Consider the following 72,089-nt stretch of genomic DNA (forward strand, 5'->3'; position numbering starts at 1 on the left):
AGCTAAACTAACCAGACGAAATAAAGTCCAGCGAGAAGTAAACGATTACTACTGAAAGTAACTTCCGCATACAATAAATGCCAGTTTGTTCACTCTCTTCATCCTGTCTCGCTTTACACTAAAAACATCTAAGGCATACTAGTGTACATGTAAACGAGCACAGTCTAGTCTGCGTATTTCTAATCTACTCACACTGTTTCATTTATTATTTGACTTTGGCTTAGCAACATTTTTATGAACGAGCTATTTAGATCTGAAGATGCAAGATTTTTTTATTTTTTTAATATCATTAACGCTTATACATAAACATTCCCACAATTAAGTCGGATAGTGACTTGGAATAAGCACAATTTAGGTTTCTCATATTTTCAAGGTTATAGTAATGTTTGTGGATTTACTGTGAAACTTTATTGTAATGGTCGTGAATGTGGGGTTAGCTAAAAGTACCTCTTAATTTGAACCGAGTGCCTTAACAGGCGTACCTATTTAACACCTGCCGGTCATTTGTCTAAACTATACTAATATTTAGGACTTAATATAGGTATTTTAATTGTTATAACTGTACAAACGCTTAATCATCCGCAAAAATTTACCTAGTTTTATTTTATTATAATATACGCCATGCTTTACCATTTCGCTTTGAGCCGGCCATACTTACGTACACATTTTAGAAAGGTTTACCAGAGTAATGCCCAATTCACACATATATTAGTTAAGTAGCGAGTTAAGTTATTTACATCGTCAACATCCGTGTAAACAATGCTTTATATATTTTGACTTGTTACTCAGCTAACGCTTATGTAAGTTGAGCTTATGTAACCATCATTATTGCATCTTCTATGTACAACTGACATCTGTCAAAGACAAAAAACAAGAAAGAAAGGGACGCGCTTAGAGCCGTCTCTTTCTAGCTGTTCCAGCTGTAAGAAAAGTCCGCTCTTGATTGGCTACTAAAAATACGGCGGTTTTGCCGTGATATTGCATCCTCCCGCCTGACATTTTTTTCTAATATCATCTAACTATATGGCAATACAATCATTCACTACATTTACGAAATTCTTAACTTACTATCTAACCGCTGCGCTATTGGACTAGAACGCCGCCGCAAAATTGCAGCCTGAACACACAGACTAAAGGAAAACGATACACAGAAAAGGGGCTAAAAATTAAACATGTCAATTTATTGCTCCAAGCGAAGCAAATATGCTTTGTTGTGACGTGGTCATCACGCCAACAAAATCGCTAGCTCTGAACTTTGAAAGCAATCAATAAGATAATTACAATTAGCCATTCTTCCATTCCAAATGATTATCTGAACATTGTTTTCCTTTAATCAGTGCCTTAAATTAAGATTACCAGACAATTACCTACATTACATAGACATACAATAAATTACAGCACGACTTTAATCAGTGAGACTTTACACGGAGATTTTATTCTCTAACCACTTTGTCTATGCTGTATACAGATGCTCAAATGTGAGTATTAGAAAGAAAAATTTAGATAATTAATAGATACCCACACTTTAAAACGAGGTAACTTTGCCGTTTAATGTAACTTTACGGTTACGTTTAATGTAACTTTACGGTTAACTAATCTTCTACCTACCTCGAGCGTGTGCTAAGACTAAGAATAGTTTAAAATACTATTCGCCTCTCTTTCAAATGCAACAAACAACGCTAATGGGCGCGTGAAAGGCAAATAGAAAGAATTATCCGATAACATTCACAATTTCGCTATTTTCGAATGTTAAAATCAAATTTACCACATCAATCTGAATAGAATGGAATTGTTTTTATTTGCCGGAATATGGGTACGAAATAGGTTTTAATAAAACAGAGCTTCAACATATTCTGCCACTTGGTGGTGCAAATATTGAAATCACACAGGATTATGATAATAAATCAACCAATATTTAATATCTATATATAATAATAACTGAAACCATTTACTTATTCCCAGACGTTCCTGAGACGTTAAATGAGTGACTTCTTCTTTTTACTACTCATAAGGGACTTAAAGGAATTAATATACCTCAACGAATCCTAAATGGTATCACTATGAATCGGTATTGGAGCTGTTTAATGGCTACTATGACCCGCAGCATTAAGGGGCCAAGGTTCCCAATCTCTATATCACTTGGCTTGCCTGGCACTGAGATATTAATATACTGAAATCGATGACGATGACTTTGAATCGTTCTTGTATAATTTTTAATTTTCTTTTTATTTCTCTACAAGTTAGCCATTGACTACATTGTCACCTGGTGTTTTAGTTTCGGCTGGTGGTGGTAAGTGATGATGCAGTCTAACACGGTAGCACGGCCAACCATTTAGGGAATATGGTAGCCATACCCCTAATCGGTTTCTACGCAACATCGCACCCGAACACTAAATCGCTGAACGACACGGCCTTTGTCGGTAGGGTGGTACAAACCCCACCAGACGAAAACTACAACATCTCGCAACTATTTATATTATAAAACAATTAACTCGCGATAGGTTGCAAACCTATAGACTTTAAACAGCAGAATTCGGTTACATTAACGACACTATAAAGCACTGTCTTTAAACTAGGATCGTACTGCATATTCAGAAACTCGAACCCCCACTAAATGAGTGGCCAATCCTTGTGTGTCTTCTCCAAAAAAAACGCAATTTCACATCGAAAAATACTTTACCTCAATAAACCTATTTCGTTTCGGCTGGTGGTTAACAAATATACATATTAATAGTGGTAAATTTGATTTGTTCATGGTATCACACTTATTCTGACATATTTTGTTTGTTTATTTTGTTTTATGGTCTACGTACAAAAGTGCTTATCCGCTTGTACACAAATTCTAAGCTTTACATACAGACATCTAAAAGGGCATACTTTACCTATTACCTTTACCTTTAAATGACGTTGCCTGTTTATAAGGATGGCACTACCTACTGCAAATTCCATTAAGTATTTGGGGTGTAGTCGGGTGATATCAAGATGTCAATTTAGCGGGACTTTAATTACGTGAGCCCAAAGAGGGCCTCGGTCTCTTAACATCTCACCGAATCTCATTAATGAAAATGACGTAAACTAATGATGTTAATCTTACATGAGCCAAATTGATATGACCTGGAAGCCATTTGGTATGAGTTAGCATTTTGAGTACTTCAGGTTAGATTTCAGAGTTTATTAGAATATGAGAAAGAGATTCGTATACAACCGAATAAAGCACTATTGTTTTATTGATAAGCCCGACATTTTGTTTCACGGCTATGCTATAAAAAGTCTTGGTCAATCAAAACGAGCATAATACTGAGCAACTTAAGTAAAATAAATATTTTAAATAGGTATATTAAAGGCTTACTACTGTTCCCGTCACGAAAGTTGAAGCTTTTTGGCCAATTGCGATGCCAAAACCTTCAGGAGTAGACGAATCAGACATAAATAAAAGTAGATTACGTAAATCTACTTTTGTAAAACAACAAATTACTACATTATCCCCGTCAATTTTATAACCATTTGAACAGACAAATGGAACAATCAGAAACGAAAATCGCATTTGCTATTCCCGATCTAATAAGAACATTGAAATAAAATAAAATCGGCGATATGGTTTTTTATCCAGAATCGAACCTTTTTGTAGTTTGATTCACATAGGCTACTCTTGCAAATTTTTGTTTCGTTCTCTCGTTTCCACTAATTTACTTGCAACTTGTACTGCGCTGTATCACACAAAATAACCGTCACTTCAAACGCATTAAGCGTTGGTCGGTATAATGCGTGGTTTGGTGTGCATGTCCACACCAAACCACGCATTATGTAAAAGATCAAGTTGTATGGACGACATTGTGTTCGACTAATTATTTACTAGCATAGTACATACTTAATTTGACAATTGTATATAAAAGAGCATGAACAAATTGACCGATAGCATCTAGCTAGATATCATTGAGCTCCTAAATTTATTTTGACTTTATATTATGATCGCAGAACTGGTCACTTTTGAATTCGTGTTCTAGAAAATATGTTACGTGGATCGCACTGATCTTAGAAAATCGAGAACGGAATGATTTTGAAATCTTTTAATACTTTTATTGATTTTCAAAGTTAGACCTATTCATTTCTGAGCACCGTTCATAACGGCCTGAAGCAGTAAGCCCGCTGTTCCTTAGAGTTCTCTTCCACGTGCTTTAAGAAAGCAGCCGATATTTAGGGTTCCTAAAGCGAGATCATTTGACTTTATATTTTCTTTTGAGGAATAAGAAATAACTCGCAAGGTTGGTAATAAAAGGCGGATGACAGACATATATTCGATTATATGTTTTTCGGAGTAAGATGGAGCATTTTCGTGACTGAAGAGGATTCTGCTTTCTAAGGCCTGCGGGCGAATATTTTCGAAATCCATTTATTATAAGTAGGCCCAATATACAGACATTTGAAATATCAAGTCTGTCTGATTTTAGTAACTCTAATACAGGCTGCCAAAGAACTCAGAAGATGTATTTCAATTTTTCAAGACAACGATTCATATACCAACTTGCAGATGTTAAGGACATTTTTGTGACATGATCCGTCCGCGTTTCTCCGAAGAATGTGGCAGTCAAGATGACTTCCTTCCCCTATATTTCTCAATGGAAACGTCGGAAAACGCCTTCTGGACGGATTGTCTTTTGGTTTCGGGCTCTTAACAATATGCCTTGAACTTAAATGTACTGCAACGATGTCACAGCATTCGTAAAAAACGGAATTACTTAGACACAGCCATTATAGTAGCATAATATGGGTTTAAGGAGCTTCTAATGTCATAACGTTTATGTCATATAAATCTAGCTGGTTGCTATTAGTGTTTGGTTAAGGTCTCGTAACCTATGGGGTACCTTAACCCCTACGTCACACGAATCACAGTTGCTAGCGTAAATTTGTCTCTTCATTTTCGCTCGAAATTAATACAACCAATCTAAACCGAAATCTTCTAATGGCAGCTTAGTAGATTTCTCTAATGGCAGCTTAGTAGATTTCATTTAGTAGTGCTATCCTTTTTCTACTCTTCCTGTTAGTTAAGGATACCACAACTTAATTCAATCTGCCATCCCAATTAACTTCGGACGTGGCCTAAAAGTAAACAATCTACGAGTATCAATCAAATAACTACATTTCCAAATTTCGTGACGCGTACAATTAGCTATATGCCTTTACACAGAAATCTAAGTAAGAGGATGGTAGAAATGCTATTTCGGTGCAAGACTGGCGGCCAGAAAAGCAGCGTTGACTATTGACTGAAATTAAAGACAATGAAGTGTTCATGTTCTGCGATGGGCGTCTTCCGGTATATGTGATCCCAGTATTTATAAGAACAGGACTTAAAGCATGAAATTGAAGCTCTTACCCAATTAATTAATGATCAATTATTAAAATAACAGATAAAAGCATCAAGCTATGGTAACTTTAGTACTGGTGGCACTGGTGAAAAAAGTCACGCACCTTATACATTTCTAATATCTTATATCATTTAGATTTCTGTGGTATACCTTTGGACAACTCGTAGACAACGATTGCCTTCGTTCAGACATACAATACAATCACACTCATTACTAGTATAACTGTACCTAGGTAGCAATTCGGTCTTATTTATTGTATACTTCAATTAATTACCTATACGTCTGACTAGTCGTCCATTTGACAATCGACGATTGACCAAGTGCTTCTATAGTTAAAAGCCGACATCAAACTCGACTGGGTCGGTCTGTCAGTGCTAGCCTAAGCACAGCGACCTCTGTGTGTCAGGCAGCCGATATAGCGTGTGGGGGTGGGGGTGCGGGGTGCGGCGGCGCGGGCGGCGGAGTATCCACTGCTCCGCAAGCTTTTAATTCGGTGAAAACTTCAGTAAAAAAGCCCGGTTCGGAATTAATTCTTAACATGTTAAAGGATAGTCTGTCAACAATTAAAAGGCATCGGTCCCAGAACTTGTCTTTGGAATCTTCGACTAGGAAAGGTTTTAAGGGGTAGGAGATCTCGTTGCCCATGTAAGAATAAGAGAGGTAGAGGCAGGTAAGCACGACGGCCTGGAGTTCTTGCGGACGCGCTATCCTCTCGCCGTCCACCAGCTCTCGGACTAGCATGTACACGAAGACCACGTTCGCTGGGTTTATGAACGCCACGTCCTGGAATGAGACAATTTTGTGGTCAATCTCTATATAACCTATTAAAAAAAATATAAATAAGTAAGAAAGTGCCTTTTACTAAATAAATATAAATAAATAAATAAATATACTACGACAATACACACATCGCCATCTAGCCCCAAATTAAGCGTAACTTGTGTTATGGGTGACTAAGATGACTGATGAATATTTTTTTTTTGTATAATATATACAAATAAAATAATATAATCATAAAATAATTTTATCCATCCCGTAAGGCTTAGCCAACATTTGCAATGCTAGCGCACAAAAATATGTTTCTTACTACATGACATTACTAATCGTTGGATTTCTTTGCTTTTCTCTCCCAATATGCATGGTTACTACATATAAACTTTCCTCTTGAATCCTTTGCTAGAAAATTGCATTAAAATTAGTTGCGTAGTTTAAAAGATCTAAGCGTAAAAACAGCGGGAGCTACTTTGTTTTTTTACTACGTATGTAATGACAATGATTGGTATTTGAATAAATTTGACTATGTTTTATCTTTTTATTAAATCCATTAAGTTGTCTCGGTAATATCTGAGAAACCGAACTCAGATATATTATAGACTAACTGTTGCCTGCGGCTTCGTTTGCGTTTTTTCGGTTATGCATCTGTCACTGTAACTGTGATATTTGTTCAGATCAGTAGTTTTTGCGAAACAGCATAAAAACATCCATACAAACTTTCGCATTTAGTAAGTAGTTATCAGCATAATTCTTTGTCAACTGCTGGGCAGATACCCTCCTTTTCATAGGCGTTATAGAAATATTTCGATTACCCACCACACTGCTCTAATACGGGCTGGCAGGTGATTGTTTTGACGATTTCGTGTCAACAAATCACTAGCCTGAATGGTTTATATATCAATATTTTATTCTAAACAAAATGACTAGTCCAAAGCTGACCCATTAGTCAGTTAAGTATACCAAGAAATGACCTTATTTTGTTTTATTACTTTCTTTTAACTTGAAGTGACTCAGAAATAGGTATGATATTGATCGATATGATAATTGTATTAGAACACAACATGTGTTCAGTAACAACATAAAGTAGGTCTTACTGAAATATTTAATGGTGCTAGGGCTGCCACCCGGTATTTTTTGTTACAATGTTTTAAGAGAAAAAACTTTACATTCAGTTTAGATAGCTAAATTTCTTAATGCTAACAACATGGCTGCAAGGTAGCAGGTCGTTCCGCTTTCATCTCTCACAAGATAGGGAAATTCTAAAGATTGTTAAACGGTAAAATCATGTTGAAATAATGCAATCTGCCGAGTTTCTGGCCGGCTCTTCGCGGTAGAATCTGCCTTCCGAAAAAGTGGTAGAGTCACCACAGATAGACTGCTCTGACGTTTCAAAAGTGTACTTAGGTCTACTTGAAATATAATACTTAATTTTGAATTTTTGAATTAATTTTTAGAAATACACATTAACTACGTTTCAAAGTATCGTAGTTTCTACAAATTACAAACATAGATAATAGACATTTCTAAAGTACTTACGTAATAAAAAAGGCTATCCTAAAATGTACAAGCTTTGAATTCATAGATCATATTGATTAAATTGACAACTAATAGGACTTAAACGTTTAACCCACTGCTATCCCAAAATTATGTGGAATTAACTATCTTCAGTGAGGGTAAATCTTAATTAACTGTTATAAGAATAGTATGTGTTATTTTTAATATTATCATCCGCGAGTATTATATCAAGTTTTTCATCCGTGTCAGTTACTTTTTTTTTTTTTTAATTCCATGGGAACCGTTTGTTTTCCTCTGATAAAAAGTAGCCTATGTTACTCTTTGCCCTAAAAACTACACCTTTAATTCTATGTTGAAAGTCAACTTGAGTGTTTGCTTAGTAAGGGCGCGAAGCCAGGACAAACAAACACACTTTCGCATTTTCAGTATCAGCTAGGATATTGTTATTCCTACTTGGTCCTACACAAGCTGTTGCCCGCATTAAGTCCGCGATTATGTAGTTTTTTTTTACAAATTCCGTGGCAACCGTTTGTTTTCTTGTAATAATGAGTAGCCTTTGATACTTTGCGTTTTTGCATTTAACTCAGTGCAAAAAATAAGTTAATTGATTGCTTGGTCAGTAAAAGAAGGATAGAAAACACACTTTTGCATTAATAATATTAGTTAGGTTTAAAGACGAGAAATTAAAATTAACACAAAGAAGTAGTAATATAGTTTCTAGTTAGTGTGATATATTATGAAAATTAAACTTAATTTGCTATACTCCGCGAAAAGCAGGAGAATCTGTATGGTGTAATTTATAATTTCTTCAATCATTATAGTAAATTAAGCTTAATTTTCATAATATATCATGGACTTCCGCAAAGTAACTCCTACTTCTACCATAGTTAGTACCATTCAAAACTAGTAGCTTAAACTAATAACAGCTTTTAGTAGTAAAATAAAGTAAAAGGTTACAAAAAATTTAAACGATTCTTTATGAGCTTATTTTTAAATATTTTAAAAGATTTCTCGCAAAATATCTCTTTAGGTACACCAACTTGTATAGTTTTACTGCCATACTTAGTTCTAGTTTCTAGTTACGATATAGTTAGTCCTATTAAAGCATGGATTCCCTCAATAAACAGCTACCTCTTAAAATCTTGCTTGCTTCATTCTTAATAGGAAAGCTCGTGGCAACCCTACGTACTTAAGTTGACAACGTGATGCCACAGGTACTAAAAACCTACCTACATACCTAATTATGTGCCCAACTTAGCAACTTATTATAGAGGTACTTTGCCAATCTAATTTACATGCCTAATTCTGTCTGAGACTTAATTAAATATACCTAAATATTAGATAATAAAGAGGTTAACTTTTTCTTGTGGGAGTCTTCGGCGGTCGTTAGTTACCACCCTTCCGACAACGACGTGACGCCAAGCGATTTAGAGTTCTGGTACGACATCACGTAGAAACCGATTAGGGATCCTAACCCCTTACAGGTCAGCCCTTAAATCTTATACTGCGTCATCGCTTACCACCAGGTGAGATTGCAGTCAAGGTTGAAATTTAGTGAAATAAAACCAAAACTATTTTGTACTTATCTAATAAGTTCTCTCAGAATGAGACTGCCTTGTTGAGCCAGTAGTTACCGTATTTAAGGAAACACGCGATCCTGCAGCGTGATTACGTATCTCACGACGAGCTTGCGACAGGCGTAAACCTTGCGATCTTTGCTGTTAACCGTCACTTTTGTATTTTTATTGTATGCAAAAGTGACGTTTGACAGCAAAGTTCGTCTGATTTACACCTGCCGCAAGCCTGGCGTGGGGTCGTAATACCCCTGCTCGTTTAATTTCCGGGACGGGTAAGATATTTTGGATATTATCTGTGAAGTAATCCCAGTGCCCGTCCCGATTGATTCAGTGATTAATTAAGAAAAAAAAAGATGGTTAAAAAATGGAAACGTACGCAATTTTCCATTTATATCCTATTTATTATCACCTCTTTGTCATTGTTAATTATAATTATATTTTTGTGTCTGCAAATAAATGAATTGATATTTATAAACGATAGATAGCTAACAGCATACCTAAAAGGTTTATGTTTAGGATGCTTTTTTGACAGGCCGTTATCAAATGGACGAGATAACTTTCAATATACGAATACGAATTGAATATAAGAAAAAATATTGTCAACTGTCGTTGCGCAAATAGGTTAGGAAAATATTTTGATAAAATAGTCAACTTACATAATAAAAGTTTGCGCTAAAATAAATAAGCGCTAATTAATTTAACCCAGGAATTCTCACTTAGGGGAGGTTGACATACATATCAGAATCAGAATCCCTCCGTGAAAAATTTAAAGAAATTGGTATACTTACGGTAGCCTCACAATACATTTATAACAATATAGTATTTGTAAGACAACATATTAGTCTTTATAAACAAAAAGTGGATATAAACAGTCGACTTACAAGAAATGGTCATAAATTAGTGACATCTGCATATCGTCTGCGAAAGGTGCAGAAGTCATTTGTGGGATTGAGTATACGCTTTTATAATATGATTCCTAAGGTAATTTTGGACCTACCAATCCATAAGTTTAAAGAATGTGTTAAAACACATTTATTACAGCGAGGTTATTATACAATTGATGAGTTTCTTAATGACAAGGTTGCTTGGAAGCATCCGGCTCCGCTTTCATCTCTCACAAGATAGAAAAATGAATGTTAAAATATAAAATGTAAATTTTTGATGTTGGAAAAGAGCAACTGCTGAGTTTCTTGCCGGCTTCTTCTCGGTAGAATCTGCCTTCCGAACCGGTGGTAGAGTCACTACACACGGACAGACTTGACGTTTCAAAAGTGCTTGTATTAGGCCTACTTGAAATAAATGAATTTTGAATTTTGTTTACAGAACCAAACCTCATTTTGGAAGGTCTATACCAGAGGTTCCTAAAGTACTCTTTCTCGAAGACCCCTTTAAGAATTATTGGTTTTGAGGACACCGTGCTGCTGCTGCTACATTTATTATTTTGCACATTCCTACAAACAGAATTTTACGCAATATGGTCATTAATTTTTTCTTAACAATTCTATCTAGCTAATAAGCAATGCTATACGTTACTTTTTATTGAAAGTTTATTACCTGCTTATTTGATACTAAAGATAGGCAAAAATTTTTGTTTTTGAAACTACATAACCGTGTACATTTTTATTGCACGCCAATGTAGCCCTCGAACGAATTTTTGGAACCACTGGTCTATACAAACCATAAACCCTTCACACAGCTATATTCCATAAGTGCTCGGCGCGGTTGAACGCAGAGTAAACAGAGAAAAACGAGAATGTGTACAAAATATTGTATGACAAATTAAAGACTTCGTCCGCATTTGTTGCGGTTTTTATTTTAATTACAAAAGCGGTGGAAAAGCGGTGATAGCCTAGTGAGTAGGACTTCAGCTTCACTTTCAGGGGGCGAGTTCTAATGAGTAATTACAGTGGTGTGTACTGTGTGTGTGTTCGTTAGTTAAGGTAAAAAAAATATATTGAGAAATTATTCAATAATTATTTTCATCATCATCATCATATCAACCCACTTCAGGGCACGAGTCTTCCCACAATTTGAAGGGGTTAAGGCCGTAGTCCACCACGCAGGCCCAGTGTGGATTGGTGGACTTTACCCGCTTTTGAGAACGTTAAGGCGAACTCTCAGGCATGCAGGTTTCCTCACGATGGTTTCCTTCGCCGTTGAAGCAAGTGAAATTTTAATTACTTTAAACGCACATAACATAGAAAAGTTAGAGTTGCGTGCTGGGATTCTAACTCGGCCCCACGAAAGTGAAGTCGAAGTCTCCTCTTCCTAAATCGTTACTTTATAACTATAACCTATTTCATATATTGGGCTTCTTGTGTCTATTGTTTACTTTGCGTTGGAATCATTTATATATATTTAAATCAAACTAGTAGATAAGTATCATTAAGAAAACCTAAATTCCATTTTTAAAGCGGACTTCTTCCGTTCGCTTATGTTTTCTCTTTTCTTATTTCAAGAAAGAAAGAATTGTCTATTGTCGATGACTACAATGGCGTAATCTAGGTACTATTCGTAGTTTGTACCTTATTCTTTATCTGTCAGTACCTACGCCCATTATGCTTGAGTTTTCATAAAACAATAAGAGAAATCGCATCACTCCCACGCCTTTAATTAAAATTTTTATCTCCATTTTTGTTTTATTCCACTACAAGTTAGCTATCTCACCTGTTGTTAAGTGATTATGCAGTCTAAGATGTAAGAGGGCTACCCTGTTAGCGAGCAAGGCAGTTGTAATAGTCTTTGTGTAATATAATAGTCATAACCCCGAATCCGTTTGTACGCGACATCTTACCGGAACGCTAAATCGCTTAGCGGCATGTCTTTGTCGGTAGAGTAGTAACTAGCCACGGCCGAAGCCCCCCGAGCTAAAAATTAAAGATATTTAAAAGTGTTATTGACGGCTGAAGCCAAGTGGCTTTTACTCATGACCTTTTTCGCGCGACGCGGCACAACACCCACGTGACTTAACGTAAAATTTGACAAAAAATATAAAAAAAAATGATAATACAAACACAAAATACCACAACTTGTAGTTGTAGCAAGAACCATAGATATAATATGAATGAATGTATAGGAATAACTTTGATTAGGCGTTACTTACTTAGACATTATCTTGTCCGTCGTTAGTGAAAACGGGCATTAGTTCGATAGTTTTTGAGAGAGAGAGAGAGAGATAGAGAGACAGAGAGAGATAGCAACTAAAAACCATTACATAATTGGTTCTTATAACAGTGGTTAAAGGATTACTTCACTATTATTTGGTTGCGTATTGATTAGCATGCGCCTTTCTTTAATGGCTTCTCTTTACAACACAAACCCCTTGGATCACGCTATGGCTCCATCTCGCTCTAAACAAACCCTTGCCGGGCACTTTACATCGTACGATATTAAATCAAAGAAAGAGCATGCGATGCAAGTTAATCCTATATTCCATATCTACTAATGTTATAAATGCGGAAGTTTGTATGTTTGTTTGTTTATTACTTATCTTGCTCAACGATTGAACCGATCTTGATATATAACACATGTAGCTTGGGGATAGACAAAGAATAATATTTATCCCGGAAAAGCTGCTGGTAAAATTAACGTAACTTACCAGTAGCCTTTCGGGATTTAAAAAAGATAAAAAAATGCTTATATTACCTATTTATGCATAGGCATAGTTTGCATACTGACTTAGGGCTCATATTATCTTAGGTAATATTCAGAATTTTTAAAATAAGCTAAAAACGCAGAAAAAAGAGCTCTCGTGAAAAAGCTACTATATAATAAATGCCTTTACTAATGTATGTGCGGTGTGAAGCGGTGACTCTCCAAAATTCAAGTTCTCAACGGTGTTTTAAGCCTACCAATCCGCTCTTGGCCAACGCGGTGGAGTGCGCCCCGAGCCCTTCAAATTCTGAGAGGAGATCCGTGCACTGTTGTGGGCCGGTAATTGGTTGATGACGACGAATGTATGTGCAAATTACATTTTGTGACGTCAAATATAAAACTTCTAGCGACATTATAAATTTAATAATAATTACTGTAACGCAGTGGGTATACACTAAATACTAATTCCTCTGCCTCTCACTTTTGCTTCCCAAAAACAAGCACAGAAGGAATAATGCGTCACGAAAATTAAAATATTTTTGACCAATCTAAAAGAACTTTTAGACAATTTTACTTAGAAGGTCTGCCTGTGAATAAGTCTTGGTAGAGCTTGGTACGACTCCTCTCAATAGGACAGTAATGGACGACGATGAGAGCTGGGTTTGTTAGGCAATGAACTCAAACTCCTAAGAGTTTAGCAAGTGTTAGTTAGGTTGGCAAGTGTCAGCACGGCTAGCAGCCGTGGGCAGTAAACATTTTCACTCATCATCATCCCACCGTGAGAAGGGGTTAAGGCCATAGTCCACCACACGGATTGAAGTGCGGATTGGGTGACTTCACTCAACTTTGAGAACATTATGAAGAACTCTCGGGGATGCAGGTTTACTCACGATGTTTTCCTTCACCGTTGAAGCAAGTAATATTTTAATTGCTTAAAACGCACATATCCCTTGTCACTGAATACTATCTTGGGGATATATTTTTGGTCTCCTGCCAATGCTGGCAACCTGGTAATATTATGTCCCAAAACATATTCTATTTACAAAATAGTGGGGTAGTGCGATCATACGATATGCAACATATCATGACGATATGTCGTGTCGTTTATTATAGTCGTACAGGGCAAACAGTATTCATTCACCAAAGACACCATAGGCGAGTATTGATTGAAGGGGCCGAGCGCCGCGCCACACCATCCATATTGAATGAACGTAGCTCCGCTATTTAGGGTGAAATATTATCCCATCACGTTGAGTGCCTTGAAATATTTAGGACAGTTCTCAGAACTCATTTTAGCTCAACCACGTAATTCTTAAGGTGCTCAGCTGAAATAAGGCTTAAAAAAATACTGTTTAGAATTTCATTAAGTACATCGCATCGAAAAAAAAAACATACAAAGATGCACTATTCTTTATTTTTATTTCAGAGTAAATAGTTATCAGCTGTACTGTATAAGTACACTATGAAGTGAGCATATATGAAAAAATTACACTCAAACGAAAATTTTAAACCGGGATTAGCTATTTTCTAAAATTTTGGGATACTATTAAAATGAAATGATATGTCTTATTTTATTGAAGCAACTAAATATTGCAAAAAGTTGTAGATTGGTCACGTAGAAAGTGTTGTGACTTTTTATTTTTGTAAATATCTATGATCTACGCGCCGGACTTCTTTATGAGCTATTTTGCATCTGCATTCAATTCCAAGCAGTGGCGTGCACAGGGTTTTTGACCAGGCCATGCATAAAGAAGGAAAATGGCATAAAATGGAAAAATCCTTCCCTTTTATGAGTAATACAAAATTTTTAGGGTATGCAGTGCTTTTGTGCATGTATGAAGTGCACGCCACTGATTCCAAGCACATATCTACTTGGGATACTTTTTTTTATTACGTGACGTAAGCTTATAGAAAAATCCTATTATAGTATAAAGGACTACGTAATCGATAAAAAACTTGGGTGTGAATTAATGCTTTAATCAGGTTGCTCTTCTAATAATTTTAAATGACAATGTGAGATGGTGATAACAAATAAAAACACCGGCTAAGTTTGTTGTGGGCTTCTTCTTGGACCAGGACGCGTTTGGAACCCTCGTAGCTTTTGTAGTAGGTTTACGAATATGGTTATCGCCATCATCTCACTATCGTGTAATTTTCATGCAATGTTAAATGTACGCATCAAATGGGCCTACTTAAATAAATATATGTTTTTGACTTTGACTTTTATGTTGGAGCCCGACTCAAAACTTATACACGTGCCGCGTTGACTGTGCTAGGTCATCTTATTATACTCGTGCGAACGTAATGGTCACCAATAGTTATAAAATAGTACCAAAATAACTTCATCGAAATAAATTAACGTGATTAGGATAATATCTATCTTGGACTCAGACCAGATAAAATTTCATAGATTGTAGATTACGGATATGTCCGTCAATAGATGCCAAACTAAATATTTTTCAAACACACACCCACTTCGAATCTTTAATACAATATCCTTGACCATATAATGCCAAGGTCTTGATATGTGAGTGTGAAATTCTAGAGCATTTATTGTCGTAGTGGTCGAAATTTTTTTTTTATTCCTCTACAAGTTAGCCCTTGCCTGTAATCTCACCTGGTGGTAAGTGATGATGCAGTCTAAGATGGTAGCGGGCTAACTTGTTAGGGAGCATGGTAGTCATACCCCTAATCGGTTTCTACGCGACATCGCACCGGAACACTAAATAGCTTAGCGCACGTATTTGTCGGTAGGGTGGTAACTAGCCAGACCAGACCAGAAAAAATTCAGAAATTGTAAATTCCCAAATTCCCCTGCCGGGAATCGAAACCGGGACCCGCTGCTTAAATTCACAGCGCTCACCGTTGCGCCAGGGAGATAGGTACCTTTGAAGATGGGCGACATCCATATTAGTTTTATAAATGCAAACGTGTTTGTTTTTTTTTTTAATTGAATGTTCTTCAGGCGTGTGAAGTTTACCGACGTAGACTTACCAGCGAGGTAGACTATGGCCTAAACCCATCTTATTCTGAGAGGAAACACATGCCCTTTAGGGGTTGGTAATGGGTTGTTATGGATGACTAGATGTGTTGCCCGTGGCTTCGACGGCGTTTTTTTGGTATTTTTTAGCCTATGTTTTAATCCAGGGTATAATCTATCTCCATTCTAAATTTCTGTCGAATTGGTTTAGTAGTTTTTGCGTGAAAGAGCAAATATCGATCCTTCCATCCTTTCATAGTTTCGCATTTATAATATTAGTAGGACGTTGTTAGAGAGTTCCGAACTCATTCGGAGCTCTCAACATGGACTTGACAGTGCAAACTTTCTAATACCTAAAAGAATTCTAGCATCTTGGGGCTTCAAGGTTCGTTGCTCTTGCGAACTACGTGCTCACATTTAACTTCCTAGATTCGTGTTATTGTTTGCGTTACAACTAGTTGACACTTGAAAGATTCATTATTATTGATTAGTAACTAGTTAGGAGTTTATTATTCTTTTTTTGAGTTAAATAGTGCATTTTACTGGTGTGTTTCCTTACAAATTATAGTAAATATTGTTAAATATGAGCTCAATTTGTGTGCAAATTGTTTCTGTGGCGAAATCAAAAAATAATTGGCGAACAACAGGTAAATTTTGGCATATTTTTTTTCTAAGGAAAAGAATAGTTGGAACGCGGCTGGTTACGACATAAATTACCAGGCATCATAAGAATTAAAGAGAGCAGAACTCAAAGAAACACTTGGGATTTCTATAATTACTTTTTAATTTTGGCAAACATTGCATAGAAACTTCTTTATCATAATTCGCGTGCTGACCTTAATCGTAGTATTGTTCAAAGTTTTGTTGATATTGTTTGTCATTTAGCACATCAAGAATGATGACTTAGAGATCATGACGAGTTAAATTTGTCCTTTAGGTAACTGGGCTTGCTCAAACTCAAAACCCTAGGCACGCCACTGCTTGCAATAAAGTTGAAAACTTTACAACAAACTAAAAAACAAACGTTATAATGACTATCTACGGTAAAAAAAAAAAGTATAATAAATATTAGACTAAAAACTATTTAAAATTAAGATGAATGAGTTATAATATGAAATAAAATTAATATTTTTCTAATAAGGAATCCAAATTTGTTACACGAAATGTCCCGATCTTAGCTTATGTGCGAAAACAAAATATTTTCTTTTCAGCCGTGTACTCCAAGTTAAATGAGGAAGCGCACACTGAATTACTCTTTACCATATTCCTTTTTCTAAACAAATCGTCAGTTTTGTTTAGAACTCTACGACTATAATAAATTCATATATAAATATCATTAAAACAAAAAGTAGGTAACTGTTGAAAAAGTTTTCCTGATTGAATTATTTTGTGTCTTACAATAAATAGTATTAAATACTACCTCGAGTAAGCCTTAAATCTGGAAAACCTATTAAGTTTTACTGAAATTGTCCGCGAAACTTTTCTTTTGTATTCGCAAGCGTTCACGCGAAATTAATGGGATTTTAAATAAGTTGTAATGTAAGCTTGACGCGAAAACTTTCCAGCTGTTTTGTTCCTTCCATCTTAATAAAATAAAGAAAGATTGCAAATGACAATGAAAATATCCTGGAGAGAGTATCTTCGTAGCGCCTAGGTTATTTTTGTTTTTTAATATGTTTAAAAATAAAATCAGTTTATTTCAGACCCATATACAAAATTTAACACAAAATGAATATAAAAGACAGATTTTAAAAATAAATAGATAAAGAAATAAAAAACAGTAGTTAATTAAAAATTAGAATAAATTAAGTTTCAATTAAAAATTAATTAAATTTCAATTAAAATTAAAATTAAAATATAATATAAATAGTCTTCATCATCATCATTACCATCATATCAACCCATTAATGGCCCATTACAGGGCCGTAGTCCACCACGTTGGCCCAGTGCGGATTGGTGGACTTCACACACCTTTGAGAACATTAAGGAGAACTCTCCGGTATGCAGGTTACCTCACGATGTATTCTTTCACCGTTAAAGCTCACTTGCTTATATATATAATTTAATTAAAACGCCGTAATTATTTAGCGTTCTATTTTTGTTCAAATATCTTTACAAATAAGTTACAATGAAAAGCAATTGAAAAGTAAATAAAAATACGTACGTTAACAAGTTCCCGTTCATATCTAGAAAGCAAAGGTCTTAATAGGAAAATAGCGTAGGAAATTTAATGATGCACTTGAGAAATGGGCCACGGTGGATTAAGTTCAGCAACGTAAAAAGGCTTTTCACATCATGCACGAAAAGGAATTTTTGTCTCTCGTAAATTAAAACTTATGAGAAAGGTTACGATGTAAAGCTACGACTTTGCTTCTAATTTTCATAGCTATACCGAAATAGGTACTAACAAAATTCTTAAAATTTCTTAAATATAAAAGTGTGTGTGTTTATTTGTGTGTGTTTGTTCTTTATATACGCCCCAACTGAGCAACCAAAAACCAACCAGCTTGATTTTTGGCAGAGTTAGTTGAAAGGACCGAGAGTACTATTTTTATCTATTTTACTACTTTCATCCCAGGAAAATAAACTTAAGTTAACTTAATTAACTTAACTTTTACTCACGATCCATGCAACTGGGTTGAAATATCGACAAATTCAAAATATTATCGTGGTATGTACCCGTTGAACTATATTTAAGAAATGTTGATTAACCACGAAAACCTTAGTTTGAAATACTTAAAAACTATTCATTGTAAAGTCAACATCTCCTGGGATGAGGATGCTCTGGTATCAGAGCGAAACGTGCGTAGAGAGTACATTACCGAAGTACTGTTTTTTATGGAGTATAAAGATTGAAGGAATTATAAATAACCCAATACAGACTCCCTCTTTCCGCGTAGTATATAGCAAATTAAGCTTCATTTTCATAATATTTTATGGAATTCCGCAACGTAACACCTGCTCATATTCAAATACTCAGTAAAGTGTTGTTAAGTGCAAAATACATCATACTGGCTGTATACGTATGTTAATACATCATTAAGTGCAATACATAATTAAACTGTTGCACGCTGTTACTACGATTTTTTAGAAATCCCGTGGGAACCGTTTGTTTTCCTGGGATGAAAGTAGTAAAATAGATATTCAAAATTCAAAATTCAAAATTTATTTATTTCAAGTAGGCCTAATATAAGCACTTTTGAAACGTCAAGTATGTCTGTTTGTAGTGATTCTACCACCGGTTCGGAAGGCAGATTCTACCGAGAAGAAGCCGGCAAGCCGGATAAAAATAGTACTCTCGGTCCTTTCAACTAACTCTGCCAAAAATCAAGCTGGTTGGTTTTTGGTTGCTTAGTTGGGGCGTATATAAAGAACAAACACACACACTTTTGCATTTATAATATTCATAAGGACATGATTTGTTCATTTTATGAATTACCAGAATTTCCTACATAAAAAGTACCATGAGACATCCTTTGTCTGTAGTATGGGAGCTATTTTTGTTCAAAACATCGGGAGCCGGCGATCTTTCGCCATTATACTATTAGTACGGATTGAAGTATATGTAATCGACTGTTTGTAATTGTAATATAATTTATTATATTTATATTCACATATATTATGTAAAACTTTATGATATCATATTTTTTGTTTTCGCCATCTCGTAATTTCTCCCACGTTGGCTAGTAGAAAATTCTTAAGTCCGTCTTTTGTAACCATTCAATTCAATTCAATTCAATTTTATTTATTTGCTGATACAGGTAAATAGGTGTTACAAGAAAAAAAATATATGCAGATCTTAACTTTACCACGCCAAATTGGCATGCAAAATATTTTCAGGGTAGTGTTTAAAATTTTAAATTGTTACTACTAGGTACAATTAAAATATTGGCAACTACAATGTTTATAATAACACAATACAATTAATAAAATAATAAATTACAATTAAGTTTATATGGGCACATGTCAAAGAAATACAAATAAATTAATAATCACTAACAAATGTCATTTTAAATATTCATCAATAGTATAAAAAGAATGTCTATTTAAATATTGAAATAACTTATCTTTTAAACATTTCATGTCGTTTATTAGTGGCTTAATTTCGTCAGGTAATTTATTGAATATTTTTATGTACCATGTTTTGGTGTGCAATAAACAGTTTAAAAAAAAGTATGAACCGTAGAACTCTTATTGTAGTAAATTAATTAAGACCCTAATCTTTAAGCCCATGAAAAACACAACCACCTGATCAGAGAAATGTAGTATTTAACAACATTTTCGATTGCCTTTTACTTCTGGGCCAATCTGGCTATCACTATATAAATGGCAGCTTAAATTATAGCCCCATTTTAAGCGTCAAATGTGACAGAATCTCTCATTACATATAGTTTTTTAGTAATTAAATTTTTAGCTCCTTGGACACTCGTATTTAAGTATGTTAAGCTTTACCGCTCCAAAATGGTTCCAATCAAAAGGAAGTAAAAACAAAGTGTCAAAAGTTTAGGGTCTACGCCACCTCTACGCCGAGTGTCTACGCGCTTCATGCTAACTAAGCGGAAGGCTAAAGCTCATATATATATATATGCTTTAGGCTTTCATTTACAACTGTTAATTTTGGTTACGTTTAATTTTATGTTAGCAACTTAAGTTTCATAAAAAAATGGATCTTCTTCTTACGGTGCCTCTCCGACTAGCGAAGGTTGGCAGTCAGCTTCGTAAATTCTTGTCTATCTTTCGCGAGGCGAAATAATTCTGCTGCACTCGCGATTCCAGTCCACTCTCTGATATTATGAAGCCAGGACTTTTTTCTGCGACCAACGCCTCTTCTTCCTGCAACCTTTCCCATCATAATAAGTTGAAGGAGCTCATATCTCTCGTGCCTTAGCACGTGCCCCAGATATGCAACTTTTCTGATCTTGATGGTGTGCAAAAGTTCACGCCGTTGGTTGACGCGTCGCAGAACTTCCTCATTGGATACTTTGAGAGTCCAACTAATGGCTAACATACGTCTGAATGTCCACATCTCAAATGCTTCTATGCGTTTCCTGAGGTCTTCTTTAATAGTCCAAGCCTTGCATCCATATAGCAGTATGGGCCAGATGTAACAATGCAGGAGTCGAATGCGCAAAGGGATCTTAAATCTGCGGTTGCAGAGTACTTTTTTCATCTTGGTAAAGGTACTTCTAGCTATTTCAATCCGAGACCTAATTTCCTGATCACTGCTCCAGGTATCATTAAGCCACGTACCTAAATATTTATAATTTCGCACTCTCTCAACTTTTTGGCCTGCTACCGAGATGTAAATGTTATCAACTTTATTTTTAGATATGACCATGAACTTGGTCTTCGAGATGTTCATCCTAAGACCAGCGTTCTCACTACACATATTAACTCGGGTGACAATTCTCTGAATATCTTCCAAAGACGATGCTATTAGGACTGTATCATCGGCGTATCTTATATTATTTATGTTCCGCCCATTTATTTTGACTCCGCAGTCTAGGCCTTCGATAGCTTCTGCAATTATTGTTTCAGAGTACAAATTAAATAGCGTAGGTGACAAAATACATCCCTGCCGAACTCCTCTCTTAATTTCGACATCCTTAGTCTCTTCATTACCAACCCGAACTTTAGCTCGTTGATTCCAATACAGATTCTGGATGATACGTATGTCCTTCCCATCTAGGCCTATATTATGTAGTATGGCAATAAGTCGATCATGCAACACTCTATCGAAAGCTTTTTCGTAATCTATGAAGCATAGGTACACATCTTGCTGCATATCTCTGCATTTTTGTATAAGAACCTGTATTGCAAAAAGAGCCTCTCTGGTGCCCACTCCCGCTCTAAAGCCGAATTGACTATCTGCGAGTTGTTCGTCGCACTTTGCTCTTATGCGCTCATGAATTATGTTTAAGAATAGTTTTAGCACTTGACTCATAAGGCTAATTGTTCGGAATTCAGCACACTTTTTTGCATTGGCTGTCTTGGGGAGTGTAATGAAAGTCGACGCTAACCAGTCCTTGGGTAAATGGCCAGTATCATACACAGCGTTTAAGAAAATTACAAGAGCATCGATGTTTCGCTCCTCAATCAGTTGGATAACCTATATATGAACATCATCTGGCCCACTTGATTTTCCCGTCTTAGCTCTTCTTAGTGCCTTTATAAAAAAAAATGGATATGGAAAAGTTAACAGAGCAAATATTTCTAACATCAAATCTGGTCATGTCACGCTATCAACATAACAATATCGATCTTTTCAGCGTAGCCCTTACAGATTCTGGGCATTGTAGGCACAGCTTAAGTGAGCAGAGTACTCAACAGATTGGAGTTGGTATAGTTAATTAATTAAAAGCCTTATTAAGGATAAAGGAACTTTCCAGATGGAGAGGCGGTGGCCATTGTTATGAAAATTCCGGAATTGAATTTTTAAGTACTCATACCAAGAGTTCATTAATTCAATAATAGAATCCACGTTACACGTGACCTTTTCTGTTGATTGAACTTTAGTTCTGCAGTCTACCAGCGAGAATAAATAATAATAAAAGGAATTAGCCTGTGGCTAAATCCTCACCTCCGTTGCATATATGTATTTACGAGCTGTTGCTCTCTTCCTATTATTTATATTTAGGCTATGTGTTAATCGAAGAAATAAGCTACATTCCAAACTGCAATCAAATTAGTTCAGTAGTTTTTGCGTAAAAGAATAACAAACATCAATGATCCATCCATCTATCCATACAACTTTCGCATTTATAATATTAGCAGGAAGTAGAATAGTAGCATAGGATATAGTGTGTATTTAAATGTTTTTATCTCTATGTTTCTAAATATGTATATCAATGTTATATTTTGCTCACTATATATGTATTTAACTTGTGTATGGGTGTGAAAGTAGGTATAATTTAATAAGGATAAAAAAATAAAGTAATAGTCGCCTAGTAGTCGAATTCCAACCACAATTAATTTAAATTATAACTTTGAACATTATTAAGATACGATATGATGATGACGAAATCATTACAAAAATGCTTGAACCGAATATAATCGGCAACAAAACGGAATAATTTGGCCGAATAAAAATAGTCGATAGGATACCGACTACGCTGAATGCCGAATACCAAACGAATATTTCGTGCACCTCTAATAATTACGTAACGCGTAAAACTTCAATTTGGTATATCACATTGACGAGTAGGTCAAACCCCTCTCTTTGTCTCGAGGGAGAAAGGGCAACATTTAAAAGCTAAGTAAAAAATCATACAACCTATATAATGGGCTGCGACCTACTCTTAAACTGACCGAAATCTCTAAGAAAACTCAACCTTCGTCAAGTTAAAAAGTTCTTAAAGAACAAAGTAAATGTTTTCGTCTAACTTTCAAAGATTAACTTACAATAAAAACAAAGATTAACTTTGTTTTTATTGTAAAAAATACTTACAGTAATCGCTTAACAAGTAGTCTAATCTAAACATGGCATTTTATGATTTATAATTATGTTTTTTAACCGACTTCAAAAGAGAAAGAAGTTCCCAGTTTGGAAGTATTTCTTATGTTTCTTCTTCACAGAATTAAGGACATACAGAATCCTCATTTAGCCATTATTGTGTACAGTGAAGTTCCCTCGTTTTTCCTAACGTCAAAGGTTGCCTGGAAGAGATTGTTTAAATGATAAGACCGCCTTTGCACGCTCTTTTTTCTATTCTAAGTTTCTTTTTTCTATTCTTCTATATACGAGTATGTGTTTACAACAAAATGTGTGTGTGCAATAAAGCTTTGAAACAAACAAATAGGTCTTCCGCCGTAGAGTACCCTCTACGCACGTTTCGCACCCGGAGCATACTAAGGAGATGTTGACTTAACAATGAAAAATTGTGTAGAGAGTACATTGCGGAAGATCTCTTGGTAAGGAGTATAAAGATTGTAGAAATTAGCAATGAAACCTTAAAGATTCTCTTGCTTTTCGTGGAATATGGCAAATTAACATTATTGTTCATTGTATATCATGGAATTCCGCAAAGTAACGCATGCAATGTATCCAATATTTAAATAACTAAGAAAACCTTTTTAATTTTTTACCTTTGCGTTACAGGCAACTTTTTTTATTGACAAAATTTAACTCAAATTAAGGATAACATATCTTTTCTCGCTGTGAAGAACTAAATAAATCTAATAATAGTACTTAGATATGTTGTTAGAACTTCATTTAGAAATACACACGGCACGGAAAGCGAAAGAAAGATATTTTCTTTTAACTAGCTGGCAATGCGGATTCCATGCAAACAAATGAGAGAGAATGAGTAAGGTTGCAGATTCCCTCCGCGCGGGGAGTAGCTTTACTTTACCGCATCATGCTACGTCACGAGGGACGGAAATACACTGAGAACACTTTTTAGGGTTCCGTAAACAAAAAACAAATAAACAATAAAAAAACCGTAAACTGAGTCCATTAATTTCAAGGTTTATTTGCTACTGGCTTCTGTACCTATGCGACATTGGCCACGGTTTTTTTTAATCCTACGGGATTTTTTTTTCTGTATACAAAATAAGGCCAAGATTAGTTTGGTTGTGTAGCAGTGCATGTGTAACTAAGGCTATATTTTTTAATCCCATAGGAATGTCACCAGGGTGATTTTGCTGGATAATAGCTCATGTCCATCACCACGACTTTGGCAATTTTTGTGTCAATTTTAATCAAGAGCATAGGTAAAAACAAAATATACACAAAACTTCCACGTTTATAATATTAGTAGGTGTATGGCCAATACACGACGAAAAGACAAAACAAGAGGCATTGCACCTTTTTTTTTTCTAATTATTTATTTAAATAAAATAAAAACAGAAAGACGAAATTTCAAGGGTGCCCCTACCAAAAAGGTAAATAATAGTAACTTTTGGGAATTCCCTTTCACATAAATTCTACTTAAGTTTCTTATTCCAATTGCCCTGATGTCAGAGTGAAACTCGTTAGAAGTGAAAAGCCTTCGAAAAGACGGTGCATTCATACTTGTAAGATACTACACAAAACCTCCTTGTTATGTGGTGTTGATGATATCACATTATTAGCTTGTACCAAAAATTTATCCTTCAGTCATCATCATCATATCAACGCTGACTCCATCACCCTCTGATCCTTCTTATGAGGCCCATAGTAAGCGATCACCCACCTACCACCCGACCTTCAGTAGGAGACAGGAGTAGACAATTGGGTATGATGAAAAGCATTTGGAAGATTATCCTGTTGTATGTTTGTCTTGCACTTGAGCCTCACAATTTCAGGTGCAATTGTGTGTCACATGATGCTTTATGTTTCACGGTAATGGTATCGTATACAGCTTTTTTGTACCAAGAACTAGCCTTAGGTGGTGAAACGGGAATATGCGTAACGATCAAAGCTTATATTCTTTAAAAAACAAAATACTCTTACGTCGGAGTGAAACATGCGCGTTGTTGGAAGATCTATTTGTAAGTTGTAACCATGTTAAAAATATTTTTTTTTTTTTTTTTTTTTTTAAATAACTAAAAGTAATAAGTGGCAATAGTGCATGACACAGAATCCAACACAGAATCGTCTGATATCCGTTGAATGTACGTTTACTCTGTTCTGGTAATATAATTGCAATATAGTTATATCTAAATAAAATAAAATAATCATTGTCTATTTTTTGTCTCATTTATAACGGATTGTTATAATCTAAGGGACGGTGACAACAGTATTAGTTCAAAACTGTGTTACAGCTATCAACGCCCACCTCCGGGTTTGCTTCGATATAAAAATACTAAAATCATACAACCTACAATTTTATAATGTACGTGTTCGTGTGCGACAGTGTGTTTGTGTGTATGTGTATGTGTATGTGTGTGCGTGTGTGTGTGTATGCGTGTGTGTATGTGTGTGTATGTGAGTGCATGTGAAATCTTAATGTTTGCTGAATTAAATTAACTTATGTTACTTGTTAGCTCTAGCCAGGAAGTTTATTTGGGCTGCATCTCTAAAGACATCATTCATTAAATAGCAATTTAGCCCTGCTCTTATTAAGAGATAGCGAAACGAACCGTCCTGCATTCTTACCTTAAGATATGATTTATAAAGGTTTTGGAACATATATTATTATAATCACAAGGTTCACAATTCACAGAAAAAATTGTTAATGTTTGTCAAAATGTTTTGCTGTGTGAACGTTTGTTGCTACACAATTTCTAATACAGGTGTCCCAAGTAAGTATATCGACCCATTACCACTCTACTGTAGGGCACGGGTCTCCTCCGACAATGAGATGGGGTTAGGCCGTAGTCCACCACGTTGTCCCAGTGCGGATTGGTGGACTCCACATACCTTTGAGAACAATATGTAGAACTCTCAGGCATTCAGGTTTCCTCACGATGCTTTCCTTTACCGTCGAAGCAAGTGATATTTTTAATTACTTAAAACGCAAAAGAAAAGTTAGAGGTGCTGCGTGCATAACTTAGAAAAGTAAAAGTAAGATTCGAACTCGGCCTTCCGAAACCGAGCTCCTACCCACTGCGCTATCACCGCTTCCCAAGTGTACTAAGTATACGAATAACACATAATTTTAGCTAATAAATAAATAAAGAAAGCAATCAGTCTAAAGTGACTCATTTTAAACGGGACCTTTGTAAAGAACATCGAAACTACAATGTTTTCTACTATATGCAGTTAAAAACTACAGTCGCTATTAGAGGTACGTGAATCAGGGCTTTATAATTGGCAAAGCACTCAAGATACGGGTCAAGTTCTGCCGGTTCCGAAATTTTTATATACATTTGAAATTTATATATGTGAAATATTTTCCATTCCATCAATGTTATTGTCAAAACGTGTCCGCGCAAAATAAGATTTCGCTCACTATTTGGGTGCCTATTTTCGTTACTCTGCTATATTTATATCCCATGTTAACCTCTGGAAAAGCAATACAAATGGCGGAATATCTTTTAAGGTATTATAGGTTAATTCAATACTTTTTATGCTAGTTTTTGTTAATTGATCGAAGACCTTAACTGTTTCAATTGCAATTAGTTTATGTAAATAAATGTATGTGAAAAGTACCTGCTTATTTAATAAAGCTATTCAGCTTATTAGAAGCAAGGTCGCATTACAATTACACTAACACAGCGTACAGAGGTTATAATTACCATCCACAACTGTAACAGCGTATAAAAATGTGTTCACAACGCCCTGAAAATGATGCCCCTACAGAAAGAATCGATAACATGCAGACAATTTGGGAACCCTGTCAAAGTGAATGCCCATCCAATCACAACAACGGAATCTGTGTTAAGTAACCGAACCGAACTGAACTGAACTTTCAGGCTGACAATGCTACGGTTCTAAATTGAATATAGTTGAATTGAATTCTAAAGATGGAAATTATTAATTTAGTAATGGACGCAAACATGTTATCGAATATGTATTCGTAGCAGAACTATTACCTTATTTGTAAATTTTAATTCATCTTTAGATTATTATTAAGTATCTTTAGGGCCTATTCACCACTATTATAAGAAGTGTCCAATCTTTTATTCCCAAATTTTGTCTTTGTTACTTGACATAATGTAAGAAAGTGAAAAAACTTACGTTTAGGCTAGCCAAAACTAGTCAGAAGGTGGTGAAACAGGCTCTGAAGACAAACAATACTAATCTATGGAAGATTTACAACTAACGACTAATCTATGAATGAAAGAATACGCCCCAGAAATAATAAAAATAAAAATGTAACAGATGATAATCCAAGTTTGCGCCAGTTACAATACTTCAAACTTAGAACTTTTAGCTTCAGTATTCAATTGAACTGCACTCTATTTAGAACTTTAAGGTATTTAATAAAGTTATGAAACAACAAATTGTTGTTTTAGTTGTGTACAATACAATGCGCAGATCCAAAAAGTGCATGTGTTTACCTGCCATCCTTGCAGGAGCAGCGAGCGGTCGACCGTCCGCAGCCACATGACTGCGTCGCCCGCCTGGAAGTCGCGCAAGCGGTGACAGCGCGTGTGCAAGAACAGCCCCAGGCACTTTAGCAGCTCCGACGTCGACGCCTGGATAACGGTCTTGCGCGGAGCTGAAACGGCTGTACCCACCGCGCTGGTGGGCAGCTTCTCCGCGTAGCACACGTTGTTGTTCAACGCGTTGGTACGCACTACCTCCGCGGGCGGCGGGAGCGGTACCACGGGCGCCCGGGCGTATATCGCACCTCCAACGCTCACATTCTTGTTGCGATCGAGCGGCGCATTGTCCGTGAGTGGCGCCCGAAACGTCGAGACACTCTTGCTCTTGCATTCTAACTTCTTCTTGTTGTTATTCGCGGTGGAGAACCTCTTCCAGGAGAGCGCGTTGATGAACAGCGAGTGCTTCTTGAGGTTCTTCTCCAGGGCGGTTTTCTCGGAAATGATCTTGGCGGCGTCGTCGAGGGTGGCGCGGCGCTCGTCGCGCGGGGCGTCGCGGTTCTCGCGGTTCTTGGCGTTGTTGAGTCGCTCGTAGGAGTAGGCGAGCGCGGCGCGGTCGGGCGGCGGGGCGGCGGCGGGCGGGCGCCGCTCGCGCGGGCTGAAGCTCAGCACGGTGCCCATGAGGCCCGCGCGCGTGGGTCCGCTAGGTGCCCGCATGCATCGCGTGTGCGGCGAGCGGCGGCGGCGGCCTGAGTGAGCTCGATAGCGCCGCGCCTGCGCCCGCCCGCATCCCGGCGGCGCGCGCAACTGGCAACTGGCCGCCGCCCGCCCGCGGTAAGTCACGGAATTACCGATCGAGCTGCATTGGTCTAGTGGGTAGCATGTTAAGCATTAAAGCTTTTTTTGAAAGAGCTCGTCCGGGTAGCCGCTATTCTTATTCCTACCGCTAAGCAACATCCTGGTTAGCCACAAGACTTAACAATTCTTTTTATTCTATTTTTAATTTGGCAGGCGGAAAATCCTTATGTATGCAAACAACTGGCACGCCCGACTTCACCAATATATTTATGAAGTGACCTATGGACTAAAACCTCCTTAACAGTACTTCCGGTATTATTAAGGTATTGCATCAGAAATGGAGCAGTTTTGTTAGGTTTCGGTGTGCTGACTATCCCATTCGTCATTATTCCCGAGTCGTCATTACGTGATTTATTAATTGCCATGTGAATAATTTTAAGCTACAGTATGGGCAATCGTGACCTATAAAATAAGATTTTAATCTAATCTAATGTGACAATTTATTAATCTAAGTGTTATTATTATATTCTTTTGACATCAATTAGTTGGGCGGTTGTATCTATTTTGTAACATTGCATGCCAAATTACTGGCAGTACACTGCCTTAAACCAACATGTAATACTTTTTGACGTGTATTTTGCAATAAATGATTATGATTATGATAGCTAAACCTATATTATATATTTTACCTAGATTATAGGATTGACGGACACAGGACGGCTCTTTGTAGGAGTGCCTTGCACGCCCAGCAAAGTATAGATCTGTTTAGAGGCGATTGTTTTCCACTGCCACCGGTTTCGTTTATATAAATAAATAATTAAATAAATAAATATACTACGACAATACACACATCGCCATTTAGCCCCAAAGTAAGCGTAGCTTGTGTTATGGGTACTAAGATAGCTGATGAATATTTTTTTATGAATATAATACACATAAATACTTACAATATACAGATAAACACCCAGACAATGAAAAACATTCATGTTCATCACACAAACATTTTCCAGTTGTGGGAATCGAACCCACGACCTTGGCCTCAGAAAGCAGGGTCGCTGCCCACTGCGCCACTAGGCCGTCATTGTAATTTTTTTTTTAAACTCGCGAAAACGCTCGCCGGGTGTCATAGCTGTACTCGTGACGTCATAGGAAAATTAGAGGTTTGGAAAGTCCTTGTTCCATAGCTAAAGATTGGTTTTGTTATTGATAACAAAAAACTTAGCAACTGATAGTTTGAAATCACAAAATACTTGAAATACGCAGAGATTTTCGAAGTTCAAGCGGTCCAAATTATATTAATATAGACGTGACGTCATCATTTAAACTTCGGCGTTTCACCTGTCATGGCGGATCGCTGGATTTTGCAGTTTCATTTATTGAAAACTAGCGTACCCAGCCCGCTTCGCCGGACTAGTTTTTGCTTCATTTTTTTTAAACAATAAACTTACATCATTAAATTTTTAATTTAATTAATATATTAAATCATTTACTTCTCTGTATTCATTCTCCTCTATTCTCTTCTCGAGCGGGTGAAGATCATTATCTACACCGATGTACACCCAACAATAGAATATCATCATAGTAAATAAAAGCTATATTTGACAGTTTGACAGTTCAAAAATAGGAGTGCTGCGATCGTCACCAAACTTTACAGGATTACTCGCCAAGTCAATCCGGAGATTCCCTGAAAGTTTCATTGAAATCGGTCCAGCCGTTTCGGAGCCTAAACGGAACATACCCACACACTTTCTCTTTTATAAATGTAGATAGATAACTACCAATCCCACTTCGAGTATAAATAAAGATACATTTTTCATAATACATGAACCATAGAAACAATAGTTTACCTATTCATTGTTACTGACATCATGCTTATATTAAGCCTCACCTATCACCGGCCGACACTTATTTGAGGTGGCTAGGTCTCCTCGAGGGGCGGTAACGATTGGCTCTCGAGAAGATTAACCTGCAGTCGTTATATAATATTGCGGCAGCCACTGTATACGTTCCCTACAATCGAATCTCCCCGATAGTTCTTTGTATTTCTGTCGGCAGAAGTCAATCTACATCCGCAACGCCTGACCTGAATACAATTTTCATCAAAAAACACCGGCGTTGCTTCGCACCAGCTTCCGCAGTCCCGGGACACGTGTAATTATGAGAAATTTGATGTTGTTGGGGGAACTCTACCAAATTGATTTTTTTTACGCAACGTAGAGTCAAGCCAAACCGACATATGTGACGTTTCGAAATTGCTTATATCAGACTTACTTATAATATTATAGTACGTTTACTAAGTAAGTTTAAGTTAAGATACCAGTTTCTTTATAAGTAAGTTTACTATAATATTATAAGTAAGTTTACTATAATAATTTTGAATTTATTTTTAAAAGACACATATCTTTTAAAAAAAAAAAGGTATTCGTTGTAATATAGGTATCGCTATTTTGTATTCGCCTAGCGTTCTTTCTGATTTTTTTTCTTGCTCAGCTTCTTATGTTCGTAGCTGATGTATAAATTATTAGAGAACCCGGTATACCGGTAGTATATATAAATTATTAGATAACCAACCACACCATTGTATAATTTCCTTTGTTAAAGTGTATGCACTAGAAATTATTTCAATGATTATCTAATCAATGTTTGAAAAGGCACACACTAGTTTAGGGGTCAGGCTTCCAAAGAATCATTGTACCTACTGAGTTTTACTAATAAACATTTTCTGTTATTTACATTTTGTATTTCTAAAACCGTTCCAATAAAAAGTTTTTTCGAATGCTACGGGTAGTTCCAGTAATTAGCGCATAAACTAACAAATTAACTCTTCAGCTTCACTATATATCTATTGATCATCATCAATCCATTACCGACCCACAGGGCACGGATCTCGTCTCAGAAAGAGAAGGGTGAAGGCCGTAGTCCACCAAGGTGGCCCAGCGCGGATTGGTAGACTTTACAAGACTTTGAGAACTTTATGAAGAACTTTGAGACATGCAGGTTTCCTCGCGACGTCTTCCTTCACCGTAAAAGCATGTGATACTTAATAAAAATTTATCTTAAATTAAAACGATCTAAAGATATACATAGATAGATAAATTGTAGGTCGCTAACTTCACCAGTAATTACATTCTAGCGGGTGCATGTCGAATCATATTGCACGTAAGCCCCCGAGTAAATGCAAACAGGAAGTTTCGCTTTTAAACTCAGCCAATCCCAACTAATATTATAAATGCCAAAGGGTGTTTGTTTGTTAGATCCATCCATCGAATTTAAATTCTTAGTAGTCAGACTCGTAGGTCGGACCTACGCAGTCTAATAATTTGTTTCCCTAGGATAAAAGTAGCATATGTTACTCACCGCCTTTGCAACTAACTCTATGCCAAAAATTTGCTTGATTTATGCTTAATAGTCCTGTCATATTACCATAAAATAGCGGCTCTTATACGTGGTAGTAGGTATTCTATGGGATTGAAGTGACTCAGGGGTCGATTCAAATTCAAATTCAAAATTTCTTTATTCATGTAGGCCTATCACAGGCACTTATGACATATACTTCATGCATATATGTTTACATAATTGTAAGGAGATGGTGATATCTTCGTTCGCCAACTTAAACCTAAAGCTACGAGGGTTCCAAACGCACCCTGGTCTAAGAAGAGCCCACCACAAACTTAGCTGGGTTTGAAAGATGGGATGGAAAGAGCAATGCTAGTTGAAGTATTTCTACGTCGCCAAATTAGAAATAACGAAATCAGCAGTCACTGACATAGCTCGAAACGGGAAGCTATAGTGGCAATGGGCTGGGTACACAGCTTGGAGAACCGGTGGCCGTTGGGAAGCTAAAGCCAAATTTGAATTTTTTCCCCCTTATTAAGCTTGTTTTTAAACAGTCCATTTATTTATTCTTCTTTTCCTTTCTGGCTTCTTTATGAAATATTTAGTAGGTATATATTCAATTATATTTATTGTATATAAATATTCTATTTTATTTTTTATATTATATGTGTACGTATATGAAGTAAAGTATATTTTATTTAATTTTTGTAATTTATGTTTATTATTTAAGCATTACTTTGTGTACACCCTAACCCTTCTTAACTTTATGTCCTCAATTTGATTTGGTAGGTTGTCTGGTTTAATGCTTGTTTTTTTTTTTTTAATTTTGTGTACAATAAAGTGTATTTAATTAATTCATTCATTCAAAGTGCAATGGCGAACTTGCACTGGTGGACAGACACTGAACGAGTCATAGCGACCCAAGGCGGCACAAGACCGAGGTACAGAACTCCCTACAAAATACCTATGTCCAGCAGTGGACGTACATTTGTTGACATGATGATGGTGATAATGTGAAGATATTTAGACTTTTAGATTTAGTCTGATGGGAGACTTTGGCCGTGGCTAGTTACCACCCTACCGACAAAGGCGTGCCGCTAAGCGATTTAGTGTTCCGGTGCGATGCCGCGTAGAAACCGGTCAGGGGTATGTCTACCATACTCCCTAACTTACATACTCCATCATAGACTCCATCATTACTTGCCACCAGATGAGATTGCAATCAAGGGTTAACTTGTAGTGGAATAAAAAAATGGATATTCAAATTCGCATCAAAACAATTTCATTATTTCCTCGATAAATATTTAGACGAAGCCATTACGCGCGAGCGGTTTCACGTCGAGTCATATTACGTTACCCCCCCATTGCCCGCGCGTTTTCATGAGTGGAACATTTTCCACTTTTCAGCACCAAACAAAGCCTTCCTGGGGCAGTGGTGACCGTGTTCCCTTATACATGGGAGGACCCAGGTTTGATTGCCGCAGTTTGGAATCTGAATTTTCTCTCGTGTGCGGCCGTGACTAGTAGTATCACCATACAGTCAAGGTGTAGCAATAGAAATAGAAATAGAAATATAATATTAAATCGAAAGTGCCGCCAAGTGTATAAACCATACGGGTATATGGGTTTATAGTACATAACCTCGGCGGCCAGCACAAGACAGACAAACATACACACTTTCGCATTAATAATACTTATTATAAATATGTATATTTATTGTTTTATTTTAATTACTGGTTTCAAAGTATTTCATTGTAAACTTTACAGCACGAACGAAAATGCAAATCCAGCGGAGTTAACTCGGGCGGTTATTTATTATTATGTGAGTTAGCGATTTTCCATTTTATTTTATTAACCGACCTACAAAAAGGAGGAGGCTCTCAATTCGGCTATCTTTTTATTATTTTCACGTGTTATGTAGAAAATCTCGCACTCTGTCTGCCCTAATGCTTTTACGAAGAATCTGCAGGCAAAATATTAAGACGCACCAATTTGTCTATCTTTTTCGTTATTAATTTTAATTAAAACAATAAAAATCAGTAAAAAAGCTTAAAAATTCGACTCCCTTATTTATTTTAGATTCTATTCAAAACAAAGCAAAAAGCCAACATCACGCGGTGTTCCCAGGCGGTCACCCATCCAAGTACTGACCGCGCCCGATGTTGCTTAACTTCGGTGATCGGACGAGAACCGGTGTATTCAACATGGTATTGAATTACTTAATTAGAATATGACAAACTGTCAGATAATATAAATATCCACAAATGGTAGCGTTAAACGTTTAACGCAACCTTGTTAGAAGTCGCATTAGAAGTTTCACTTCAATATATATATTAAGTATTGATTTAGTCGCACATGTGTGGTAAGTATGCTAATGTAATGTACATATTGTTCGTTGAATATTCCGAACAAGCTTCGCAGTTTACAGTCGGACGGTCGCACGTCTACCCCTTGCCGGCGCATTTTCGTTAAAATGTCTTTCCAAGTTTTCGTGACAAGGAATGCTTTAATCCGGAAATTTCACGAAATATATTACGTTACGTGAATTGTAAACGCACATTACTATCATAGTATAGAAGGGGTACAATGGTTTGCCGCCTTCTCGTCGCAAATGATGACATAGTCTAGATCTCTAGACAATGTCGCGACTATGCATTAAAGCTATCCAGGTCCCTGACTACTGAGGAAAGTGTAGTAGAGATGTGCTTATGTAAAGTTTTTGAAGTTATACTTCTTTTGGAGCCTTAGGGAAAAATGATGAAAGTAAATTTTTATGATGCGCGCGCACACCGTCACGAGAAACCGACACCCTGAAGTTAGCTAAAGGCAACAATTTTGTTTTTCAATAAAAGGTTTGACACTGTACACTGATTGGTTCAATTGTACAAACAAAAATCTCAAAATATAATGATGAAACTTGGTTTTCGGATAATGTGATAACTAGATAGAAATCTTTTAATGTATTAAATACCTTTTTCGATTGTTAGAGTAGTTTTTTTAAACGCAGAATAAGGCGAAAGATAAAATTTTTGAAAAGATTTTTATGTTACGCCAAAGAAGTAACGTCTATCGCGTGTGCATAAGTACTTTTTTAATTTAATATATATCTTAGAATTCTATGTCATGAAAATTATCACGCATTTTCGTTTTAACGAGTTATATCACAACTAAATTCTTAAGAAGTTTCACTAGAGAAGAAATTTTTCCTTTCCTTGTGGTTACAGATCACCTTGCGGTACCCCACACCGCATTACAAAGGACAAGATGAGCCGGCGATTTCATCTGCAATATGTACTTGAAACGGTGTCTGCGAATTTTACCTCTCACGGACAAATAACACGCGTCTATCGCGTGTTCAGATGTACACACACGTTTTTTTTTGTAAGAAGAGTGGTCGCTTATATACAAAAAAAGTCTGCATAAGAAACTAAAATATCACTTGTGTTAACGGTGAAGGAAAACATCGTAAGGAAACTTGCATGCCTGAGAGTTCTGCAGATTTCCTCACTCACACACACAATTATCTCAACGCGTGTGGAGTCTACCGGTCCGCATTTGGCCAGCGTGGTGGACTATGGCCTAAACCCTCACATTCTTAGAGGAGACAAACTGGCCAAGTGCGGATTAGCTGACTCCACACGCCGTTGTGGACGTGCAGATTTTCTCAACGATGTTTACCTTTACCGTTAAAGCAAGTGATATTTAATTTCTTAAAACGCATATTACTTAGAAAAGTTAGAGGCACGTGCCAGGGGTCAAACTTGGTCGAAATTAGGAGTTCAAAGTCCTATCTATCTGGCTCTTATAAATGTCTAATAAGCTAAAAAAATGTTGAGTGAGTATTCTCTGTTTCTTGGGAATAGGAATTTTGCAGGGATTATTCAATACCGTTATTTCGTCCTAAACATGGAAATGCAATTTTATTTACTTTATAATTAAGGCGATTAAAATAACTTAGAAAGAAACGCGTTATCGCATTTTTATATTTTTTTCATTGTTGTTAAAATTTTCAGCCTATTTTATAAGCATTTTACAAAAAATTGGGGCGAAATACGTTAATCTTAATGTTCCATTTAACTTAAGATTAACTTAATTGCCTACCAAATTACAGTAAAAATTTATGCGAAATTAAAATCTGTGCTTTATAAAATAAAGTTTAATATGCAATAGAAACAATTTGCTTATGCGACTTACGACAGGTGCTTGACCCGCTCGCTTCACCTGCATCCGGGCACAAGAGCTGAAATAAAAAAAAGCAGATCGTAATTTCGGTCAAGGACGCCACGGGAAGTAAATAATAAAGTTAACGCTTTAGGAATGGTAGATATATTTTGACGAACTCACTTGAAAATTGGTGAGCAGCGGCATTCGTGCTATACCTGGCTCTGGCATCGGTTATGGTAACGGCGGGCCAAGCTCCCGTTCGCCACTGCATCCCCCTGATGCAGTGGCGAACGGTGTGGTCTTATAAGTGCCAGGTTCCGAGTTCGATCCGCAGGGGTAGTTTGGAAATTTATAATTTTTGAACTTTCTCTGGTCCGCTCTGGTGAGAGGCTTTGGCCGTTGCTTTACCACCTTACAGACAACGACGTGCCGCCAAGCGATAGAGCGTTTTAGCGAAACCACAGGGTATTGGTTTAATATAACTGTCATACCTCCAAACATATTATCCCGCTTATATCCTAGACTGCATCATCACTTACCACCAAGTAAGGAAGACGAAGGAATAAGAAGACGGACGCATAAAACACAATAAAACAGATCGCAGGAAGCCGCTGGAAGTCTACCCTAAACTGTGATATTTGGAACTCCCTTCAAAAAACCCATGTCTTACAGTGCACTTCAATCGGTTGATATGATGATGTTTATTGTTTATAGTGAATCTTAGACTGCAAATTAGTCATCATCGTCATATCAATTAGTCAACCCATTACCGGAACACTACCGGGCATGGGTCTCCTTCCACAGGCCGTCTCCACCACGCTGGCCCAGTGCGGATTGATGGACTACACACGCCTTTGATGGAGAACTCTCAGGCATGCAGGTTTCCTCACAACGTTTTCCTTCACCGTTGAAACAAGTGATATTTTACGCACGTAACTTAGAAATCTTAAAGGTTTGCTGGGATTCGAATTCGGCCACCTGAAAGCTAAGCCGAAGTCTTTACTACTACACACTGGACTATCACCGATGTATATACGCAAATGATTAAGTACTTATGGCGTTTCGAGTACTAAGCATTTGCTCAAATCGCCTCCGACTAGGAAGAGAAAATGTATATAGTCCCACGAAAAAGAAGAAATCTCATAGAACGAAGTCGCCGCCGGAAACTATGATTATCTAAATATGTCAACACTTCTCCATAGTCACGATTCTCATTTACCCATATCTCGTTTAATATCACCAGATGAAAGCTGACACGCCCTAGATTTCTTGCAAAATTAATACCTACGAGGTTTTTATTGAATACACAGACAAGGGTTAAAAAAATATAGGTCAAACATAAAATTCTACAATATTTTATATGAAAATTTTGAAAGAAATATTACATTTTAATTTGACATTCATTTAGTAACTTTTGCATACAACTTCATAATATAGCGTAGCACGTCTAAGACTCAAATTCAAATTCAAAACTGTTGTATTCATGTCGACCTTATCACAGGCACTTATGAAGCGTTCATACATTTAACATGTTAACACGATGGTGATAACTGCATTCGTTAACTTAAAACTAAAGCTAGGAGGGTTCCAAAAGAGCCCTGGTCTAAGAAGAGCCCACGGAAAACTTAGCCAGGTTTTTTTTGTTATCACCATCTCACAGTCGAGCTAATGTTCAGCTATGAAGTTAGAGCAATTGATACCCAAGCTTTTTTATCATACATGTAATCCTTAATATTATAATGGGATTTTTCTATAAGCTTACGTTTTGTATAAACTTTAAACTTATTGACATCGCAAGGATTTCTGGCCTATTGTGGATTGGTAGAGTTCACACGCCTTCGAAAACATAATAGCAAACATACAGGTATGCAGGTTTCCTCATAATGTTTTCTTCGGTACAACATCGTCAGATTTGTCGTGGGTGCTCTAACGAGCCTTCTCTCTCAACCGACCACAGGTTTCAGGTCTGTTGTTGAGATATTTTTGCGTACGCAGCAATAACAGATTGTATCTGTTACATTTCTCTTATAGTAGGTATTAATATAATAATTAAGTTTTTTGTTACCTAGTTACGTATCCGTGTTGGATATAAGTCCCAAATAAATAAAGTATAAAAAAAAATATTTCTTTCACCGTTTAATTAAGTGATATATAATTGTTTAACATGGACATCAACAATGCAATGCAAAACAAACTGCGTGCCGGGGATCGGCATATGGCACACCTGATGGATACCATCGCCCATGAACAGACCAACACTCAGGTCGTGCAAGGAACACATCCTGGAAAGTGTTGCCCTGTGTCCATCAACCTGAGGCGCAGGTGTTAAGCCTCATGTGCCTGCAACCACGTCCTCAGACCGGAACACAGCATTGCGATAATGCTGCTTAGCGGCAGAACTAAGCATGGCGATAGTAATGGCGTGCACTTCATACATGCACAAAAGCATTGCATAACCAAATTATTGTATTTTATGCCATGTACCTGCTTTATGCATACCCTGGTCAAAAGCCCTATGCACGCCACTGGGCGATAGTACTTCCCCGGACGCACAATACACAAGACGAAGGTCTTTGAATAGGGTAAGCACAAAGTAGGAAGATGGCGTCAAATGGGTAAATCCTCCTTCTAAACGAGCTTCGTCAATATTTTAGGGTAGGCAGTGCTTTTGTGCATGTACGAAGTGCATGCACAAATGCTGAAAAACTACTGCTGGTTTTCCTGCACGACTATAGCAAAGACCGGAGACAAAAATGTTGATTTTATCAACTGACAAGTGACAAGGATAAAATCTACTTGTCCACCTGCCAACGCACGGTAGAAGGTAAAAGAGAAGATCTGTCTATTTACCCCCATTAAAAATAGCACGTATGTAATTTGGATATTATGGAGCGTGTCGGAGGTTGTTTCAAATTCAAATATTCATTAGTCATGTAGACCTATCACAGGCACTTATAAAGCAAAATCAAATTCAAAATTTCTTTATTCATGTAGGCCTATCACAGGCGTTCATACATATATGTTTACATAATTGTGAGACGATGGTGATAACTTCGTTCGCCAACTTAAACCTAAAGCTACGAGGGTTCCAAACGCGCCCTGGTCTAAGAAGAGCCCACAACAAACTTAGCCGGCTAATATTTTTGGTTTTTACCATCTCACAGCCGATTAATATTGAGCTGCGAAGTTAGAGCAATTCACACCCAAGCTTTTTATCGTTTAATCCAAAAGTGCACACCTCATAATCTAATTCATTAAAAAAAATTGAGATTATTTGAAAATAATAATTAAATTACATCTAATTATACCGTGAAAAGTAATAGGCTTCTATTCCTCAAAATACTGAAGCCTATGAAAAAAAACTCGATAAGTGAAGTATTTCTCACGTTATCGTGACCACAAGATACGGGATCCGCACATACAGACACTGCACCGCAAAGACAGAACTTTTTTAACAAATTTTTTAATTAGTTTAAATATTAAAAAGAGATTTAAAAATATCATGAGTGTTAAAAATAGTGTTTTTTCTCAACATTTGCCTATTTATATTCACTTATAAAAGCAATAAAGAATAAAAAAAGTGACATTTTAAGTTGGAGAATCACTCGGTGTGCGTAAACTGACAGTAGTACCCACCTCAACGATTCGCTTATGAGGCGTGCAATAACATATACATATTATGCTTTCCTCGCTAAGAAAATGTCTCCTACATAAGCTAGCAGTGCTAAACAATAAGCGAATTTTTCTATGTACCGTATGTACTTTCATTTTAGCCGTACAAACGGATATGAAGGCATGAATAATAATATCCTAACCCACCTTCTCCATATTACAACTGGATCCGCAATAGAAGAGAGTAATTCCTCTCTCGATGACAGTCCCGGCTACTGCTGTATGTAGTTGTTTCGTTACCATCAACTTAATTACAATCTAAATATCTTGCACCACGAAATTATCGATGTTAGACAGTTTTTATATGCAATAGCAACAAAGCTTCAATTTTTTGAATTTGAATTCAAAAGTGACACCAGCTGTCATTTTGTTACTTCAAAATAACCTACCGTTGCAACGAATGCTTCGCGCGTGAACGAAACACAAAAATCATCGTATTCTATCTAAAGGTCCCTGTATCTGGTGGAAGATCAGCGAGTGCAAGCAGCTGTCCAAGGTACGTACGTGCATTGTATTGTTGTTGCCTATTTGAATCGTCTAACATCGTCATCGTCAGATTCAAAATTAGGGGTATTCCCACTGTAGCACAGGCCACCAGGTGCGAGTTTCTACAGTAGTACTAGTACTGTATGTCTATGTATGATGTAATGTATCACTACAGAGAGGCGTATTCGCCCAGCGAATCATCTCTTTAAACTAGGATTTAAAAAAAAACTGGATCCGCGCCTGGTCGTGCGACCGCCCCGAGGTCGTTCTAATGAGTTTAGCTGAAGCCTAGCAACCTCGCACGCTAAGCTCACCCTTAGGCGATGCAGTAGTTTTATGTGAACAATTTCAGTTCACAAGTATTAGCGATTACAATGTGAATATACCATTAAAATTAATAGTTCAAAAACACAAACTAATTTTTACCTTTTAGTTTAGTATATTCATAAAAGCGTGATTTTTAGTTTTTGTTAAACTACTATTTTTACAATAGCAGAATTTGTGTGCAACAAAGTGATCAACTATCTATATCGCAGTGGGCAGCGACCCTGCTTTCTGAGTCCATGGCCGTGGGTTTGATTCCGAAATCTGGAAAATGTTTGTGTTATAAACATGAATGTTTTTCAGTATCTGGGTGTTTTTCTGTATAAGTATGTTATAAGTATTTATGTATTTTTTTTTATAAAAATATTCAGCAGTCATCTTAATACCCACAACACAAGCTACGCTTACTTTGGAGCTAGATGGTAATATGTGTATTGTCGTAGTATATTTATTGAAGTTATACTTCTTTTGGCGCGTTAGGGAAAAATAATGAGATTACTATGCGTGCTTGATGCGTGATTCACTATGCGTGCCCACACCGTCACAAAAAAACTGACACCCTGATATTAGATATTGTCAACAATTTAGTTTTTCAAAAAAGCTACCAACAAAGAAAAAGTAAGGACACCTTACGTAAATGTCCTTACTCTTGTTTGCGTGATAACTGACAACTGTATTCACGATATCTATTTATTTGTGATATTTAAATAAACTTTATTTTACTAGATAAATAAACTTTATTTAACTAGATTAAAAACGTTTTTATAAAACTTTCAACGTATTAAAAACCTTTTTTCTATTGCTAGTGTAGGTTTTTTCTACCAACGTAGAAAGATAAACTTTTAGAAAAGATTTTTATTTTTAACGCTTTTGTTTTATTTAATACCTACGAGTATCTTAAAATTCTATCTCATACTTATCAACACGCATTTTCGTTTCAACGAGTTTCGTCACAACTTAATTCTAAAAAAGTTTCACTAGAGAAGAAAATTTTCTTTTCCTTGTGTTTACAGATCACCTTGCGCTGTTACCTACCCCACACCGCATTACAAAGGGCAAGATGAGCCCGCGATTTCATCTGCAATATGTACTTGAAACGGTGTCTGCGAGTTTTACCCCTCACGGACAAATAACACGCCTTTATGTAGAAGGTACTCGGCTATAAAGCAGTGTGGGGTAATCATGAGGGGTCACTGGCTCCTATATTTTACTTTATCTATACCCCTTAGTATTTTGGGGTTCTTAAAACATTTCACAAAAGGGCTTCTATTTACAACAGTGAAATAATTTTCGGATGCACTTGTTAACTCAACTTTAACGGAACTCTCTGATAACTGTTCTATATGGTGGTATGGTGGTAGGCTATTTTGTTGGGAGTATGGCAGTTATAAGCCAAACTGATTAGGGGAATCTGTTTCTACGTGACAAAGTAAAGTACTGGAACGCAAAATCATTTGGCGGCACGCCTTAGTCAGTAGATTAGTAATTCGCCACTGCCGAAGTGCTTTCCAGCACCCATCCAGCTCTCCTTTTTAAATTCCAAAATTGACCCTGCCGGGGGTTCGAACTTGGCACCTCTCACTTATAAGCTTAAGGCGCTCACCAGTGCGCCAAGTAGGTCGCCAAAATATTGATTTTTTGTTTATCTATATTCATCATAATTTCAACCGATGGAGTAATGTTATATTATATCCAACTATATACCTACTGGATTTTTATTATCGTACCGGAACGCTAAATCGCTTGGGATGTCTTTGTAGCTATAATAAAAGTACCTAATAATAATAACAATTTTTATATCAGGCAACAAGGCTCAATTATTTTTGTTATTAAAAATACATTATTTCTATATTACTAAAATATATAGCTATATTAGATGTCTTTAACTTACAGAAGCAAAGCCACATGTGTGTGTATGTATCTTTCTTAATAGCTATGGCGGGCAGTGAGCTCACAAATATAACCCAATAAATCAATTCTACAGGCAACAGAAAATGATAAAAGTACGGATCTAATCTCAGAGTGGGACGGATCCGTAGGTGGACTACCACTGGCCAAGTTAGACTTGCAGACTTCACACGCCTTCGAGAACCTTATGGATAACTCTCAGGCATGCAGGTTTCCACAAGGAGTTTTAATACACCGACAAAGCAAGTGATATTTTAATTCCTAAAACGCACATAGCCCCGAAAAATTTGGAAAACTCAGAATTTTAAATACTCAAATAGCCATTAGTTTTGTCAAATCAGTTGGCAACGCTTGAAGACTACGGATATTTGAATTCAGATTCTATCACGAAGACATACTAGGAGCGAGCCCTCTCCATCGCCCGCTGTGTGACTCTGATTCTTATGAGATCGATAGTACAATGTGAATATTGAATAAATAAATAATGAAATAAAATAAATATAAGAGTAAGGATGTTATAACGCCATTTTGTTTACTGTTATATTATGTCAGTTCAAAGTTTTACTGTAAATTTTAACATTTTTTAAAGTATATTAAAAAGAGTATTGTATTTCTGACTAAAGCTTCTGCTGCCACGTAGCACAAAAAAAACCATAAAGCGTGTAAGGCTACAACACACTGCGTCCACGGCTAGGCTCCTCACTCGGCAAGCGACTCCGTACAAGGTACGCTTCTAAAGTTTTGCATAATGCAGGCAAATCCATACTAATTTGCATTGTTTTGTGGCATTTTACTGTTTTCATTCGATGGCAAGTTAGCGTTAGTTAGTGTCCTGTTTTCTGTTTTTTAATATTCAATATATTACGGGCAGCAGTAAAGAGTATCTAAAAGAATAGATATAGATATCGAAGGGTTCTCAAAAACAAAACTGCATAAAACGCGCATGACATTTCAATTCTAATCCTATAAAGAAACGAATAGTAGCAAATATCAAGTGTGATTAGTCCCAGACAGATTACTGGTAAGGGGGAGGGTGCGTAAGGGTTAAAACGAAGCATTCAAATCTCATTCCTATTATAGTTACTTAAAGTGCAAATTGAGTTTATATATAGGCTGCGCGTTAGTTTGTTGATTTTCCATCACGCAAGAGTTCATTGAACTCGATAAATCGTGGTTAGCATAATAATTGAATACCGAAAATTGCATAAAATCTCAAACATTATATAAACACTAATGCCCGTTTTCACTAACGACGAGCAAGGCGACCTAAATAAGAGTCGCCTTGTCTAAGGATATTCATAGGCGCCTTTGAGCAATAGTTAGGTATTACGTTACGTTTTTTCCTATAGGCGCCTAAATCATTAGGCATTTGATTTTGATTTAGGCGATTCCTAGAATTAGTGAAAACAAGCATAAGGGTCTTATTAATAAATGTGAATGAATGAATGATTGAACTTTTATTGTACACCACATAAATAAAGAAAAATTGTAAATAAAAATTCAACGAAAAGTATACAATTTGGCGGCCTTATCGCTACATAGCGATACATTCCAGGCAACCAAAGGCATAAAACACAGCTCAAGAAGAGATGCAGATGGTGCATAAAAATAAACATATATATGTGGTAGGTATAGCGTCGAAATCTTATCAAAATAGTTATGCTTTGTTTGAAATTCGAAAGATGATGTTCAAGTTTTTTTTTTTTTGTATATTTTTCATAGTAATAATTGACAAAACAAGCAGTTGGCTCCCCTGATTGTAAGTGGATAACCATCGCCTAGAAACGGTGCAAACTGTTTGCGTACACTTCCTTCAATGTTCGCCGAACTGTGCCCACCAACCTGAGGCGTTGGTATTAAGCCTCCTCCTACCTGTACACAAGCAATCGGCAAAATGACGGCCGATTGGTTTGCAGCGACCCTGCTTTCTGAGTCCAAGGCCGTGGGTTTGAATCCCATAACTGGAAAAATGTTTGTGTGATGAAAACGAATGTTTTTAAGTGTCTGGGTGTTTATGTGTATATTATAAGTATTTTTGTGTATTATATTCATAAAATATACATCAGCTATCTTAACCATAACACAAGCAACACTAACTTTGGGGCTAGATGGCGCTGTGTGTATTGTCGTAATAACCATGAAAATGAAGTAATTTGCGGTATTGTAAAGGTCTTTTCGAGGGTAGATTTTGTCATAAATAAAAGGTCCCTCTTACGTTGTACATTCTGATTATGACAAAGGGGGACAAAGCAGTTCCAAAGTTTCTTTATTCACCGGACTAAATGCAAAATAAAAAACGATTTTAGATAACTGTTTTTTTTATTATTTCAGTAATAAGGCAGTCCATAAAATTTAACATCTTAATACATAATAATATATTTAAGTACAACGATAACACTACGAAGTAGAAATTCGAAACTATACATGAACATTTAGATTGTTTCCAGTGATTTCTCACCATAAAACCAGTAATACGCGAAATTATAATTATATCTACTAGCACGCTTAGCATGGGCAGGAGACAATTATATCCCCGGGAAAAGGATAAAAAAATTGGTTGTCTGTAAAGTCGGCTCACTAACGATAGTTGAACGTGACAACGTCGTAAGAAAATACTGATGGAATGGTTGCATTTTTCAAAAGAAAATTTTAATTTTATTTGTTTGTACACTTCAAGCCTTGAATGGAACGCCTCAGAGCGAGGTAACGCCGCATACGTCATGTTTTTTCGTGCGTGCAGCCGGCTCCATCGAATTATAAGACATTGTCACGTCGAAAATTATCTTCTCCCACAGCTTTAACTACTCTAAGAGCACTGGCGCACAAGTTGAAACAATATCTTAATAATATAAGTGTATTAATAAAAGGGGGTAAACTTCTCTTATTCCATGTTCCCGTCCTTTATCAGGTGGACAAGTTAATTATATCACTTGTCAAGGGATATAATCCGGAGATATAATTTTTGTCTCCTGCCCGTGCTAGTCCTGCAAGTATTGTTTAAAATGTTTCCTGTAAAATAATTCTAAATGTAGTTTTACTTAATCATTGATGATCAAACAATAATTCATAGCTTGAATATGGTAATATGGAGTTTCGGCAAATTACTTCTTCATTAGATCGTTGTTCTTAAAATTCAGTAAACAAAAAGCAGTCAACTGTAGATATTTGTACAGTATTTATTCAATACGATCTTAAAACATAGTAAGCATTTAAATTGACTGTTATTAAGAGCAACAGTATTATTTATTTAAAACAATTATCTTTAATATTATCATGTATACAGAGAGACTTTACTTTACTCCTTATTAGTAAATGCTTTGAAACAAATTGAATGCAAAAACAACAGTTTTTCAATTAACGCTTACCGAATATTTCAACAATATTTATCATTAACAAACTGAATTGCCATCGTAATAATAGTAACTTCGAAATAAATTTAGAATTGAGTTTGTAACTAACAAAACAAAGACAATATTTTTGAGTTCTAATTACATTCAAGAAAATAACTAACAGGTTCTGAAACAAATTACTTAATTTAGGCAGATAATTTCAAAAATATGAATACTATGGATATTCTAGTTACCTATACTTTGGAACAGACAAACCTAGTATTTGAAAATGTTAATGTGTATGCAAATTTAATTTGCGTAAAACATTCACCCTCGCATTGTGGACGTCATTGTTAGCAGTAAAACCATCACCCCTCATTACGGGAAGACATAATAACATTTCGGTCAACAACAATCAATATTATGTCAATAGCAAAAAACAAGCATAATTATGTCAATAGTCCTCTTTTATATATTAATCCATGGAAAATTACTTAGCATCTTATGCTAAGTAATTTTCCATGAATTAATACTAAAAACTTAAGCCGTACTTTAGTTTATATGCAACTCCGTAAGCCAATGGGTTGAATTCACGATTAACACTATCAAATGCTTAGCTTAGATCTCCATAATAAAGATAAGCAATGTGGTTGTTTAATTATAAAAAAAAAAAACATGTATTTCATAAAACAGATTAAGGCAGTGGCTTTAAGTTTACAATAATTTATAGCAACAAGGTCAGTTTTAAAAACAGATATATTTTCAATGCATCAAAAATGTGACCTAGATATAACACATAATTATAAGACTTAAGACTAATATCTCACACACTCGAGATTACGCATTTTGCAACGCCATTAATAGAAGTAAATCATCTTAAAATTATCTTCTATGCTATAATGGCACTTGCGTATAAAAATACAGAGAAATACTCATTTTATATTACTACGATGTGCGTCAAACGCCCAGTCCAGTCTATTTACAAAATAAATCCTTCGCCTTTTGTCATTAATTAATTGCAAATTTCAAACAATTACAACTTTTACAACCTCAAATTTTCATGTGCTCACTAAATCGATTCGTTCTACTATAGAACAATAGATCCAAGAATAGCACCTTGTGAGACACTACACAAATGCATATATAAAAAATATGCATATTCAAAAATCTCAACAGACCGTATTATTTTATACTAAACAATAAGAAAATAAATATGCCAAACTGTGTCAAAAGCTTTAATAAGTGATATATATTTCTACCAAGGGTATTTTTAATGAAATATATTCAACAAAACATGTTTTTACAGCTGTCTGTCTTTTAACCCAATATGAGTCATAAAAATACACGTGCCTACTACAAGAAATTCTTTGTGTAGCCGGTATACATAACAAGGTCGTTCAGTTCTTGAAGCTGTATAAGTAAATAACCATTGCACCCAGCAACTATTCCATTAATAATTTATATTTTTGGTAAGGCAAAGGATTGCGTTTCCAACGCAAAACCGTTTCAGTCACGCGGTTTTAAATATCTAACATTTACAACTACAAAAATAGGTAAGTATTTATTTTGTCAAACTTAAAATTCAAAAATTCTATGCAAACTGAGATATAAAAAATTGCTTTTATGGTTGATAAACTACTCTTCAAATGTTCCGTCAATATAGTAGGACTAGAAAATTAACGATTCAAAAACCAATATTTTAGATATAGTAACCAGTTCTGTTGCATAGTTTTAATTTAAAAAATAATTTCTTCGTAAGCTTAAATTGGCAACATTTCGATTGTATATTTTGGTTTGACTTAGGAATTTTTGTGAATACCATTCTCACTCTTCTCAAAACCATGGACGACGGAAGCTACCCAATATAACGAAGCATTCTTAATCAACGAAAAACCTTTTACGTAGCCCTTTGAACCTAAAGTAAGCAATATCAATAACGTACCTACACTTATAGATCACCCATAACAAGTTAAAAGAATAGATACACAAGAAGTCAGTGAAGACCCCCCAAATAAAACTTCTTTATGCATTCAATGATGAACGCTATCAAAAGTGGTGTTTTCCAAAGAATTATTAACAACTCTCTCAATTGCCTCTGCTTAGGCTTCTTTACGACAAGTTCTTGTCATTCTTATTCCTTTACTCTATTATGTATCAACTAAAACTAAATTAGAGATCCATACTGAAAGTCTCCTGGGATTCATCGAAGGAGATGGAATTCGAGCGCGGTTTCTGTGCAGGAAGCACCTGCGAGGGCGAAGTCGGTGGGTTCTTTAATAATGCAGCTGGTAATGCACACTTGGGAGGAGTCTTCGATATCGGCGACTGCCGAAGCGACATGAGAAAAGACCTCTCGTATACTATACGGGTTCCTGAAAATAATCAAACCGAATATATTATTAACATTTTTAGTACATACATTAATGAATTTTGACACAAGTGTGGAAAGTATTGCATTCCTTCACGAGGTCCAGTTTATTTAATAAAGCCATGGGTTAACAATAGGGGGTGGAAATGACAATCCGTAAATGCATTGAAAGACGTTTTATAATAAATTTGACAAAAAAATAAAACAACGGAAGGAAATTTTACCGATCGAATTTTACAGATAAGTAATTATTAACATTGAGTTTTGAAAAATTTTTGAGAGGATAATATACGTATTGTGGGGAAAATTTATAGTTTTATTCAAGCTTTTTCTTTGCATAAATCTTTTCGGCTATCACTATCTTTTAGACATCCTTTATTTTTTGGATGTCTTATGCAGAAAGGAGGAATACAAAAACACTCTTGTGAAAAAGAATAATTTTACGCACGCTAAACACACACCGAAGTCTACTTTTTGTGTAAATGTATAAAATATTTTTTCGTTTCTGACCCAAACTGATAAGGTGCTGTAACATAAAATACATGTTACAGTACCTGTGTTTCCCGACTCTTAAAACTGGAATACTTTAAAGGCAAGAGTGCCCCAAAGCAGCCAAAAGATTTAGCGTTCCAGTAGGATGAAACGTAAAATGCAATAAGGGGCGTCGTGCCATCCTCCAAACAGGTTAGCCTGCTGCGATCTGAGACTGTATCATCACATAACACCAAGTGAGATTGCAGTCCAAGGCTAACTTATAGAGGAATAAAGAGCAAAAAAAAACTTCCCAATCGCCCGACATTTTAATACTACGCAGCGCTTCACGCCAAGGTTACGCGAAATAGCAACCACGCGGTTGTTATCGCTTCTATTTTCTGACCACGAGGATAAATTGGTCTTAATAAACGTTTAATAAACCTAAGCCATTATGACTGGACAGTTAACACAACACACTCCTCAGCCGTAGGTTAATAACCTTTACAACTATGCACTAAAGTGCTAAGCCTAGCGTTCTGTGCCGTTATTTATATGCATGCCTTTACTAACCTAGTTTTTTATGTTATTGATCGTATGGTTTTAAAACTTATAATTTTATATGGCTGTACGGTGATATTTATACCTTTGCCTTTTCCAAAAGATTAAAGATTAAAAAAACATATTTTATCTTTTATGTTTTCACGTGCCTTTTAATTATTATCAATTGACACGTGTTATCACAAAACTTATTGGTACATTCCATTTTTTCTAACTTGTCTAATAATAGTGAAAAAAAAAATCATTACTTTTTATTATAAAATATGATGTAAAAAAAAAAAGTGTGACAAAATAAATAAGAACAGTGTGTTTTTATTATTTTCTTAAGGATTTGAAAATAAACTTAACACTAAAAGTAACTAAAAGATTATTTACATTATAAGACGAGAAGAAAAAAGTAGACCATAGATAATGGTGTACATTCTCTTTTTCTAAATGGCTTGTGTTCATATATTACTTTATGTTGTCATGTTTCTCTGGTGATGGTGATAACTAAAATCGTTTATCGGTAAGTAATAACTAATGATATGTTAAGGATGATCAAATTGCTATTGGAAAAGTAAAGTTTTAACTTGAAGTTTTTGTAATCGTATTTTTAAAATCCTATCAAATAACTATCTATTTTACTATATATCTATCTATTTACCGCTGATCTAGACTCTACCCTACTAGAATCTTTTTAGGTACAAAGGTACAAAGAGGTACGAAGGTAGTTGTGTTTTATTTTGGTACCGTGGTTTATATTTGGTAACTAAAAATATTAAAAACATTAACAAATACACAATGAGCTTACAATAGCCAATTTCGTTCTTTTTTTAAAAATTTCAATTCGTTTTAATAAAGTAAGCCCTTCATTGCGATCTCTACTGATGGTATCTTGTATTACATGTTAGTGGGCTAACCTGTTAAGGGTATGGGAGTTATATGAAATCCATAACTGTAGTAGACTAGTTGATTTAATAATGTTATTTATAATCATTTAAAATACAGCAACTGCTTGGATAAAAATAAATATAGACATAGTTACTAAGAATTTATAATAATTTAAGAAAAACTTTGATTTAAATGTTTCGATTGAGTCATAATATTATGTACTGGTTATGGCAAGCGGACAGTTCAATGGATAATGAAACAAAATTGAAGTACATATAAGAAAAACCTGCTAAACTCGTAATCCTTCCGTGGCCGCATAAAAATAATGTTTCTGTTTCAATTCGGCCGGAACAAATTCCAGAAAAATGTTCATTCGCCATTCATCCACAGATATTTCCGAAAAAAAAGTTCCCCACAAATTGCAAGTATTTTTGACACATCTCGATCCCCAATAAAAGAATGCTTAGCTGCATGTCTTTGTCGATAACCCTAATAATAAAAACCAATGGCTGAAGCCTCCTATTAGACCACAGAAATGAAAAAAAATAATAAATTCGCGTATTGCCCCTGCCTCACCACATAATATAAGACACCAGCGCTAAATATGTCAGATGCAAGTCCGTAACTTGTTATACAACTTTAGAGTACAACTTTAGATATGGAAATCTGATCTTTGGGCTTCTAAAAGCGCTTTATAACGACAATCCCGATCATTGTCCTTACTAATATTAGAAATACGAAAGGGTGTTTGTTTGTTAGTTGTCCACGCTCTAACTATGCAACTAGTCAACATGGCTTTTGGCATAGAGTTAGTTGAGAGGACGGAGAGTAACATAAGCTACTTTTTATCCCGCAAACAAAAGATTTTGGTTATAAACGCGGACGAAGAAGGCCGGCCAATGCTGGTAAGTTTAAAAACACTTTATAATTATCGTTGACTCCGAAGCTAAGCTTAACCAACCAGTATTAAAACAGCGTGGTGAGTACACTCAAAGCCCCTATGAGCATGGAGACCTTGGCCTAGTAATGCAACAGTAATGAATAGTGAAAATAATGAGCCAGTCATTGACCCACTTCAGTAAGAATCCATTTAGCTATCCTGTTAGATCATCATCATCATCTCAAACCACTACCGGCCCACTACAGGGCATGGTTCTCCTCCCAAAGTGAGAAAGGGCCGTAGTGCGGATTGGTGGACTTCTCACGCCTTTGAGAACATTATGGAGAACTTCCAAGCATTCAGGTATTCTCACGATGTTTTCCTTCGTTGAAACAAGTGATAATAAAATTCTTAAAACGCACATAACATAAAAAATTTAGAGGTGCGTGCTGCGATACGAACTCGCCCCTCCGGAAGTGAAGTCAAGCTCCTAAACTCCTAGAGTTAGATAACCGTACGGAACCCTTTCAAAGCGCTTGTTTTATTCGCACTTGACCGCCATTTATGAATTATCGCAGCTTACCAAGAGCGTAGGTAGCGGATATTTTAAGGTTAGATAACATTTGGTCAATGTGCCAAACACGTGTTAGCAAAAACAAAATAAATAATGAGTTATGAACTAATTACATAATATTGACCACATTGACATAGAAACAGTATAACAACAAGTATAAAGGTACCGAGCTGCTTAGTTTCATCCAAAAACGAGGCTTATCCGAACGAGATAGAGCTGAAATTACCTCCGGGTGTGGTAGAGTAGATGGTGCCTCCCGGTGTACTGGAGTAGACATCGGGCATTTGCGCCGGGTCCGTGATGAGGACTCTCCTTGGCGGTATGGCCTGACTGTTGGTCGCTTGCCTTGCGATCGGTGATGCGGACATTTTGAACTTTATCTCCTTTATTTAAGGGTACAATTTACAATAGCACAATCACTCACACGGCTGGCGGATCGGTCGAAGACTGAGCCGAGGCGCGCCGGTGTCTAAAATAAATACTCTTCAGGCTCAGCGCACACACACACACTTATCAGTGTAAACATGTTCTCGCGCGTGTCAGTGTATGCCATCAAAACATTCATAGAATAACAATGTAAAAGTTTAACGCACGCAATAATTGTTCTGCCTATAAAATAATAAACTCTGAGAGACAGCGGCGCAAGGACGCGTGAGACTACGAATCACAAGGACCTAGGCTCGTTTCGATCGGGCCAAAAATGGTTTGATATTGGTTTTTCTGACAAGCCATTCTTAGTTGATAGGTACCAGCCCGGACCTAGGTTTTCAGTTATCAACCCCGTGCCTTATAGAGCACATTAAGCCTTTGGTTATTTTATCCAACTTGTGATAAAATAACCAAAGCCTTAATGTGCTCAAGTTGGAGCAGTGAAGAGACTCCTAGCTCGAAACCCTTTATCCTATAAAAAAGCTATGCGCCCAGTAGTGTGACATTTTTTAATGCATTATTTATTATAGTCATAATTCTATGTTTCTCAAAACCTTCCGTCAATCGCCTATGACAGTCCATTGCTGAACTAAAGGCCTCTCAAAACGGACTATATGCCCATAATCACCACGCTGGGCAGACAAGTTGGTGATCGAAGTGGATGGCAGTAGCAGCACAAAGGACGCTGCAGCCCGTTCTCCGTTATATTCCCTTGGTCACCTCGTACGACACCCGCGAAAAAAGGCGGAATGGTGAGGTAAGGAGGTGATGGCTACTGTATTCTGATCTGCCATCATCACACAACCAAAAAACAGCTACTTATTCGGTACTGCATAAGTTAATGGTAGGAAGTAACCACTGAACATAAAGAAACCCACTATGGCGGCTTATTTTCTTGCTATTTTATTTAATAAAACCATAATAATATTATGTCAGAGAAGTGAATTAAGTTTGCTAGAACACGTAGCAGGGCGTAACAGTTTTAACTAGTTCTGAGCTGTCTCTGAGACCGGCAGAATGACATTGTTTTCCCAGAATAACATTTGAAACAATTAACCTTTAATAAATTCCATTGAATGCCTAGGACAAACTTCATTATGGCTACCTGGATTGATTTAACAGTCATGTATGTCTTTTACATTTAGGTATATGGGATAAATCAAGCATGACTGTAATGAGTAGTTTTCTCACTATCCGGAATTAATAAATAATAGATATTTGAACTATATCGAAATTTTGTCGGTTTTTTCAAAATAGGCATAAAATAACTGTTGCCACACGTAGATTAAAAGCTCTATAATAAAATGTTCTTCCGAATAATCGTATTCTAGGGCCAGTTAGTAACAAAAAACCAAGAAATAAACGTTTGTATTTGTACATGCATATCAAAAGATAGAATTTTCCGTTACCCTGTTGAACTATTAGGAAGACGGTTTTACGATTTCGTAAATCCGTCTTCCTACTACTTACTTTTATAAATGCATACCTAATTCTAAAATTATGCATTTATAAAAGTATGCTGTACTTTATTATTACCTACCTATCCTAGCTATTCTAGTAGAGATCTTTTTTACTATTTTGTTTGAGGAATAGGATAATGTTATTTTTTAACTTTTCAATTTAATTTAGTTAAGAGATTACCGAGTGTCTTTTTGATCTATCTGCTTTGTTGATTTACCTGCCTCGTTGGTCTTTTCGACTATAATCCCCGAGACTCCGGGTCTTGCCAAAAGCTATTAGGTATCAGGGTTTTATACCCTGAAATACGCAATACCTGCCCGGAATAAAAAAATGCTGCTGTACATGCAGTGAATAGGAGAGCAAATTAAGCCCTCCAGTATTTTGGTCCCTTGTTCTCATAAATCGTTAGTTCTTAGTTCTTACCAAAGTGTTGAACGCCCTCATTGTATTTCCTGCCACGCATAACTTGAGTACCTGGTAGAAAATAGTAATTTTCTAGACAAGCGCGCTCCAACCCATTGGCACTGTCATGTTTGTCGTCAAATGCTAACCTATGGTGAATTAAAAAAACATGTATATTTGCATTGAATCAGCATGAAATGTCTTAGCTCTCGATCCCTCAAGGCCTATGTTCTGCAGTGTGACATGATGATGAAGAAGACATTACAGTCAGAATTCACACACTTAAAGTCTTTAACGTTTTGAATATACGAGTGACGACAGGAGCACGTTCTGTGGTTAGTTAAGAAGATATATCTATTATCTATCTATCTGTTTATATTAATATATCAAAACATGGAGGTGAATAGTTTGTGTTAACCAGTCTGAATTAAAAATGATCTAGATCAATCGTTGATTCCTTTTTGATCTTTAGCAGCCAAGCAAACTAAAGAATTTATATCGCACGAAGGTGGTGCGATGCGGTGAAGTGGAGTGTATAATTATGAGAATAGAGAATGAAAGTTTGTATAAAAATTACTTATCATAAGCTGTAGGCGTGCAAAGTCGTGCAGAAGAACCACTGGTTACCATATGACTTACTTCCAAAATTCTGATTTCCTGTATTCTGCGATACAAAGTAACGTGTATTCAGGTGATTTATCTATATTCTATAGAAAGATACAGCTTACGTAACACGTAACTTTTGATTATTAGAAAGGAAGATAAGATATTTATTATTTATATTTAAAACTTACTTACCTCGTGTATTTACCACCTACCTACTTCCTAGGTAGTAAAAACCATTTGTTTTCTGTAACATTTTGTTAAATAATGAACTTTTTCTAATATTACATAATATATGTTGAGATTATGCCTATAGATAGGTAAACATATTAACAATCACAATTCATAATCTTTGTAACCTCATACATGTATAAACGTTATCTTACGAACGCGCACACACAGAAATATAATAATGCGTAGTATTTTTTATTACATTTAAATTATATGCGCTAAAGTTGTTATGGCGACAAGTTTTTTTTATCTTTAAACACATTAGTTATAAGTAATTATACATTATACTTAAAGAAAAATATATAGTGGAAAATCTATATTATGCATTTCTACTATAATTGTGTAAGTTATGTACCTACGTCTAAACTGGATTGCTAAAGTTAGATTTTTCATGTTTTTTTTATGGTAATAATTAGACGGACGGACTAAGTAGATGACTTACGTGATAGTACCTAATGGGAAAACCTCCGCCTTCAAAAAGAGCAACAATACGCAGGGCGTGCAAGGCAGAGTGCGGTGAATACGCAAGTGAATCCCGTACTCTCACATATAGGTCTGTCGAGTGACACACAGAGTTTTTAGTTGGTGCAAGTCCCATATAATCACTCCGTTTCCCCTAACAGAATGGTGCTTCAGGCATTTTCTGTTTAAAATAAAAATGGCGTGCAAGAAACACGTTTTACAAAGTGCCAGTGTGCATCAACTTGAGAGGCGTAGATATTAAGCTGTAATTACACAGGCTACCAGCTGCTTGGTGGCAGAAGTGGCATGGCGGTAGTAGACACTTCCCTGGACAAGCTGCGTCACGAAAAGCAATACTACTTTTCCATTTAGGTACATAGGTACGTAAGAATTAATCAAAAAAAACTAAAACATTGGTTCGCCTTTTCTTTATTGAATTGACCAGGGACTATATTATGTGCTAAAAATACTAAAAGATGCTTAGAACTTAAAATAAAAAACTTAAGGTAAGGAGAAAAAACACCCTATATTAATACTCTACTTCGACAAAATAATTGTTACACAACAGACAAACCCTCCATATAAAAAATCGGAAGAGAACAAGTCAATATTCGTCATACAAAGTTTTGTTATATTGAAGTTAGGTTGATCTTAAATTTGTTATATGAAAAAAATAGTATTTCGTTTACCTCTAAATTGTTTTTCTTAGTTGACAAGTTATCGAGTTGGCAACATATGGTTCAATCTTGAAAATTCGTTATAAACTGTTTGTTCGCAAAAAATTTTCGCAATGTAAATATTATGAAAATTAAGGCTAATTTGCTATAGTCCGCGAAAAGCAGGAGAATCTGTATTGTTAAGTTGTACTGTGAATTGTTAATTCTTAACAATTATTCATTGTAATAAATTACACCATCTCCTGAGGATGTAAAGTCAACATCTTCTGAGGATGCTCCGGTTTCGGAGCGAAACGTGCGTAGAGGGTGCATTGCCGAAGATCTTTTTGGTGTGGAGTATAAGTATTTAAGAAATTATAAATAACACCATACAGATTCGCGGACTATACCAAATTAAGCTTAATTTTCATAATATATAATGGATTTCCGCAAAGTAACGCCTGCTTCTATCCAATATCCGCAATGTATATGTATATTTTACATTGACTATTCTAAGCAATTCAAGGGGATTACGAAGAATATATTGAATCGAGGAAGTCGTTGTATTTAGGTACGTTAAGTATAAAGGTTTCACTGTAAATGACTAGGACTTTTGTGAGTTTTCTCTTCGACTCCACTTATGTAGAGTCTTGCCAAGAAATGCTTGTCTAGATCATTGCCTCGTGTTTGTAAACAAACGTCAACCTGTAGTTAGGTTAATCCAACGTTATTATGTAAACACGATGTTTTAGTCGTCTACAATAAATGCATCGTTGGGCTAGAAGTTGGAATTTTCGGCTTCGTGGACCAATCCGATCCAAAATGCATTATGTAATAGATTTTTCTGTTAAGAAATACTTAGACTCAGCACGCAGTTAGAAAATTGGCGTCCATCCACGGGCCTTGGAGTGTGCACGTTCGAAACTAACATGCCTGAGGTTTCTCCATAACTTTCTCAAAGGCGTGTGAAGTCTACCATTCTAAAAAACCATGGTACACCAAGTGCGTTTTATTTAGTTGACTGAGGCCAAAACTTTCTCATGCCATGCCCTGGAGTCGGTAATGGCTTGGTTAAGATCATGATAGATGTTTTATTATCAAGAAGCTAGGAATGTTCGGAAAAAAAAGCGGGCCGGCAGTCCTAAAAATAAACAATCCACCGGTTCCAATTATTGTGAATCTGACACAAAAACTTCATCAAAAACGGTCCAGCTTTTAGGAGGAACTCAGTGACATGACACTTTCAGAAGAATAATATATATACCTTTAAAGATGACATTAAAGCTTATTTATTCATTGAACAAATCATTGTATCAACAAAATGCATTAATATACCTACATATTTAATATGTAGCTACTTGTACCGTATTTCAAGTCAAGATCAAGATAATGCTATCTTAGTCTGTCTATCTATTGGCGAATATTATCTAACCGACTTCTAACAAAGTGGCAGAACTGAATTGAACAAAGTTTCAATTTCGGTTGGTGTTTCAGTTTCAATTTAAATAATTCAAAATTCAAAATTCAAAATTCATTTATTTCAAGTAGGCCTAATACAAGCACTTTTGAAACGTCAAGTCTGTCCGTGTGTAGTGACTCTACCACCGGTTCGGAAGGCAGATTCTACCGAGAAGAAGCCGGCAAGAAACTCAGCAGTTGCTCTTTTCCAACATCAAAAATTTATATTTTAACATTCATTTTTCTATCTTGTGAGAGATGAAAGCGGAGCCGGATGCTTCCAAGCAACCTTGTCATTAAGAAACTCATCAATTGTATAATAACCTCGCTGTAATAAATGTGTTTTAACACATTCTTTAAACTTATGCATTGGTAGGTCCAAAATTACCTTAGGAATCATATTATAAAAGCGTAATATACCTACTAGCTGTTGTCCGCGATCTTCGTCCACATTTATTACGTTTTTTACGAATCTCGTGGGGACGAAACCGTATGCTTTCATGGAATCCAAGCATATGTATGTAATAGTAGCATATGTTACTCTCCGTCCTTTCAATAAACTCTATAACAAAAATGAAGTTGATTGGCTGCTAAGTTTATCAATAAATCAAAAATACTTTTTTGCACACAAGCACAAAACAGAAATAAATAAAGAAAACAAAGGTACAAATAATTTAAATTTGTATTACAAAAGGTGAATCGTTATAGCGGTGCAAATAGTTGTAATCATATGCATAAATATTCCTAAGGTGGTTTTGGACCTACCAATGCATAAGTTTAAAGAATATGTTAAAACACATTTATTACAGCGAGGTTACTATACAATTGATGAATTTCTTAATGACAAGTTTGCTTGGAAGCATCCGGCTCCGCTTTTACTTCACAAGATAGAAAAATGAATGTTAAAATGTAAATTGTTGATGTTGGAAAAGAGCAACTGCTGAGTTTCTTGCCGGCTTCTTCTCTACAAACAGACAGACTTGACGTTTCAAAAGTTCTTATATATATTAGTATTATACTTTAAATAAATTAATTTTTAATTTGAATAGGAATAATTACAAAAACAGTACATTTATAAAATAAATATAATAAACTAATACATAACGTCGGTTTCTGTCCTGGATAAACTCTGAAACTACTGTACGTTTTTCTTTTTTAATGTGTGTAAAAATAGAAAAGTTTGTCTCAATTTATAATTGCAATATTATTTTATTGCGAATTATTTGTTTAGCACCTAAGAAAACCACAGCTACGCGTGGCCGCGGTCTGCTAGTAATTTTATACAATAAGTCTTACATGTTTTAAGTAGAATAAGCGGGAATTTTCCATAAGAGAAATGTTGAACTGGTGCTATTCACAAACAGACATACTTGACGTTAGTTTAAAACTTTAAAAAAGTGCTTATAAATTAGGCCGACTTAAATCGATGAATGACCAAGCCGAAAGCTCCATCGTTAAGAATACTGGGAATATTGTATTATTTACCTTCGCAAGCAACGAACTTAAACATATGATAAAAAAATATCTTTGCTAACAATTATTTTTATCTAAGCAGTGCATTTATTTTTATACAAAATAAATAGTTTATCAGGTTTTCTCTTAAGCACCTACCTATTGGAAATACGCAATCGGTAGCTTAGTTTCGTCATCCGATTCCATCGTTTACAAATCTGTTTATAGATCCGGAAACCATCTCTGTGGAAGTTTTGAAAACAAATTTAAATTCCAATCCACCACTGTTTCCTTTATTAACAAAATGTTTCAAGGTTAAGTAAAAAGTTCGTTAAATTTTCTGCGGAATTTTGACATGTACATATAGGTACATTATCCCTACTAATATTATAAATGTGAATGTAAGTTTGTTTGTTACGATTTGTTACGAAAAACTACTTAACCGATCACGAAACTTTGTACACATATTTTTGGAAGTGTTAGAAGTAATATAGGATACTTTTTATCCCGACGTTAAGCTCGGTTCCTTTGGGAGGGGGATGAAAGTGATTGACGATTTATTTTTGTACTATAGAGGTTATATTATGTATTTAATTTTGTCCAAACTGTGGTTGGAGATAGAGGACAGAACTCCTCAGCGTACAGCAGCAAACCCCTCAATCAAGGCTTAGCGATACTGAGTATTTTTTTTATTTTTTAAAAGTACAACTAAATTTAATTCCACATCAAAAAACAAAACCAAACGCAGACGAAGTCGCGGGCAACAGCTAGTTGTTATATACACAATTAGATAGATACTTACAATTCTATGAATATAATATTAGAACTCAACCTTTCTTTTTTTAAGTTGTATGAAACCCCCTCGAATAAGTCGCTTTGGTTTTTTAAAAAACCCGCAGTAACTCTTCATTCTCCCGGTATAATGTATCCTCAGACCGTCTCCAGGATACAAACTAATTATGTGCAAAATTTCACCTAGCCATTCATAGCCAATAAATGCATTTTTTGTATATTCTGCGTGCAACTTTTAACTTTTTTTTTTGCGAACATATACACATATTAATATGCGAACAAGGAACGAACAGAAACCTTGGCATATATATCACCGGTATCTATATGTTAAAAACAAACCCTTATGTGGTGCAACCTCTAAAAGTGGAAAAGCGATAACTCTGAAATATTCCAGTTGAAAGAGGTAAACAAACTTACGTTTCCATCCAATTTTCAAGGTACGAAATAACCACAACCCTGGCTCACACTTGGCCGCTTCGTGATACTAACGAAAAAAGGATTATAGGTCCTTATAACTTTTATTATCATAATATTCATCATAATAATACAAGCTACAAGTAATAAATAAAGCAAAATGTATAAATCTATAGTTTCATAGATATTGATTTTCTACGTTGACGAAAATAGAAAATCTTTTCTCTATTAATCTATTTTTAATTTTCACATTATTTCTTCCACTATTATAGATAGGCTGTACGGTCTTTAACCCTTGCCTGCCCTAGATTCCATAAATAGAAAAATAGGGACAAAACATTCCGCAGAGACCGTTTTAGCTGAGGTCTTAGCGAAATCAAATAACCTCAGGCGAACCTCTTTGATGACTTAGCAACGGTGTAAAGTCTAGAGAGACCTTCCAAGAAGAAATGAGCGAAGAACCACTGCAAAGAACACTCAAATAATTTAAACTCATGTTTACTTGTTATAACGTCAGTGTGCATAACTTACAATTTGTCAGACGAGGTAACCTTACAAAAATTATCGTCTACTTACATAATTTAAAAAAAACAGACTAAGGTAAAAAAAGCAACCTTATAATCAAAGTCAAAAATATCTTTATTCAAGTAGGCATAGATTTCACTTGATGCATATATTACATGGGAAATGTATACTCATTTAAATGTTTGATAGGTTTAGTATTTGAACGATGTTTTGTTGTATACCTAGTCGATTTTATAAGTCCTAGTAGATTTAAAAAGTATTTTGCCGCATGTAGCGGTCGATAAAAATATGTTATAAGAGGCAGAACTTGAAGTAGTTTTGGAGGTCAAACCGAAGCATTTCAGGTTAATATGGTAGGTTAAAAAAGTAGGTTTAAAAATAAAGAAAAAAAATCAAAGCTGGAAATAAAGAAACCATGATAGCAGGATAAGAAAATATACAAAAATAATGGTGCGAAATGAACGTTTTTTTTTAGTTTATTTGTCTTAATGAACGACTGTTTAAGTGCTTGCCACAGAGCTTTCGATTGTCATTTTGTTTTATTTTATTATTATAATATTAACGTCATTCTAATATAGTATACGCAAAAAATGCAACTTCTTAGAATCTGTTCTATTGAACCAAATTATTTTTTTAGCACACAACAAACAAATAAGAGACAACACACAATAAACGAATAAGATATATTTTTTTAATGTTGTTAATGTATGTTCGATAATTCTCGAATATATTAGTTTATGACATACAATTATCAACTCTATTTCTAGTGAAATATGGTCCTAATTTCAAGGAATAACTCGTATAACAGCAGTCATTCATGTTACGTAAGTTGTATCCATGAGGAAAAGATAGCTACGCAATCTTATCAATAAAATCTGCCGGTTCGCTTTTGCATATTTTATTACTGTAACCTTGATCTTTAAATGTAAGCAAATATAAAAAAAAAATGTTTTACTGATTTTCGGCGATATGAACGATTGAATTAATATTGGTTGGATTGATATTGTGCCGTGTGGTCACGACAGATCAGAATACAGTTGTCACCACCCCGCCTCTTCAGGGGGTGTCGGAGACCTGTACCTATAATTATCGTAATATTCATCATGGATATTACAATAATAACAATAGAAGTGGGCCGGTAATGGGTTTTTATTATGAATGTTAGTATTATGAAGAACTCAAAAGATTAACACCTCTCTTTTTAAGTCGGGCTAGTAAATAATCCGTACAGTTTCTAAATATATTAAATTATCATAAAATCTAATTCCAACGGCTAACGGATCGCTCCAGATCTCACAGAAATCCCTAACAACTAAATACTTGGTTAAAAGTATTATTGCAAGAGAATATGTCTTCATAAGTATTTTTGGACGACCTCCAAATAGTTATAAACATTGTTTGATAAACCTTAATGTTGTTCTGCTTGCATTATTTGCTCGTTTTAAGAATCTACCGACAGAACAGAAATCTATTAAAAAAAACAGCGTGTTTAATTTAATATATTTAGAAACACAAACAGGTCTTTCTAATAAACGTTTACAGCTCATGATTATTTATTTATTGATTTCTCTATCTGTCACCAGTAATTTGACATTCGAAAGCAGTGTAAATAAAAGCTACTATACTTCAGTACAAGTACTGTCGAAGTACAATATATTGCCTATGTTCGTCTGTAAAGCCCTTAATGTCACAAAGTTAACTCAATGTATGCTCTCTAGCATGGGTGATACTGTTTTAGAGCATAGATCCACCACGCTGATTAAATGCAGGTTGCTGGGCTTTAACGACTATTATCACAAGTTAGTTATAATAACCGGGACAAACGACCGATGCTCGTTTGACTCTGGACTGGTACTGAAAATTCCATAACAGATAAACTTTCGTTCGCTGGATAAACACAATACATCTCAATTTTTCGACCGACCGAAGTTGAATATGCTTAGCACTACAACAACGAGGCTTTTTCGTTTAACCGCCTGCAATTAAGATCTTCTTAAAAATATTGGTAGAGTCACTATTCCGTAATAAGTTCACATCTCTCATCGGTATTTCCTTGAACTAAAATTTATCTTCTTGCAAAACTCTTAAACGTTTTTTTGTCAGAACTGAAACATCCATGGTTTAATGACCGATGAAATGTGTTTATTTTCGCTCCAGTTATACTGACGTAAACAATTCTTGTACCTACCTACGAGTATTATGCTTTGCTATGAAGTGCAAAATAAGTTCAATTAATACAATACAATATTCCAAAATTGCAGTTTGCGAAACGGTACATACATAATTAAGTTTCGAAAAGGTTTAGTATGTACCTATATCTCGTTGCTGAAAATTATAGAACCACTACGTTTTACTTCAAAAATAATTTAATATAAGCACGTTTTAAGCTACTTAAATATAAATATACTACGATATTACGCACATCGCCACCTAGCCCCAAAGTAAGCGTATCTGATAAATATTTTTATGAATATAAAACACAGAATTACTTATAATATCTGTATATTATAAGTAATTCTGGCATAAAGTCTGGGTGTTTATCTGTATAAACACCCAGACTTTATGCCACTCGACCTCAAGGTGCGGGAGGTGTGCCTTATCGAGAACACTAGATTGACTGGCGCGACAGAGTATCTCCCAGATGACATAAGACTTGAAAGACCTACCCCTCCCCGCCTTATGCTTCACCCTGCTGAACGTCTTACGTTCCCGGCGCAGTTCCTGGTGAGCCAAGATGAGGTGGAGCGGTACCAATCCGAGCTGCCGACGCATGCAAACCATATATTCACGGATGGCAGTAAGCAAGAAGACGGCACAGTCGGGGCAGCCTTCGTCAGCTACTGCCGGGGACGCATAGTCGCCAACAGGAAGTACAAGCTGCACAATTGCTGTTCGGTTTTCCAGGCCGAGCTCTTTGCCTTACTGCGCGCTTGCTCATGGGCTGCCACACTCTGCGACACCCATACTTATATCTACACAGACTCCCGCTCCGCCATAAAAGCCATCCAGGATCGCAGCAATACACACCCTCTGGTCGCGGACATCCATCGAACAGTGCATGCGAGCTCTGGAACCGTACAATTTGCTTGGGTCCGGAGTCACGTGGGCATAGAAGGTAACGAGGCGGCCGATGCCGCAGCCAAAAACGCGGCCGGTCTCCACAAGGCCCCGGCTTACTGTCACTACCCGATATCTTTTGTGAGACATAACATAAGAAAGGAAAATCAAAACACTTGGCAGAGCCGATATGAGAGCGAGGCGCAGGGGCAGCACACTAAGCGACAGCTGCCTACTATCATGGACATTCGCGAGCTCTTCAAGCTCACGGATATCTCGTTCACTCTCACGCAGGCTCTCACTGGACACGCATACAACAAACACTACCTACACCGCTTCCACATCACCACTGACGATAAGTGCCCTTGTGACAACTCCACCAGCCAAACCCTTGACCATCTATTTCGGGAATGTCCCCGCTTCGGAAAACTCCGCCTGGATCATGAGTTCCTTTGCGGGCACCTTGGGGTGTCCCCCTATGAGCTGCGCTCTCTGATGCGAAAAAGATCTGCCTTGCAATCTTACACCGACATGGTAAACTCCATCCTGAGTGACCTCAAGAAATTCAATAATACTTAGTAGATTAAAAAATTTTTTAGTAATAATTATTATAAGTGTGTAAATTTTATAGTTTTAGTTTATCTATGTGTATAGGAAGAACAGCCTGGCCGATGTATCAAATCGCAGAAGCAGGGCTGTACTTTTCTTTTTCAAAAATTGTATCTTACGAAACTGTTAATTATAAGCATATAAAATAAGATAATGTAAGAAAACTAAATTAATAAAAAAAACTGAAAAAAATTTATGTTCATCACAAGAACATTTTCGAGCTGAGAATCCCAAGGCCTTGGACTCGGAAAGCAGATCGCTGCCTATCGCGCCAGTCGGCCGTCATGTTATGTTGTCTCCTCATTGATAGAGGATGCATTATGATAAGCCATTAAAACAGTCTGTTTCCTTTTGATTATATAATCTTTACTCATGTTAACCTTGATAAATGTTTCCCAAAAACATGATATGTCAACAAACACATGAATCATATCCAATCACAAAATGTACGATTGTTTTCATGGCCTTTACATAAACAATTTTTTTTATTTCGTAATTTTTTTCTGCGATTGTAGTGGTAGGTACCTACAGTTGTTTTGTGCCGTGTGGTGACGGCAGATCAGAATACAGTTGCCACTACCGCTCCCGCAAGTGTCGTACGAGGCGACTAAAGGAATATAACGAAGAACGAGCGGCAGCGTCCAGTGGCGTGCACAGGGTTTTTGACCATGTAAATTATCCAAACTGACGGAGTATATATATGCCATATTAACAGTATGGGTGCACGTAATATATGCCAGGGTATCGGGGCAATATATATTTTTATCTCATTAGTCACGTGTGTTTACAGGCAGAACGCAACCGATAGTATTGAAATAGTTGTCCTTAAGTTATAGACGCGAGAGGGTAACCTTTTTTTTTATTTATTCATCTAGCGGTTACCCGACACTTTTCTCACAATTTCAGATTTTATAAGAACTAATCTTCAGCTGATGCCTAAATCCTAAATGGACCCGGCAAAAATATATACACTTACAAGATTTGTATGCAGTCTTCCAAGGCCCATTTCACACCCTTTATGCTTTTAATTGACGGACCATGCACCCAGCTGATAAGGGGAAAACCATTTATATATATACACTTTATTTGAACACCACAAAAAGAAAAAAAACAATGGACACAATAAGAGGAAACTTAAAAAGTAGGATACAAAAGGCGGCCTTATCGCTTAGTAGCGATCTCTTCCAGGCAACCTTAGGATTAGGAAAACCAAGGGAAACCATTGCCTATAAACAGAACAAAACTTCGCAGCGCATGCAGGTTAAATGTCCTACAAAGTGACGCCTTATGTCCATCGACCTGAGGAAAATGAAGGTATCTGTTTTGTTTTAGATGTGCAAGCTTAAGACTGCAGCTCGGGATATTACTGGATAAAAAAAGGCTTGACGCTTATGAATTGTAAATAGTTTCAGTGAAGTAATCGATGTAGTACTCGCACGCTCTATTGTTTTTATGTTTAACTGTATACTACGCAGTGCAACTGTGAGATGATATTATTTGTAGAGTCCGCATCGTCCCCCATTTAACATAACTGCTTTCCGTTGATATCAGAGCCCCTAATGGGCCCTAAGTTTAACGGTTATTTGTAAAGAAGAATCAGATCCCTGTTTAAACCGGTTTGTGTAGCTGGTATTTGGGTCTGCACAAGAACAACAATAGTAGACCAATGGCAACGTGAAACAATATCTCGAAGCGAAAATTAAGATATTTGTTTTGTTCCAAATGACGCTTAGGTATACAGATTAGAGAGTCTGGTTAAAAAATAATCTCAACACACCCTGGTGTTGAAAGACATAAACAACCAATTTGTCAGAGATGGAAATAAACATGTTCACCTAGTAAAATCCATTTGTTTTTTGTTGATCGATTGTGTCTTTACAGGTTTTTCAACCTTTTCACAAGATTCGCGTATGCGTACATCACAATAATTCAATTTCAACATAGTCCCGGGGTATTTCTAATCCATGTATAATGGATAAACCCTGTCCTCAAATTTACCGTTCGGATGGCTTTTCATGCTTGTTTATCCAGCACAAATGACCTCCGCCCGTGAACACGTATTTAATACCTCTAGAGTTTATAACATCTCACAGAAGAAAAACAATAATATTTAATTTTGCGTACACGTAAAGCGTTTATTAATAGGCATGTAGTTTTAAACGTTTTGTGTATAAAATACTTGCAGAAGTACCAATTCGGTTTTATGTACACACACGATTTATTAGTTCTGCAACCTTAAGAAGGACCTCCTCTCCCATGGATGTATCCCGCTTCTGGCGAAGGGGGGGGGCATATATATGTTTTTAGGTCGGACCGTCCGGTAAGAACACATATACACCTAAGTATATAAAACATTAGGTATATGTAGATTTGTGCAAATGTGTAGGGCAAACCAAAGATTATAAAAGTATACACATGTATGTATGGGAAAACAGCAGCAAATGAGGGTAGTTAAATAAATAAAAGCAAATTTGACCGCCATGGTAGCCTCGGTGGCGACTGTAGCACTTGCTCACTGTACGGTTTTTTTTAATGACAATCGCACCGTTCATTTTGCCTGTTTCTACTTCATAAGTAAGCACACAATATAATAAGTGGTTACGCGAGTTCAATGTTTGAACTGCGAGATTTCAAGGGAGGCAGCTGACCACCCAGACACCCCCTTGCGAGTAGGTATGTGTGTGAGAGCATGTGATTGGGTGTGTCTATTTCCATTATAATTTAAACAGAAATAAATTTAAGAAGAGTCTCAGCCAGACTGTCAAAGTTGTATAACAAAATATGTTTTTGATATACAGCATTTTTTTTTAAAAGGGTGACATAAAAAGAGTCGATGAATCTAACCATGAGGATATCCCCAAGAAATAAAATGATAGTCTCTGTTTTCACAAAAACGGTTCAACTTGGGTAAATGGGGAAAAAAATTGAGTTTTTTAACACGAAAATGTGCCTGGCACTTGTCGACTATTACGTCATAAAACAAAGGAAAGCCCTAACCTTGACTCGCGCTAAACGATGACATCATGCTCTGTAGGTATTCCGAATAAGCACAATAAAGGTTCCGAAGTCCCCTTTCAGTATATCATTTGAAGGGGTTTTTGTAAGAAGAAACAGTTACAAAGGGGTTTGTTAAACCCTTTTATACTGAACCTTGCGTATTTAATTTTATTGTAGATTACGTAACCATATTTTATTGATGTAAAACGGAGACTGGAAAGTGTTTTTGGAATTCAGATGACTTACGTCGTTTTCCTGTCTATTTTGGGGGCCAAGAAGCTATCTTCTTATTATCATCGGACCCATTACCGGCCCACTACGGGGCTCAAGCAGGGCTAGCACAGACAGGAAAGAAAAATTATATCGCCCGATTAAATCTCTTGTCAGGGACAAGGAATAAAATTAACATGCCACCACGGGAACATGGATTTGGAGAAGTTTACACTTATATGATTTGGAAATTCTTTCCACTTGCGCCAGTGCTTTGAGAGTTGATAATGCTGTGGGATACATTTTTATCCTTTCCCCGGGTAGATAATTGTCTCGTTATCTGTTATGAAACTCTCAGGCATAGAGGTTTCCCCACGAAGTTTTTGCACCTCCGTAAAAGCAAGGAATATTAACATTGCTTTAAATAACATGACGACATTAAACAGACCGCGGGAACTAACTGGCGCAGAGTAGCGCACGACAAGAAGCAGTGGCGAGAGCTAGAGGAGGCTTTTGCCAACAGGCAATCCGAAACGCGTGACATAATTAATTAATAATTTAAGTACATAATTTTAATTCAAACAATATATTATATTATATTATATTATATTATAACAATCAATAATCAATATATTAATATATTCAAAAGTATTAAAATGTTTATTAGTTTGTATGAAATGACGTTTTGGAATTAAAGGCTGTTTTTATTTTATTTTTTTATAATCAACATGTCTAACTAACTCTGAAAAGCTAGAGCTGCGTGCTGGAAAGATTTTTTTTTATCCGTAAAACCTAGGTACTTTTAGCTAACAAAAAAAGCTTTATCTTTGTTCTTTTGCGAGCGAAACCGCAGACCAAAGCCAGTACACTAAATAATAAACAGCATTAATCACCGAGCACGTGGCTGACCCGGCGTGCCGGCGCCGTAACTTCTTTCAAGGCCTCCTCCTACATAATTATGTAAAAATCTACTACCTACTTTTAAGCCCATCGGTATACAAATTCAAAATTCAATTTTTTTACAATAGTAGAGCTTTTTTATTCATTTATTTGGTATTTATGACCCATCACTACGCACTACACAATAACATAAATAGAATAATAAATAATTAAAAACTAAACTAAATATAAAAATAAAAAAAAAACTTACATTAAATATCAATATGCAATATAAAAAAAAAAGTTACAAATTAAAATTTCTGCGACCAGACAGCCCGACGTTGAGTTTAATATACAACTTGTAAATTGAAGAATCGTATCGATTTATTAGTGCTTTCAGAATGCCGTTACTGCTTACCCACATTCTTTTCATCAAGGATGCTATTCAATTTCTTCTAATGGCAAAAAAATCATCAGTATGAGCCATCGCGAACATTTCTGCATTCTGAAACCATCAGACAGAGAGCGTGACAGAGCTCGTCCCAAAAATATCGTCGTCTTCGTCGTGTTGCAATGCTGTATTCCAGTAAGAAAGGCGTGGTTGCCAGTGGTGTTATTAAAGGCATATGAGGCCACCTACGCCTCAAATTGATGGACCCAGGGCGGCATGTTGCAGGACGTGCTCCTTGCATTCCCTTTTAAGTATAGCTCGGCGATGGTTTTCCTGTTATCATTAGGAGGGCCAACTGCTTGTTCCATTACTTATTTATTTAAAAAACATTTATTTCAATTAGGCCATTTTAAACGACAAGTTTGTATGTTTGTGGCGACTCTACCACCTTAGATTAGGATGATGTATTATTTCTGTTGCCACTGTAACAACAAATACTAAATAACAGCATAAAATAAAAACTAAAGAGGGGTCCCATCAGACTTGATTTTTTTGCCGTTTTTATATATATAATGGTACGTAACCATTCGCACGCGTCTCCGACTCTCACTTGGCAAGTTTTTGTTATTACCTCTGAGTTTATTATATGTTTGTTTTGTATGTTTAATAATGTTCCTATAAAGACGAAGTTTAATTTTTATTTAAGTAGTAATAAAACTAAGAAGAAATACTCATATTGATTTTAAAATAAGAAAAGAGTTAAAAAGTAGCTCTACCCTATTATAAAAAAAGCTTATTGTCTTTGGATATGCGTTTCCTGGCCAACTATCGATGTCGCACCATAATGAAATTCAAATCGAAGCTTCGATAAACACACCGTCGCGCAACGTGTTCTCGGAAGTGCACAAACAATTTGTTTACATCAGCGGAATATCAATATCTCTGGATAGCAACCTACTTGTTATTTCATCATCGTCATACATAAATATTTTTAAGCTAATGAAACACCTCCCTGTATTAGATATTTTTTTCTTATCATAACAATAAGTAAAACAATAAATAAAATTTATAAGAAATAACATCCACCCTGCGCTTGCGGGGCTTTTGAATGCCCAAGCAACCGGCGGTCAGGGCTCCAGAGTGAGGAACCTCCTCACAATACGCGCCGTTTCAAGGACTACTGCCTTCTGTATCTTCTTCCGACCCTTGATCCAACAGCCAAGCGAAAGCTTCTTAAGATGTTGGTCGAAGTTTTTCGCGAGAAGACCATTGACTGAAACGACGATCGGAACAATAACGGTCGACTCAACTTTATATATATTACTATTATACATTACATTACTATTGCGCTAATAAAAAAGTATCATTTTATAGAAGCAGATGCTACTTTGCGGAATTCCATGATGAATATAACGCTTCATTTGCAATACTCCTGGAACAGCTGTTGAATCTGTACGGTGCAATTTATAATTTCTTCAATCTTTATACTTCACACCTTTTTTTTTTGTTATCGGGGGGGGGAAATCTTCAGAGATACCCGACCTAAGGGAAGATCGGGTTATGTGGGATTTTTACCCACTGACACCCGCTCGGTGGCCATCCTCGGCACATAAGTATTCGAAAGGCTCCGGTATCTCCTAAGAACGCACCGGTACCTCCCTCGTACAGCGCATGTAGAGCTCGTCCCGGGAGAAAATATTCCTCCGACCTCATTGCCTGCTGTCCTACCCGGGTCGTGTAAGTTTATGTTAAACGGCAAGAGCCCCATCCTGTCCGACACGACCTGATGTCCCTTCATCTGGGACTATTGATCAGAAGGTATTGGGCGATGGTTGCCATTTATACTTCACACCTAACAGATCTTCCGCAGTGTGCTCTCTACACAGGTTTCGCTCCGACACCGGAGAATCCTCAGGACTTATCCTCCTTAGTCGTTCATTCTTGACAGAGTGGTCGTGGTTGACTATGGTACATTTTCGTTGGCTACAGCAGCCCCCGCGATGCGCCTCCACTTGTTACGATCTTCAGCGTTTCTGGAACATTGGACTATGGATGTTTGTGTTGTAGCTTTAACCTAGAACCGCTTTAGTCCAATGTTTCGGAATGGCAATTGCCACTCCAGCGTAGCTACTGGAGTAACTAAATCTCGGTAGCCGCTATTTTTCCAGTGAGTCTCGCTTAAACCGGTAAGAATAGTGCCGCATCGCAGGAGCTCATGGTCCAAGGACCCTGATGAAAACAGGACTCATCAGGTGTTGACTATACTTTGCAATTGTTCACTGTGAAGTTATATGTTGAGGATGCATCTCCATGGAAGCTTAATATGTTCTTTGTATGTAATAATAAATGACGGTCCAAGCAGATACCAGAAAACCATCGCCTTTAAACAGCAACACATCGCAAGACATGCAAAGAAAACGCCCTTCATAGTGCCGCCCTGTACCAACCACCATGAAGTGTAGGTGTTAAGCCTCATGTGACTGTAAATACTCCGGCAACCACGCCCTTCAGACCGGTACACAGCATTGCGACAATGCTGCTGCTTAGCGGCAGAACTAAGCATGGTGGTAGTACTTCCCCAGACGCAGTGGCGTGCACAAGGTTTTAGACTGGGGTAAGCACAAAGTAGGAAGATGGCATAAAATATATCAAATATTTGACGGCCGATTGGCGCAGTTTGCAGCGACCCTGCTTTCTGAGCCCAAGGCCGTATGTTCGATTCCCACTACTGGAAAATGTTTGTGTGATGAGCATGAATGTTTTTCAATGTCTATGGTGTTTATATGTATATTGTAGAAATTTATGTATATTATTCATAAAAATATTCATCAGTCATCTTAGTACAAACTACGCTAACTTTGGGTCTAGATGGCGATGTGTGTATTTTTGTACTATATTTATTTATTTAAATAGGTAAATACTCCTACTATAGGAGCTTCGTAAATATTTTAGGGTAGGCGGTGCTTTTACGCATATACGAAGTGCACGCCACTGACGGACAGGCTCGACCGGAACAAAGCCATGCTGCTTGGTGGCAGTCATAATAGTGGCGGAAGTAGGTTCTTCCCCGGATGAGCTCTATCAGAAAGAGCTTAACTTCTACACACTTTGTATATCATGAAGAAACTTGAAAACAACAATAACATTCCAAATATCAAGTAGGTATATTATACCTATACGTTTGTTTTGCTATATAATTGCGCGTCTGTTATTTTAATGGCACAACTGTTAATAAATGCCGCAAAAAATTATTTGTACTACTCAAAGTAGGTAGGTACTTTTTAATGACCGATGAATGGGACTGGTAAACAGACCCGTATTTTTTTTATAACAGTCTTAACTTAAGGCAGAAACCAACATCGACCAACACTCCTGCTCAACGCCGGACACACCCTGTCGCCCACCGGTCGAATGCGTACTGGAGAGGGCGGAGCAGTGGTGAGACCGGTGACATGAGTGGGAACCCCGGAACGTCAACAAGCCAGTCCCTGAAAAGGGATAGGCTTGACGACACCATCTCGCCCCGGGGAGAATACAAAAGACCACGGACAGACAGACAAACGCGCACAAGGGACTCTTACGCGAGAGTGACCCAACCACACCT

The 72,089-nt window shown here is 36.4% G+C and overlaps 3 protein-coding genes and 1 pseudogene across 3 annotated transcripts; 1 reads left to right on the forward strand and 3 right to left on the reverse strand.

Annotated features, from left to right (window-relative positions):
• Nucleotides 1-4,986: 4,986 nt before the first annotated feature.
• Nucleotides 4,987-28,435, reverse strand: LOC120631112 (cyclin-dependent kinase 5 activator 1). Its single transcript, XM_039900552.1, has 2 exons — nt 27,729-28,435; nt 4,987-6,146 (listed from the first exon to the last, which is right to left on the reverse strand). Exons 1-2 carry the CDS (start codon nt 28,428-28,430, stop codon nt 5,766-5,768), a joined length of 1,083 nt encoding a protein of 360 aa, XP_039756486.1. The 5' UTR covers nt 28,431-28,435; the 3' UTR covers nt 4,987-5,765.
• A 5,514-nt stretch (nt 28,436-33,949) lies between these two features.
• LOC120631316 lies at nt 33,950-34,067 on the reverse strand (annotated as a pseudogene).
• Nucleotides 34,068-45,307: 11,240 nt separating this feature from the next.
• Nucleotides 45,308-51,901, reverse strand: LOC120630963 (eukaryotic translation initiation factor 4E-binding protein). The gene is made up of 2 exons (XM_039900333.1): nt 51,684-51,901; nt 45,308-48,102 (listed from the first exon to the last, which is right to left on the reverse strand). Exons 1-2 carry the CDS (start codon nt 51,823-51,825, stop codon nt 47,900-47,902), a joined length of 345 nt encoding a protein of 114 aa, XP_039756267.1. The 5' UTR covers nt 51,826-51,901; the 3' UTR covers nt 45,308-47,899.
• Nucleotides 51,902-62,904: 11,003 nt separating this feature from the next.
• LOC120631234 lies at nt 62,905-63,978 on the forward strand. Its single transcript, XM_039900715.1, has one exon. It carries the CDS (start codon nt 62,905-62,907, stop codon nt 63,976-63,978), a length of 1,074 nt encoding a protein of 357 aa, XP_039756649.1.
• The last annotated feature ends 8,111 nt before the right edge of the window (nt 63,979-72,089 follow it).

The sequence above is a fragment of the Pararge aegeria genome, chromosome 17 (genome assembly GCF_905163445.1).
Source record: "Pararge aegeria chromosome 17, ilParAegt1.1, whole genome shotgun sequence".
NCBI classification, from domain to species: domain Eukaryota; kingdom Metazoa; phylum Arthropoda; class Insecta; order Lepidoptera; family Nymphalidae; genus Pararge; species Pararge aegeria.

Coding starts and splice junctions, on each gene's coding strand:
- LOC120630963 (XM_039900333.1), bottom strand. CDS start 51,825: ATGTCCGCATCACCGATCGCAAGGCAAGCGACCAACAGTCAGGCCATA. Junction 48,103..51,683: donor CTACTCTACCACACCCGGAG/GTAATTTCAGCT, acceptor GATTATTTTCAG/GAACCCGTATAGTATACGAG.
- LOC120631112 (XM_039900552.1), bottom strand. CDS start 28,430: ATGCGGGCACCTAGCGGACCCACGCGCGCGGGCCTCATGGGCACCGTG. Junction 6,147..27,728: donor TGCTCCTGCAAGGATGGCAG/GTAAACACATGC, acceptor GTCTCATTCCAG/GACGTGGCGTTCATAAACCC.
- LOC120631234 (XM_039900715.1), top strand. CDS start 62,905: ATGCCACTCGACCTCAAGGTGCGGGAGGTGTGCCTTATCGAGAACACT.